Source organism: Tachypleus tridentatus, unplaced genomic scaffold, assembly GCF_004210375.1.
Source record: "Tachypleus tridentatus isolate NWPU-2018 unplaced genomic scaffold, ASM421037v1 Hic_cluster_1, whole genome shotgun sequence".
NCBI lineage: Eukaryota > Metazoa > Arthropoda > Merostomata > Xiphosura > Limulidae > Tachypleus > Tachypleus tridentatus.
The window spans coordinates 31,514,378-31,586,466 of NW_027467777.1; the positions used below are offsets into that span (position 1 = coordinate 31,514,378).

The 72,089-nt window shown below is 32.3% G+C and overlaps 3 protein-coding genes across 9 annotated transcripts in view; all 3 read left to right on the forward strand.

Annotated features, from left to right (window-relative positions):
- The first annotated feature begins 15,001 nt into the window (after positions 1–15,001).
- On the forward strand, positions 15,002–16,613 carry LOC143241958 (granulin-2-like). Its single transcript, XM_076485287.1, has 3 exons — positions 15,002–15,060; positions 15,366–15,449; positions 16,231–16,613. Exons 2-3 carry the CDS (start codon positions 15,392–15,394, stop codon positions 16,476–16,478), a joined length of 306 nt encoding a protein of 101 aa, XP_076341402.1. The 5' UTR covers positions 15,002–15,060; positions 15,366–15,391; the 3' UTR covers positions 16,479–16,613.
- Positions 16,614–36,220: 19,607 nt separating this feature from the next.
- Positions 36,221–54,141, forward strand: LOC143241952 (progranulin-like). 4 transcript variants are annotated; one of them, XM_076485272.1, is made up of 3 exons: positions 36,221–36,334; positions 36,637–36,855; positions 37,505–37,896. In XM_076485272.1, the coding sequence occupies exons 2-3, from the start codon at positions 36,822–36,824 to the stop codon at positions 37,750–37,752; spliced, it is 282 nt and encodes a 93-aa protein (XP_076341387.1). In that variant the 5' UTR covers positions 36,221–36,334; positions 36,637–36,821; the 3' UTR covers positions 37,753–37,896. The 4 variants fall into 4 exon arrangements, with proteins under 4 accessions (XP_076341387.1, XP_076341385.1, XP_076341383.1 ...); XM_076485270.1 differs by lacking the exons at positions 36,637–36,855; positions 37,505–37,896 and adding exons at positions 52,975–53,058; positions 53,861–54,141 and having other exon boundaries at positions 36,310–36,334; XM_076485268.1 differs by lacking the exons at positions 36,221–36,334; positions 36,637–36,855; positions 37,505–37,896 and adding exons at positions 52,546–52,671; positions 52,975–53,058; positions 53,861–54,139.
- Positions 54,142–60,434: 6,293 nt separating this feature from the next.
- Positions 60,435–72,089, forward strand: part of LOC143241960 (progranulin-like) — a 95,678-nt gene continuing 84,023 nt past the window's right edge. Inside the window, exons 1-3 of one of the 4 annotated variants that reach the window (XR_013022362.1) lie at positions 60,488–60,563; positions 60,872–60,955; positions 64,391–64,996. Coding sequence is in view for 2 of the 4 variants with exons in the window: in XM_076485292.1 (XP_076341407.1) it covers positions 60,898–60,955 (58 nt within the window). In the remaining 2 variants the exon portion in view is untranslated. Of the gene's footprint in view, positions 60,564–60,871; positions 60,956–64,390; positions 64,997–72,089 lie in introns of those variants that run through there. The other 3 variants (XM_076485292.1, XM_076485293.1, XM_076485294.1) reach the window with 3 other exon arrangements.

The following is a 72,089-nucleotide window of genomic DNA, read 5'->3' on the forward strand; positions in this document are numbered from 1 at the left end:
AAACCACACTTAAATAGATAAATATCACAAAACAGAACTCTAGTGGTAAAACCACTGTTAAATAGGAAATATCTAAAAAACAGAACTCTAGTGGTAAACCACTGTTAAATAGATAAATATCCTAAAAACAGAACTCTAGTGGTAAACCACTGTTAAATAGATAAATATCCTAAAAACAGAACTCTAGTGGTAAACCACTGTTAAATAGGATAAATATCCTAAAAACAGAACTCTTAGTGGTAAACCACTGGTAAATAGATAAATATCCTAAAAACAGAACTCCTAGTGGTAAACCACCACTGGTAAAATAGATATAAATGTCTAAAAAAAAGAACTCTGAGTGGTAAACCACTGTTTAAATGAGATAAATATCCTAAAACAGAACTCTAGTGGTAAACCACTGGTAAATAGATAAATATCCTAAAACAAGAACTCAATTGGGTAAACCACTTTAAATAGATAAATATCCTAAAAACAGAACTCTTGTGGTAAACCACTGTTAAAAAGATAAATATCCAAAAACAGAACTCTAGTGGTAAACCACTGGTAAATAGATAAATGTCTAAAACAGAACTGGTAAACCACTGTTAAATAGATATATATTCACAAAAAACAGAACTCTAGTGGTAAAACCACTGTTAAATAGATAAATATCCTAAAAACAGAACTCTAGTGGTAAACCACTGGTAAATAGATAAATATCCTAAAACAGAACTCTGAGTGGTAAACCACTGTTAAATGATAAATATCCTAAAACAGAACTCTGAGTGGTAAACCACTGTTAAATAGATAAATATCCTAAAAAAACTAGAACTCTAGGATGGTAAAACCACTGGTTTAAATAGAATAAATATCCAAAAAAAACAGAACTCTAGTGGTAAACCACTGTTAAATAGGATAAATATCCTAAAAACAGAACTCTGGTGGTAAACCACTGGTAAATAGATAAATATCCTAAAAACAGAACTCTAGAGTGGTAAACCACTGTTAAAATGATAAATATCCTAAAAACAGAACTCTAGTGGTAAACCACTGGTAAATAGATAAATATCCTAAAAACAGAACTCTAGTGGTAAACCACTGTTAAAAAAGGATAAATATCCTACAGAAAACAGAACTGTAGTGGTAAACCACTGGTAAAATGATAAATATCCTAAAAACAGAACTCTAGTGGTAAACCACTGTTAAATGAATAAATATCCTAAACAGAACTCTAGTGGTAAACCACTGTTAAATAGATAAATATCCTAAAACAGAACTCTAGTGGTAAACCACTGTTAAATAATAAATATCCTAAAAACAGAACTCTAGTGGTAAACCACTGTTAAATAGATAAATATCCTAAAAACAGAACTCTAGTGGTAAACCACTGTTAAAATAGATAAATATCCTAAAAACAGAACTCTAGTGGTAAACCACTGGTAAAAAGAATAAATATCCTAAAAACAGAACTCTAGTGGTAAACCACTGTTAAATAGATAAATATCCTAAAAACAGAACTCTAGTGGTAAACCACTGTTAAAATAGATAAATATTCCTAAAAACAGAACTCTAGTGGTAAAACCACTGTTAAAATAGATAAATATCCTAAAAAACAGAACTCTAGTGGTAAACCACTGGTAAATAGAATAAATATCCTAAAAACAGAACTCTAATGGTAAAACCACTGGTAAAGTAAAAGATAAATATCCTAAACAGAGAACTCTAGTGGTAAACCACTGTTAAAATGAATAAATATCCTAAAAACAGAACTCCAGTGGTAAACCACTGTTAAAATGATAAATATCTAAAAAGAACTCGGTGGTAAAACCATTTAAATAGATAAATATCCTAAAAACAGAACTCTAGTGGTGAAACCACTGTTAAAAAGATAAATATCCTAAAAACAGAACTGTAGTGGTAAACCACTGGTAAATAGATAAATATCCTAAAAACAGAACTCTAGTGGTAAACCACTGTTAAAAGAGGATAAATATCCTAAAAAACAGAACTCTAGTGGTAAACCACTGTTAAAAAGATAAATATCCTAAAAACAGAACCTAATGTGGTAAACCACTGATAAATAGATAAATATCCTAAAAAACAGAACTCTAGTGGTGAAACCACTGTTAAATAGATAAATATCCTAAAAACAGAACTCTTGTGGTAAACCACTGTTAAATAAATAAATATCCTAAAAACAGAACTCTAGTGGTAAACCACTGTTAAAAAACACACAGGTAACCTATTTTAATTTAAATAAAACTTGATACATATACTACTACAAAGCAAGTTGTTTGTACAGACAACTTTCAAACAAATAAAACAAACAACAACCTAGTGACTGGGCTTATGAATGTATAAACACTTACAATAAAGATGAGATTATGTTGACTTCTGTAATTTATTACAAACTTACAATAAAGATGGTGTCATGTTAACTACTGATGTAAATTATTAAACACTTACAGTGAAGATGGTATTAAGTTAACTACTGATGTAAATTATTAAACACTTACAGTAAAGATGGTATCAAGTTAACTACTGATGTAATTTATTAAACACTTACAGTGAAGAGATGGTATTAAGTTAACTACTGATGTAAATTATTAAACTTTAACAGTGAAGATGGTATCAAGTTAACTACTGATTAAAATTATTTAACACTTACAGTAAAGATGGTATTATGTTAACTACTGATGTAAATTATTAAACACTAACAGTGAAGATGGTATCAAGAGTTAACTACTGATGTAAAATTATTAAACACTAGCAAGTGCAGATGGTATCAAGTTAACACTTACAGTAAAGAGATGGTATTATGTTAACTACTGAGTAAATTATTAAACACTAACAGTGAAGATGGTATCAAGTTAACTACTGATGTAAATTATTAAACACTACCTGTGAATATGGTATCAAGTTAACTACTGATGTAAATTATTAAACACTTAGAGTAAAAATGGTATCAAGTTAACTACTGATGTAAATTATTAAACACTTACAATAAAGATGGTATCAAGTTAACTGATGATGTAAATTATTAAACACTCACAATAAAGATGGTATGAAGTAAACTACTGATGTAAATTATTTAACACTAAGAATAAAGATGGTATCAAGTTAATTATTGTAACTTATTAAACAGTTACAATAAGATACTCTGTCCTACAACAACTGTTTGTGTTAGTAAGTAGTAATGTTTAAATATATTCATGTCACTAACAGGTATACTACTGATTACATTAAAATGATTCAATATAACCAACTCAAACTTTTCATGAGATTGATTGATATAAACGGTAAAACTTTCATAAAATAAAAGTTCTACTCTATGTTAAAAAAGTACCAGTTTGTTAAGAACTGGTCTAAATTTAAAAATTACTTTAGGATCAATGTAACCAGATTCTTGTGTATAGCCATGGTGAAGGATCTTTTATTTAAAACTGAATTATATTATAGAGTAATGGTTGTTGTATATATATATCATAACTGTTTTTCTAACTGTGAGAGTATAAATGCTTATTATTTTTTCTATTCATTATATGGAGCAAATGTTTTGGTTAGATAAATAGATAACGACTTATACTCTACATCCATCATAGTAAATAAATTAGAAATGAAGTTATGAGGAAAAACACCTGTCTTAACTAGTAGTGTGTAAGCTGTCCAAACAACAGCTACATGCGTTATATAAACAATTATTTACAGTGTATATACAGTTTAATAACTAATATATAAATTATTAGATGATCGATCCAAATGGTCTAATATACTTCATTTTATCCACGTGTTTATACTTTCATTAAAAACATGAAACATAGCTATTACAATAATAATAAGAGTGAAGAAACATCAATGTAATAATTCCTACATCATGACCACTAGATGGCAGCACATTTTAGTCACATCATATCAATACTTATCAGTTCAACTCTGTTTAGGTAATTAACAATAGCTGAGATTAATATTGTTAACACTAAATATTATGAGAAAATGTTCTGAGGTGTTTCCCAGTTACATCAACTTTTTACTTTGCTGATTCAAGTATTTATGTCACGAAAATCACAAATAAAAACAAAACAATATCATTCTTTAAAAATCGTAGAAATCTTCGACATCAGACTGGTACATGTCTTAGTTGAATTTGATCTTGGCTTTTGATTGGTGGTGATTCAATCATTATATTTCTGAATTACCTAATGGTACAGTAGTAATGGTAAAGATTGTGTTTGAATAAGAAACTAAACATTTGTTTTTATATGTTGTTCTCGTGCTAATATTGTTTATGTCTTATTGTAATTCTGGATCACTAGACTACAACTCAAAGTAAACGTTAGTTACATTACAGTCGTACTTACCAGATCCAAACCGTAGTATATTTTGTGACTTTTCTTAATGTTGAATGAGAAGTGAATAATGCTAAATGTTTTGCACTTAATGTATTGGAAGTCCACAATTACGGTTCCCGATGACAGATTTTCTAATTCTATTGTACAGAGTGAGAAAAGATATAAAGTTGGACGTAAAAACTTTATATAACTTAATAATTAGGGTTAGTCATAATGAACAAAAAATTCAATATATCAACATTTTAACGTGGTAAATAAGCTTAAAATTTTGTAAGTTGTATAGAAACAAGTTAATTTTTTACTGGTAGAACTACAAAGTTCAAAAGAAGTTGTTTTTTTTAGTTTTATTTTACAGACAACACAAAAAGATAGCGAAAATTCAAGTTATAATGTGACTTTACCATTTCATTTATTTATCGAACCTGGCCCGGCATGGCCTAGCGCGTAATGCGTGCGACTCGTAATCCGACGGTCGCGGGTTCGTGCCTGCGTCGCGCTAAACATGCTCGCCCTACCAGCCGTGGGGGCGTATAATGTGACGGTCAATCCCACTATTCGTTGGTAAAAGAGTAGCCCAAGAGTTGGCGGTGGGTGGTGATGACTAGTTGCCTTCCCTCTAGTCTTACACTGCTAAATTAGGGACGGCTAGCACAGATAGCCCCTGAGTAGCTTGAAAGCGAAATTTCCAAACAAACAAACAAACAAACAAACATTTATCGAACCATGGATCAAAATGTCACGCTTACCGGAAGTATTCCTTTGTTGACGTCATCCACAGAGACCTGTAAGTGTATTCTTACAAATACAAGCTATAACTCATGATGTTATATTAACACAAAGTAATGCTTGTTAGTGGCTAGTTAAAAGGAAGACATAGAAAAGCTTACAGTTATCACATAAGCACTCTCTTTTTTTTGTTTACTAGTAAAACATAAGTAAATTCAATTCTGAAAGGCCCCACGGTACATTTTGCACGATATTTTCTCGCATATATAAGTACGATCAATGACCGTTAACAGAAATACTTTTGTGTTGACAGATTCTTAAACAAACACCTTAACACACACACAGAATCAAATAAATATAGACATCGCCATTTAAACATAGAAATAATGTTCAGAAAAATTAAAAATTCATTATCTTCGATCATCGTTTTGAGTGCTCTAGTAACACTAAAAATGGCTATATCTAGAAAAAATTTAAATATTTTCCAAAACCTGATTGAACGCTCACATTAACAAAAGTGCCGGCATTTTCAATTTTGTTTGAATATTTGAAAACGTCAGAAATTGATTGTTTTTATGGATATTTGTGAGAGCTCAAAATAATAACAAAATGTTTGTGTTCAGAAGCACTTTTGTTTCCCATAATTTTAATTAAACACCTTGTCCAGTAAAATTATTTAAAATAATAATTTGTTAATATTTAAGTTATATGAAATAGATTAATTTAGTGTTTATTACGTGAATTATTTCTAATTTATTTCATTTCTTTTATAAACAAAAGTTGTTTTTATTTACAGCTCAACGTTAGGTGTATGATTAAATTTGTTATGAAATCCTTGGATCTGAGATATTTCGGTTGTTTTTGTTGATCATTTACACCGGGCTATCTGTGCTTTTCTTATCTTAAGTTTCTAAACCTGATTTTTTGCATTGTAATCCTGTATACTTACCGCTGAGCCATTAGGGTGAGCGTTAGAGATCATGGAAGTTTGAAAATCGACAGAACCCTAACTAAAACTGGATTTGGTACAAAAGTAAATTTGGAGCCATGGAGCGTTATAGAAGTAGTGATGAGATAACACTATCTCAAGAGATGACGAGAAATATTGTTGATTACTTACTTTTCGTTTAAATTACAAGATCAAAATTCAACAAAAGATATATATAAATTTTCTCTTACTATCTTGTCACGAATAAACAATACCAATTGATCACTTACCGTCATGAAACAATAATACTGTAAGCTTCATCACTTAACGTCACGAATAAACAATACTGCAAATTCATCACTTGACGTCACGAAAGAACAATACTGTAACTTCATCACTTGACGTCACGAATAAACAATACTGCAAATTCATCACTTGACGTCACGAATAAACTATACTGTACCTTCATCACTTAACGTCACGAATAAACAATACTGTAACTTCATCACTTAACGTCACGAATAAACAATACTGTAACTTCATCACTTAATTTTCGTTAATTAATAATGCGAAAAGTAGATCGTTTCGGGAATATTTTGTTTTGTTCTGTTTTGAAAGTTCCCCTCTGGTTTTGCAGCAAGTCTAAACATTTACGACGCGAAAGTCAGGGGTTCGGTTCCCCTCGATGGACACAGCAGATAGCCCGATGTGGCTTTGTTGTATGAAGAATAACAAAACACACGCTTTTGAAAACCAATTTAATGTTAACTTTGTTTCTTGCATTCCAACATTTAGAACTGACACATTTCGTGAATATACTTTTTTCGTGTATAATGTTATGTTTTCTGATCCCTTATACATCATAGAGCAATTCATTTATGTTGAGTTGTATCACATAATACATGCTATTAGTTGAATGTGTGTTAAAAATATTGTATACCTTTCAAGAAATTGTTTCTCACTAATTTCTTCATATTTTACCTTTAGGGTTAACTGGACTCTAGAAGTTTGCAGTCAAGAAAGCTGGAACAAAGTTTTCATAAAAATAACAAAACAATGTATTTTTCCAAGGAACCCACCAGGATTTCCCAGATATTTCGTTAGTCCAGTCCACACCTGTTTACTTCGCTCAAGAGCTTGTACTTACTTGACTTTAGGTATATTTTAGTTTCTGTTTTATGTAAAATGCATTAAAATTAGCGAAACAGGTTTACAAATTTCTTCAAAATAAATTCCTGAATACTCTAAACTGCGCACACTCGTGGTATGTAAATTCATAACTGTTATTTCTCACTTTCTTTTGTTAGTAAGTTTAGCATTTCAAGTTATTTTAGAAACGTGATCACACGTGGAAGTTTCTAGTCGATTGTGAAGTTCTTAACATCAAAACGTTGGTTTAGAAATAATATTGGTAATTTTCTTTCACTCTAGTTAATTATTTCATAAGTCATTTCTCTACAATATTGCAGAAGCTTTCTCTTAAGAATGGCTATTGTAAAAAATAATTCCTTTATATAAGGTTGGTAGCGATATTTTTTCACTGACAGGTTAGTGATGTTTGTAGTGCATGTGTTTTTGAGGATAGCATTATACATTCGCGTGTATAATACTAACTTCTCTTTAGCTTGGAACACAGTTTAGAGTTTGATATATAAATAATTTAAAGACAGGTTTCACACACATCTAGACTCATCTAAAGATAGGCCTAATAAAGTGCTATGTTTTTCATTATCTGGTCGTCTGTTGATTAAATCAAATAAATGCAAAATGCTTTTTTACTTTCCTTGCATTATGTTTTTACTTAGTCGTTTGTTTTTCCTCTTTGGGCCGCCTGTTACTTATGGGTCATTACCAGAAAGGTAAGATAGTGCAACATAGAATACCACAAGTGCTCTGTGAGGCTCTCCTTCTCCTATTCTGCCGTCACTTCGACTCCGTGATGAGCGTTAAAGGTGAGAGCTGTCATACCTAAACTCTAACATGAAGGCAGGTACGTTTTTATTTTACATGTTTCATTAATTTTTGAAGAACACAGGGACCGTGTCGGTAAAACAACTGACCACTTTCAACACACGCTGTCGCATTTAGAAAAGAAATGTGTTATCCTTTAGGAGTGTAAGAACATGCGCACTTTTATCCTGACCCAAAATAGGTCCCAATAGATTCTAGCACCTCTGGCGGCGTATATCCTCAGCTGAATTATACCGCACATGACTCACTGTTGTTGAATTATTTCAGTCTCTGACACGTGGCAGTCTATGCATGTTTAGAAGTAAAGTTACTTAACAACAAAATATATATTTCGTTCAACTGTTCCAGTCGAAATTAAGTTGGATGAATCGTGGAAAGTTACCTAGTTTGATGTGTGATGAAATCTGAATATTTGTTGTTATAAACAATACGGTTTATAATCAGTGATGACGAGAAAATATATATGTAAAAAATGGTTCGTTTGCTGGGGGGTTGTTGTATTAGTAAGGGTTCTTTAATTTGTTTGTTTCTTTATTTAAAGTTTGGGTGTTTTCTATGGTTATGTTGTGTTTATTTGATTTTCAGTGTTCGAAAACGTGTGAAGGTGAATACGAAGAGAAAGCAATCACGTGTCATTTCTTAACCTTAAAATTACAAGAACCGATACACAATTTATAACAGAAATCCACCGGAAAATCACCCTTACTGGACTATACATTCCTTGGAACTAAGCACATGAAACAAAACAAAAACTCAACATACTTAGAAATCAGATAAACACAGCCATAAAACTATGCTCGCCAGAGATAAAATTAACGATGAATTAGACAAAATAAAACAATGCTTCATCAACATCAATAAGTTTCCTCCACAAACCGTGAGAAAACATTATACGCACACACCTAGACAGAAAGCAAAATCAACCAACAAAGTAAATATATCTCACGAATCAAATCCATCACGAAACCATATACTGCTGTATACCATATATTCCTGACATCAGCAGACAAATAACCAACATTTGGCAAAAAACTAGTAACAAAATATGACATTCCAGTTAATACCAAATTTATTCAAAACTACCAGGCACAAACTGAGGGTCTATACTATGTAAAAACTACACTGACAAACACCACACCAACATTATTTATAAAATACAATGCGATAACTGCCACGACTTCTATATTGAGAAACAAGTAGAAAATGGAAACCAGATTTAAAGAACATAAAAGATCACATTCACACGTTTTCGAACACTGCAAATCAAACAAACACAAACATAACAATAGAAAACACTCAAATACTAAATAAACAAACAAACATAAACATATGCAAAATTAAAGAAGCCTTACTTACATACAACAACGTAAACCCAAAATAAAACCAATATAAAGGAACGCCTTTATACCTCTATTAATAAATATAATCTAACATCTAAACGCGCTCTATCTTCCCACACACTCAATTACAACCGCCTTCAAACATGTGGTCAGCTATCGGTCAGTTACCTCTTTCGTTCTTTGTAGAATCTTACGATGAAAAAGAAGGTCGAAACGTTGTCGCTCCTCTCTACATAAAATTTTCTGAACCCAAACCAGCTGTTTTTTTAAACCACGGTGTATACTTTTGCAATCATCTTACTATTTGATCATTTTAATGGTTATTTTACGTTCATAATTTGCACCACCTCTTGTTCGTACTGTGACAACTAAACAAAAACTAAAGATAGTTAATTTGATATCTGACATAATACTATTGGATTTGGCTATCTTATAACATATGTAGTGTCCAAACACATGTAATGTAATGTTATTAATATTCGGTGGTTACAATTATTTCAAACTTCTCTCACCTCGTGTTTGTTTGACATGAGGTTGAACTTTTTTATTACAAAACGATTACTAATTTTTTTAGAGAAAGGAATTTGTGTCTGTGTTGATAAAAACCTGTCGTCTCTAACTCCTGACGAGCCCCGGCATGGCCAGGTGGTTAGGGCACTCGACTTATAATCTGTGTTTCACGGGTTCGAATCCACATCACACTGAACATACTTCTTCTGCCGGGATGTCGTTATAACGTGACGGTGAATCCCACTATTCTTTGTTAAATGATTACCTCAATAATAGGCAGTAGGTAGTGATGATTAGCTGCCTTCCCTCTAGTGTTACACTGTTAAATTACTGTGTGTAAGTTCTTGTGTTTCCAGATTATATACGCTTTATTATAAGATACGTGGACTTACTTATCAGTATCTTATATTTATACAATTTATAATTAAGACTGAGACAACATGCAGACTTACAACATATGATTTAATGAATAACATGTGTCATGTTATTACTTTGATTTCCACATGATTTTTATGACACGTAGCAAAAACTCATCAAAAATATATTTTGTGTTTAAGAAACATTTATTTATTGATTTATATTAATTAAACGTTTTGATCTGTATGGACTGAAACATTTATGGTTTTATCACCAGGAGTCGTGATTTGTTGGGTGAAAGTACGAACGAAATATTCGAAAGGACAACAAAACCATAGAAATGTTTCATCTTCAAAGCACGTTAATTAGATATGTATTAATCAGTTTGAGATAACACATAAAGTTTAGTAATTTCTGACCAGCAGGTTACATTTTCTTTACTTTAAAGTTTTTTATCATAAAAAAAAATGTACAAGTGTAAAATTACCACTTGTACTTCATCCATTATCATTTTGAAACGAGTATAATCTGTCCACGTTGTTACAAACTCTTACCTGTATTGTGGGACGTATTGTTTCTCTAGGTCTCACTTGTTCCTGAGGTTGACTGGTTTCTCATTAAATGTTTCTAAACAGTTAATTATTAGTGTTGTACAGTGACGGTTTTACATGGAAGATTTGGGATAACACTTTCTTGTTATAATTCTTGGAAGCTTAGTTATAAGTGAATTCAATGGTTCAGTCAAGACTGAACCCAAGGATAACAATCTTTGCATGCTATGTTTGTTGATATTCCAAACTTGAGGGAAGGTTATCAGAAGTTGTGAAATTTTAATCATTAACAAACATTATTTGATCTTTAGTCTCCACCTTAAAATTAAAAGTCACGATATGAGACATATACTCAACCAATGTGGAGAATACTTTTCGGTCATTAAAGTTTCACTTTAAGATATTGTTCCCCCCTTCAAGTTAAATTACATTTGTCTAACAAAACCTTGTTTGAACATCTGTTCATTTCTGTGTTTAACTGGTCACTGTCACGTATAAGACTTCTATAACAAAGTTGATAGTCAAGTAAATTGCCCGGCATGGCCAGGTGGGTTAAGACACTCGACTCGTAATCTGAGGGTCGTGGGTTCGATTCTTCGTCGCACCAAACATGCTAGCCCTTTCAGCTATGGAAGCGTTATATGTGACGGTCAATCCACTATTCGTTGGTAAAAAAGTAGTCCAACAGTTGGCGGTGGGTGAGGATGACTAATAACAAATGGATTACTTGTTATTCTTTCATGATAGGTATTGAAATTCGGATTTTAGAGTTATAAGTCATATGTATGTCTACTGAAACCCTGGTACAGAATGTAATAAAGGTGAAGGAACTCAAGTTGTCTGTGTGTTTGTCTCAAGATACTAAAGTCTTTCTTCCAGACAACGAAATAATTTATATACATTACGACATAAGTCAAAATGTATTATGTTGTCATTACAGTAAACAGTTAACTTGAGAAAGAGTTGGAAAGTGTAGCGAGATTTGTGTTCATTGAAAAATGTTCCTTTTGTTTTTATTAGGTAGAAACCTACGAAATAGGATTCGTGTGTTGTTCCCATCACGGGTATCGAAACCCACGTTTTAGCGTTATAAGCCTTCAAACTTAATCTTTGAAATAACGGGAGGGGACATTTCACTTTGGGTAACTGTTATTAAATGTACGTTGTACCCATGGTGTATAAATATGTGTCCCACTTAACACGCCGTGGGATATCGGTAAGTTTACGAACTTATAACTCTAACATTCGAAGTTCGCTTCTCTACAGATACCACCAGTGTGGCTTTGTTCTAAAAGAAACAAAATGTATATTTGTCAGTAACTTGAAAATGTTCGTTACATAAATTAAGATTCTTTCTTTGAAATTAAGCACAAAGCTACTCAATCAGCTGTCTCTACATTACTCACCACGGGTATCGAAACCCCATGTTGTGAGACAACTCGAACAAGTGCGTCAGACAAATTAAGTAACGAAAAATAAAACACTTTGAAGGATTGGTTTGTTTTGAATTTCGCAAAAACTGCACGAGTGCTATCTGCGCTAGCCGTCCTTAACTTAGCAATGTAAGACTGGAGGAAAGCAACTAGTCATCACTAAACTCCGCCAACTCTGGAGCTACTATTTTACTAACGAATAGTGGGATTGACCGTCACATTATAGTTGAAAAGTCGAGCATGTTTGGTGCGACTAGGAATTCGAACCCGCGACCCTCAGATTAGGAATCGCGTGTCTTAACCACCTGGCCATGCCATGACCACTGTGAAGTAATGAATGGTTTTAAGGTGTTTATTTTATTTATATATTTATTTATCGCGACGTTTCTAGAACGTATTGTTAAGACCGATCCAGTAACAAGATTGTTTCAACATTTAATAATTAAAATAGAAGTTTAACTACTTTCTTTTTTCTGGTAATTACAAAAACATGTGAAAGACTCGTAAACGTTGCTTAAAATTCCGTAACCTGTTGGGAAAATAAAAAAGACAAAACTGTAAATTTATGATAAATTTAAAAATAAAACGGTGAATTCGATGTATCGTTTATGACCTTGAAGTTGAAAACTGTTTGCGTACCAACCAGTTGTCTTTAATATTGAATATCAAGTTTGAGGACCAAACAATACTTTGTGTTTCTACTAAACTTGTAACACAGGTATCTTTCTCTAAATTGCCAATCTATGCTCTTATTTCGTGGTATGATTTATGTTTCAGATTCATATCATATTTACATTTGACAAAATTATGATTTATTTTCTATATTTCATGTCTTATACAGAAAATAGACTTGTTTAGTTTGTGTCATATAGTTCTTATAATTATTATGTTTCAACATCGTAAGGAACATCTGTGATTATAATGTCTTGGTTTCGAGCTTCTGTAAAGCTACAGTATTACAACAGTTTAACTGATACAGCCATATTTACATTATTCTAGGTGAGATAGCTCTGGATTAATAAACTAGACGTCAATCAATCTGGCGATTTACGGTTTATGTCCTGTTGACACAAACCTATGTTTCACACTTTGGAACCGCTCATGCGTTATAAGAGTAAAAGTGAAATACAACTTTTCGAATAGAGCGGGCAAAATTTGTCGGTGGATTCTGTTAATTAGCTGCCTTTTCTTTAATCTATCAAATCAAAAATTATGGGTGTATAATCCTCGTGACGTTTCTCGCTGATGTTTGAAAGAAGCCAATCAGAGATGAGACGAAATCGATTAGACAAGTCTAAGAAACGAGCTGTAAGCACGATCGATTTAGAAGATCAGATTGTTTTGAAATACAACTTTATAGGACATTCAGGCACACATATTGGTTGTGACATGAAGCTCACGTGGTTTACTGTTTACATTTATTTACATTGTAGATAACGTCTAACTATTCCAAATAATTCTTTGTGAACCTAAAACTGTCCTGAGTCATCTTTAAGTCACGTGTTTATAACTGAATAATATTGTGGGTCAAGTAAACATATTTCTTGCAGGACGAAAGTTGAGTCTGAGTTTTTATAGAAAGACTGTAGATGGAGCTGAATCGTGAGAAAGTATTTTTTCTGCAAAGTGTAACACAGACGGGCAGACATACGTTTTCCATAATTATTGTGTACTATGTATATAAAAGATATTCTTCTATAGCAGCTAATGATACATAGATTGTTTAAAACACACTTAAGTGAGAAATCAATATAGCGTGTGAAAAACACCAACAAACATAATAGAAATAACAGATAGTTCTGGTTCCAAACGTTAGACAGAGGACAGAAATGTGAAGAAACGCCTTCTAAATAATATACAACAGTGAATCACAGTCTCAGGGTCAGGGTTCGAACCCCCATCCCACCAAGCATGACCGTCCTTTCAGCCATTAAGACGTTATAGCGTTTGAGAATAACTTAAACAGAAACACCACTATAAAAACACAGTCGTTTGTGAATCACTGATACAGAAACACCACTATAAAAACACAATCGTTTGAGAATCACTGATACAGAAACACATTTTGTTCTAATTGTGTTACCGAACAAAGTCTCTACTATTCGTCATATCAAAATTATAATGTTACGGCCAATTCGACTGAAAGTAGAGACTGTTTTGGATAACCTATGAATGAGTTTACTCGAAATTTAATAAACGTTTATAAACACAAGTCATATGGTAATCCAACGTATCCACCGAAGGTTTTGAACCTTGAATTTTAGCTTTATAAGCCTTAAAGCTTAATTCTGTGCGACCATAAAAGGTATTAAATACCCTTTAAAAGTTAATATGAACGTACGTTTATATATGGCTTCTTCATATTGTATGTATGTTTGTAACTTAAGTGTCGTCTCATGAAATGAACAATTCTCAGGACAAACATATTATAATAGACAAATATTTTGTCTAGTTTTCAACATGTAAAAGATTGGGTGAAGACAGTTGTTTTTTACGTAACACTTCGACTCTGAGAGAGTTGGTTAGTTTGTTTGTTGTCAGATCTGTGTATTGGTTTAACTCTGCTTTGCCAAGGGCAAGTATGGAAACCGATTTTAGTGTCACTGGTCATGATCATGAGGAATATTTACCTGTAACTGGAATAAAAATACTGAACCAATTAACAATGAGAAAATAAACCCTTCCAAGAAATCTTCGGGATATTACGAGACAACTAGTAAAGTGTTGGATAATACAAGTTTTTATATTCACATCAAGGTGGTGTCAGATATGGTGAAACAGTTTCTGACAAATCTCATTTCTTATTTTTCGTGAACATTTTACTATAAAAGATATGGACAGTTCGGTATTTCTAGTACTGTCTGAAACAATAAACAAAACTTGCAAGTGAAGTTAAGTGAAAATCATCGGAAGGTAGGATATCTTTATGTTGATACATTATGTGTGAATTATCTGTTTTATAACTTTAGAAGTAATAACTTTCTTAGCATCTTTAAAATAAAACATTTTTCTCTGAATAACAAGTGAAGTAAAATACTGTTTTTTATCGTGTTAAAATTATCATTCGTGATATTTTTAACAAACGACAGTTTAACAACAACACAGAATTACGTCTTTGTAATTTTTCAAAACAAAATTGTTTGTTTGTTTTCGGAATTCCGTTGTAAGTTTTGTTCCTGTTTTAATAAATTGTTTTGATTTATTTTGAATCTCTTCAGTGTCTTGTGATTCGTATACTGTAGACATGAAGACCGCATTCCTGGTTCTGTTCTCTCTTGTCGTCCTAGCGGGAGACGCTTATGGTAAGTTTGTCAAAGAATTTTGATTTTACACGTCGGTTTGTCTTTATTATGTATTTAATCACGTGATCTGATTCTGCAAAGGAATTGTTGGAATCTGTGGAATGAACGACTTCCTACTAAATCATCAACCTGAACGTAAGTTATACAACACGATAAAACTAAAATCTACTAAACTGTTTAACACGGTAAAACTTTCATAAAATAAACAGTTAATTTTGTTGAACCAGTCTCTCCATGTTTCTATTGTCATCTACAGCGCCATCGTTCGGAGAACCAAGTAAAATAAGAAACAGGTCACATACATTAACAGATGGACGTGCACATGATATATAATTAATTCAGCTAATTAGCCAAGTTATATTTTTATACTGTTTACAATTTATTTTTAAAATAGTTGAGTTAAAAAACCTTTATCACAGACATGTTATTATACATCTTATAATATTAAAATTGAGGGTTAAACGGTTATAGAAGTTGTGCTCTTTCTTAGGTTTCTTATTAATTTTTGATATAAAACACTTGTTTACACAGTAATTAAAATGCTTGGTATTGGTCCACACTGGTGTAGAAACACATGGTAGAGGACTAGCCATTTGTCTACCTCTGTCATGTGTTTAATAACGACAACAGCTAAAAGTTATGTTTTCCTTTACTTAGTCTCTTGATTGTGTGAAGTAAAATAAAGGTTATTATGATATTACCTGGGAGAGTCGAAACGATCAGTGATAAACATTCTATTGTTAACACATAATGTAATATGAACGATTTATTTTATCCGTAGCTGTTGTTTACTGTGGAAATGGATGGACCTGCCCTGACGGGTATACTTGTTGCTTGCGTCCTAATGGCAGTTTCGGTTGTTGCCCATATCGTAATGGCGTCTGTTGCTGTAGTGGCAAAACATGTTGCCAGTCTCTACAATATTGTTCAGCAGATTCTATCAGATGTCATCAATGTTCATCCTTTGCTGGTGCAGTTGGGGGTGATGCGCCGACAGCGACATCTCTCGTCGAAGCTGGAAAATCTTGAGTTGAGCACGTAAATTAAAAACAAAACAAAACCTTTAAAATTTTTGTTTTAAAATTAAAGTCTATATTTTCAACTGACATCCTTTCCATGTCATTAAAAATTGACGAAAAAAAATAAAAGTTATAAATAAAAGTATATGTGATAAAGACTGTTTTATTATAATGTATCGAACCTCAAATCATCAAAAACAGTTTCACAAAACAGTGACAATACAAACATTTCTCAACCATGAGTCTGATATTAATGTGGGTAAGTTTGTTTATAAAGTAAAATATATTCAACATGCATTGTTTTACATACAGTAATTGTAGACTGTTATTATTTTAAACACAATAAATATAAAATTAAAATTAGGTTTGTGAGAAACTCAGAAGAAATGTCATACCTTTCAAACTTACAAAACTTACAGACAGAATAATACGTCACGTTCGTTAGAATTTATGGTGTAAGCGACCTTTTAAAGATAGAATTCTGCATCTGGTTTGTTTATTTGTCATTAAACAAAGTTACACGAAGGACAATCTGCTTAACACGGGTAATGAAGCCCGGTTTTTAGGAGAACAGTCTGTAGACATACTATTGTACCACTAAAGGACACTAGATCTACTGCTTAAGGATATTCAAACACTAGAAAGTGAAAAAAATTTTCCAATCGCACTACGTTCGCTGTATCTATTGTTAAACAATACGTTTCGCTGAGTCCAGATATTTTCAGAGCTGATGGGACACAACAAACAAATCATTGTCATTATAAAGATCTACAAAGTTATTGTGATGTGTGGATAGAAATACGAATGACGTACAATATTCTTAAGTTTTACGTGTGACAGTTACTGGCAATACATGTACAAAACATGGACATGAGGTTGAACTTTTTATTACAAAACGATTACTAATTTTTTAAAGAAAGGAATTTGTGTGTCTGTTGAGAAAAACCTGTCGTCTCTAACTCCTGATGAGCCCCGGCATGGCCAGGTGGTTAGGGCACTAAAGTTTTTATCTCAGGATCGCGTGTTCGAATTCACGCCACACTAAACATGCCTCTTCAGCCGGCAGGACGTTATGACGTGTCGGTGAATCCCACTATTCTTTGTTAAATGATTACCTCAATAATTGGCAATAGGTGGTTACACTGTTAAATTACGGATGGCTAGCGCAGATAACCTAAAGCAATTTTTCACGACAGGGATCAAAATGAAATAATCCTGTGACTCAGATATATTTAAAAATCTGATGAAATCTACATTTATGTGAAGATACATTCACATTTCATAACTTAATGATACAAAAATATTTTGGTGACCAAGGTAAGCACAACAGTCAGTGAAAATATCATCAACAAACATCAACCTATTAATAAGCATATATAACAAAGAGAAAATCTCTTCTGTAGATTGGAGTTCATCACACACAAGTAACTTCTGTCCTAAATACCAAGTATTTGAGAATTTTCAGTAATACATAATGACCTACATTATAAAAAAATGTATGTCATTAGAAACTGTAATAAAAATAATATGAAAGAAGGGTTTTGTAATTCTAATTTATTGAAGCAATGTGCCAAGCAACTACATAAAGATTGTGGTAACAAGTGCCATATGGAATTACACTTGGCAATATTACATTGCATAAAAGGAAAATATGCCTTTATTTGTTCTAAATTACACTGTACATAGTAAATGTGCCAAAAACCACTAGGCCTAATACATGACGTAGTTACTAACGAAACAAACCTAGATAACAAAAGAATTTAAGTTTAAAACAATTTTTTTTTAAATTTCAATACACTGTGGTTGACCCCAAAACACTTTCTGTTTCATAATTTTCAATTTCTTCTCCTCTGAATCTTTGATATAAACATAACTAACTTTAAAGGGTAATTAATGTATTGTTTATTACAGTACTTTGACTTGAGTAATTTTATTCTGGCTAAATTATAATTGTTGAGATTGTTTTTTGAATATTATTACAATTATGTTTTATTTAATTATGAAAGTGAAATTATAAGTTATTATTAACTAATACTGTAAACAGCACACTAGAATACTTCCCGTAAGTACTGGATAAATAAAAACTTACACTTTATGAAGTTTGTCACAAAACTGAATGTAGATATACATATAAAAAGTTTATACACAGTTAAATACACTGTCGAGCACTTGTAGTGAGAAATAAACCTGATTAGTTTTAACGTGTATTAGAAAAAGTTGTACACACAAAGTTATGGTAGCAGCAAACATTATGTTATAATTATACTTAAGTAAAACAAAATAGTGGGTTAGGCTTAGGCAGAATTTTACAGAGGCTTAATTTTATAATTAACATTTTCCAACTCATTTTTAAAAAAAATAATTTCAATTTCACATCTTAACAAAAGTAATACCAGTAGCACTAAGCAATACTAAAGCTACACCCTGGTTATATTGTATAACAATTAGCAACAGTAATGTAGCCGTAGGTAAGTATTAACACATACATATATATATATATATATGCAAATTACAATCAACATAATCCACAAAACATTAAGTAATGCCACTGTAATAATACACTTTACACGGTTTATACTAACACTATTAATAGTATTACAGTAGGCCAATTTAACGAGCCAATTATCCGGTACAGTACGTCAGAAGATATATATACATGTAATTTGCAATATTTTGAAGTTTTTACTAGAAAATATATCTGATAAAGTATTTTACCTGCAACAATAATCACGTAGACTTTTTGTTATATCTCAAAACAATAATGATGAAATATTAAATAAGGTACCAAAAAATGTAACCATGTGGCAAGATCGAGATCAAGGAAGAAATAATTTTCGCCTGTCGGTAAAAATTAAAACTACCTAATTTTCATTATTTTCCTGATTACAAACAAGTGTAGTGACAGTGAATGTCAGAAAACCTTACAACCTATTTTATTCATTCAACGTTCCAGTTTTACATGTTCATCAGGAGTATATAAATTATTAAATTACCTTCTTATTCAAATTTATTTCCATAATTTGCTTAATATTTCATTAAATACGTGAAGTAATATTTTCCTCTGATTGCAAGTTGGAAAAGAGTAGCATTTTTCCTGGCTGACAAAATATTTAACTGCAAAGTCTTAGTTTAACTGAATTCTGCCAGTGGTAATTTATTTTGCAATGTCTGAAATGAAAAAAACAAAAACGAATTGAGTTTGACGGCTTCTTGAGTGTTTGTTTGTTTATTTTGAATTTCGCACAAAGCAACTCGAGGGCTATCTGCGCCAGCCGTCCCTAATTTAGCAATGTGAGACAAGATGGAAGGCAGCTAGTCGTCACCATCCACCGCCAACTCTGGGGCTACTCTTTTACCAACGAATAGTGGGATTGACCGTACTTTATAACGTACCCAAGACTAAAAGGACGAGCATGTTTGGTGCGACGGTGATTCGAACTCGCGACCCTCAAATTATAAATCGAGCTCCTGGCCACTTCAGGATAGCAGTATATTATCAAAACATCACTTATTGATTACTTTATATGGGCGTCAGCGTGCGAAAATTTATTGTGACAGTACATGTGTATAGAAATACAAATGTGAAAATAAATATGTGTTGTTTTCAGCATACATTAGCGTTAGGTAAAATCAATCATTAGTGTTGTATAACTCGAATCAATTACAGAAATAACAACAATAATAATCACCATGACCATGGAAATAAAAATATGTGTTGTGTATTTTGTTATAGCAAAACCACAGTAGGTTACCTGCTATGCTCATTGAGCGGATTGAACCCCTGATGTTAGCGTTGTAAATCCGAAGACTTACCGCTGTCCCACTGATCTAAGATGTCAAGATACTGTGATATGAAGCTAACTGTGACAACCAACCTGGAAAAGGTATCATCTAAAAATGCAGTGCTTAAAATTTTATTCAATACCACGAATACAATGTTGAGTTTTCTGTTGAAACAGAGGAGGGAAAGCGTGATATACAGGTATATATGCGTTATTTCAACATTTTTAGTTTATTCTAAATTTATGCAGTTTTTGCATATGACACAGTCCAAAAAACCTGATGTTCTCTAGAGTTCATACCTGTTATGCTCATGGGAACTATAGCTAAACATTACTCATGAATGCAGACAAGAACAGTGTCCTCAGCCAGCAGGGCAGATGTTAAATTAGAATGACCAGCCATGTGGTTAGAAGAAACTGCTATCGTTAAATCTATAAGAGATTATAACTTTAAATAATCTCCAAGGATCCACAGTGAGTTGGCTGGCGGACTAACATTTCAATAGAAAGACATCACTTCATGAATTCACGAATCCAATAGCAGGTAACCATCCAACGTTTCTATTGTACGTTTTTAACCTTGACAAAAATACGGTTTTCATTCGGTATTACATATTGTGTCTGGGTTATTTATTTTTTAAATTTAGAATTACTTTATAATATCCTGCCGTTAGCCCTTGTTGGCCTTTGCTATCCTGTTCATTTTGAATATACTTGCGTATTGCTTACCAGACCAATTTTAAATCTTAACGGTTGGAGAAACGTAATATGTTTCTGAAGATATATAACACTAACTTTTAATATATATTTCTATATATTAGCTAATTACTTGTTTGTTGTTGATGAAAAAATTTAAATTAATTAATATAGCCTAAAATTTGCTTTGTAACTTCGTAATAGCTGATTTATAGACTTAAAACCTGCATCAGTTTTCCTTCCTAAGGCCTAATGTGGTGAAAATGGGTCAGCGTTGATGACTAGCACAATTCCTGAAGAATCGATTCTCAGTTAACCCTACTTCTAACAAGTCTTGTTTTTAAATAATAGATGCTTTAACTTGTATGTGTATGTTTGAAAAAAACCTAAATCTGTTGATTATTTGATTTGTTAATTGTCACTTGCACATTTATGTCAGTAGAGTATGACAGAAAATAAAAACTAAAAAAAACTCCCCCACCCAAAACATATTAACTCGTACAATTTATTTAACACTTAAGACAGTAAATATTTTAATCTCTTTTGTGGTAAAAGATATAAAACAACAACAAAATTTAGTTTTAGCATTTATAAATCGAAGGTTTGGTTTAGTTTAAATTTCGCGCAACTCTATACAAGGGCTATCTGCGCTAGCCGTCACTTATTTTACAGTGTAAGACTAGAGGAAAGACAGCTAGTCATCACCACCCACCGCCAACTCTTGGGCTACTCTTGCTGACGAATAGTGGGATTGACTTTTACATTATAACGCACACACAGTTGGAAGGGCGAACTTGTTTGGTGTGACAGGGATTTGATATAAACCGAAGGAACAGAAATATAAACGACAATAAAACAAGATAAAGTAATTTCAGAAACAAAAGACTAAACTACATTAAGCAGATATTCAAATTTACCGATGAAAAACCAATTTATACGTTTCCATGAGAACGTATACCAAAATATCGTAGAAAGAAGGTTCAGTAGTAGAATATTTGAAAAAAAGGTGAAACAAGGCTTAGAAATGGAGCTTTTGAAAATATCAGAAGAAGAGGTTTAGTCGCGAAATATTTAAAAAACGGGAAGGAAAATTTCTTATGGGAACGATTATTTAGAAACTGAGACTCTTAACTGTAATTTATTTTCAAGACAGCATGAAATAAACGACTACCTGATACACAACAGTGTTTTTAAACGACAGAAGTGACATGAATGACAAAATTAAACCCTACACAAAATGTTTCGTTAAAAACAAAACTGATAAGCAAATACAAAAGTAAAGAGCTTGTACTGTTGTAACACAGATATTAAATAACTTGTATTGTTGTAACACAGAAAGTAAAGAGTCTGTACTTGTTGTGATCCAGATAGTAGAGAGTCTATATTGTAACACAGATAATAAAGAACTTGTATTGTTGTAAAATATACAGTAAAGAGTCTGTATTGTTGTAACACAGGTGGTAAAATGTCTGTATTGTTATAACAGATATTAAAGAGTCTGTATTGTTGTAACACTGATAGTAGAGAGTCTATATTGTAACACAGATATTAAAAGTCTGTGTTATTGTAACACAGATAGTAAAGAGCTTGTATTGTTTCACCACAGATATTAAATAACACTTTGCTGTAACACAGATATAAAGATCATATTTTGCTGTCACACAGAATGTAGAGAGTCTGGTTTGTTGTAACACAGACAGTAATGAGCTTGTATTGTTGTAACACAGATAATATAGAGTGTATCATTGTGCTGAATGGTTCCCACAGAAAAACGACTACCAAGCAGGCCAGTAGGAAACACACAAATAACAGATATAACAACAGGTTTAATATTTTGATAAATATCACATTAGGCTTCATGTGATTTGTTTGTTTACATACCTCATCTGTTTAGGGTTCCAAGTCAAGAGGTTCAGTACAAACAGTGATTCAGAGTTATTTTTTGTCTTTAAGTGTATGTAAGGGTTTCTTGGTCAAGGCTTGTGGAAAGCTAAGGGTAGATTAAAGCAATATTTTCACAAACCTTTGATAACTGTAATACAATAAAGGACGGAATATAAAAAGTAAACTTCTAGATTTAATAAAAAGGACTTCATGATAAAACAAATATTGTGTGTATCTTTGTAACTATTATAAGATTTACAATGTCAGTGAGAGGGAACGACTCCAACTTGTGGTGTTTACCACATCAAGATGATGACTAGATGCATACTGTACTCCCATACTTCTGTTTGTAGCTTTAGTACTCAAATTGAAAACATTAAAAATTAAACACATGTACAGCAGATGAAGCTAGAAATAGTTTCAAAGAAGGTTTAGCAGAAATGTTAAAAGAGTTAAAATGAAGATGAGCATATGAGAGAAGATAACTTCAAAACAGATGGTATTATTCCATGGACAACCACCATGCTGGAAAATAATTTACATGTCATGTACAAATGAACACAACTGATTGAATGAGATCATAAAAATCCCAGTAACCCAGTGATGGTAAGAGTTGATACAATAGGCACATTAGTTAGAAACTGTTTTGTGGTCCTGGAAATAGAATTTCTGATGGCAGAAATGAAATGTAGCAAGTGAAAAATTATAGATTCTTCAAGGAAGCAGTCTCTCGTGTAGATGGTATGGGTAATTTCTTGTTTAAATTAATTTTTCTGAACACTCTGATACCACAACAGATATAAATTCAGTTCTTAAGCAATGTGAGACATTTCGGAGTAGGTTATAAATGGTATGAATATCTGGTCACTAAATTATTGTTAGAATTTCTTTTTGAGATTATATTTATAGAATTTTGACATATCTTCACCTGTATGACATCACAAAAATTTAAATTACCCTGATGATGTGATACCCACTTGAAATAAAATGTATCTCAGAATGGCTGGTATTAACACTTTTATTGATAAGGAGAGAACAACGTTTTGACCTTTCTAGATTTAGATTACTCTTTATAAAATAAAATCATATAAATATATTATGTAATAAAATAATATACACTGGAATAACTACAAACACTGATTTGGTATATATTAATGTTATATGGTGACAGTTCTTTTCACATTCTCCAATCCTGATGTAACTTTAACCAATGAATGGTAAAACAGCTTGATGAAAACAGTACTGATACAGACGTTATTAAACTATATGTCCTCAAAGAAAAATTAAAACTACAACAAGTACATAAATAAACCACTACGAAAGACAGAACCAGAAAATGTCTAACATTACAATAATGAAGTTATTATCTATTCTATCAATATACAAGTATATATTAAAAACTGTAAGTTTTAGCTCTTATTTCTGTCACTCGTAACCTGTTGCTAAGTTTCTAGTAAAGAGGAATTTTCAAACTTTTCTTTGACTAAACAATTTGAAAACAGTATTTTCTTTGTAGCACAGCAAACAAAAAAGCAGTGAAAAGTTCACAATTATTAAAAAACAGATAAATATCCTAAAAACAGAACTCTAGTGGTAAACCACTGTTAAATAGATAAATATCCTAAAAACAGAACTCTAGTGGTAAACCACATTTAAATAGATAAATATCCTAAAAACAGAACTCTAGTGGTAAACCACTGTTAAATAGATAAATATCCTAAAAACAGAACTCTAGTGGTAAACCACTGTTAAATAGATAAATATCCTAAAAACAGAACTCTAGTGGTAAACCACATTTAAATAGATAAATATCCTAAAAAACAGAACTCTTGTGGTAAACCACTGTAAAATAGATAAATATCCTAAAAACAGAACTGTAGTGGTAAACCACTGTTAAATAGATAAATATCCTAAAAACAGAACTCCAGTGGTAAACCACTGTTAAAAAGGATAAATATCCTAAAAACAGAACTCTTGTGGTAAACCACTGTTAAATAGATAAATATCCTAAAAATAGAGCTCTAGTGGTAAACCACATTTAAATAGATAAATATCCTAAAAACAGAACTCTAGTGGTAAACCACTGTTAAATAGATAAATATCCTAAAAACAGAACTCTAGTGGTAAACCACTGTTAAATAGATAAATATCCTAAAAACAGAACTCTAGTGGTAAACCACTGTAAAATAGATAAATATCCTAAAAACAGAACTCTAGTGGTAAACCACTGTTAAATAGATAAATATCCTAAAAACAGAACTCTAGTGGTAAACCACTGTTAAATAGATAAATATCCTAAAAACAGAACTCTTGTGGTAAACCACTGTAAAATAGATAAATATCCTAAAAACAGAACTCTAGTGGTAAACCACTGTTAAATAGATAAATATCCTAAAAACAGAACTCCAGTGGTAAACCACTGTAAAATAGATAAATATCCTAAAAACAGAACTCTAGTGGTAAACCACTGTTAAATAGATAAATATCCTAAAAACAGAACTCTAGTGGTAAACCACTGTTAAATAGATAAATATCCTAAAAACAGAACTCTTGTGGTAAACCACTGTAAAATAGATAAATATCCTAAAAATAGAGCTCTAGTGGTAAACCACTGTTAAAAAGGATAAATATCCTAAAAACAGAACTCCAGTGGTAAACCACTGTTAAAAAGGATAAATATCCTAAAAACAGAACTCTTGTGGTAAACCACTGTAAAATAGATAAATATCCTAAAAACAGAACTCTAGTGGTAAACCACTGTTAAATAGATAAATATCCTAAAAACAGAACTCTAGTGGTAAACCACTGTTAAATAGATAAATATCCTAAAAACAGAACTCTTGTGGTAAACCACTGTAAAATAGATAAATATCCTAAAAATAGAGCTCTAGTGGTAAACCACTGTTAAAAAGGATAAATATCCTAAAAACAGAACTCTAGTGGTAAACCACTGTTAAATAGATAAATATCCTAAAAACAGAACTCTAGTGGTAAACCACTGTAAAATAGATAAATATCCTAAAAACAGAACTCTAGTGGTAAACCACTGTAAAATAGATAAATATCCTAAAAATAGAGCTCTAGTGGTAAACCACATTTAAATAGATAAATATCCTAAAACAGAACTCTAGTGGTAAACCACTGTAAAATAGATAAATATCCACAAAATAGAGGCTCTAGTGGTAAACCACATTTAAATAGATAAATATCCTAAAAACAGAACTCTAGTGGTAAACCACTGTTAAATAGATAAATATCCTAAAAACAGAACTCTAGTGGTAAACCACTGTAAAATAGATAAATATCCTAAAAATAGAGCTCTAGTGGTAAACCACATTTAAATAGATAAATATCCTAAAAACAGAACTCTAGTGGTAAACCACTGTAAAATAGATAAATATCCTAAAAACAGAACTCTAGTGGTAAACCACTGTTAAATAGATAAATATCCTAAAAACAGAACTCTTGTGGTAAACCACTGTAAAATAGATAAATATCCTAAAAACAGAACTCTAGTGGTAAACCACTGTTAAATAGATAAATATCCTAAAAACAGAACTCTTGTGGTAAACCACTGTAAAATAGATAAATATCCTAAAAACAGAACTCTAGTGGTAAACCACTGTTAAATAGATAAATATCCTAAAACAGAACTCTTGTGGTAAACCACTGTAAAATAGATAAATATCCTAAAAAACAGAACTCTAGTGGTAAACCACTGTAAAATAGATAAATATCCTAAAAAACAGAACTCTAGTGGTAAACCACTGTTAAATAGATAAATATCCTAAAAACAGAACTCTTGTGGTAAACCACTGTAAAATAGATAAATATCCTAAAAACAGAACTCTAGTGGTAAACCACTGTTAAATAGATAAATATCCTAAAAACAGAACTCTTGTGGTAAACCACTGTAAAATAGATAAATATCCTAAAAACAGAACTCTAGTGGTAAACCACATTTAAATAGATAAATATCCTAAAAACAGAACTCTAGTGGTAAACCACTGTTAAATAGATAAATATCCTAAAAAACAGAACTCTTGTGGTAAACCACTGTAAAATAGATAAATATCCCAAAAAACAGAACTCTTGTGGTAAACCACTGTAAAATAGATAAATATCCTAAAAACAGAACTCTAGTGGTAAACCACATTTAAATAGATAAATATCCTAAAAACAGAACTGTAGTGGTAAACCACTGGTAAATAGATAAATATCCTAAAAACAGAACTCCAGTGGTAAACCACTGTTAAAAAGGATAAATATCCTAAAAATAGAGCTCTAGTGGTAAACCACTGTTAAAAAGGATAAATATCCTAAAAACAGAACTCCAGTGGTAAACCACTGTTAAAAAGGATAAATATCCGAAAAACAGAACTCTAGTGGTAAACCACTGTTAAAAAGGATAAATATCCGAAAAACAGAACTCTAATGGTAAACCACTGTTAAAAAGGATAAATATCCTAAAAACAGAACTCCAGTGGTAAACCACTGTTAAAAAGGATAAATATCCGAAAAACAGAACTCTTGTGGTAAACCACTGTTAAAAAGGATAAATATCCTAAAAACAGAACTCTTGTGGTAAACCACTGGTAAATAGATAAATATCCTAAAAACAGAACTCTTGTGGTAAACCACTGGTAAATAGATAAATATTCTAAAAACAGAACTGTAGTGGTAAACCACTGGTAAATAGATAAATATCCTAAAAACAGAACTCTTGTGGTAAACCACTGGTAAATAGATAAATATCCTAAAAACAGAACTCTAGTGGTAAACCACTGGTAAATAGATAAATATCCTAAAAACAGAACTCTAGTGGTAAACCACTGGTAAATAGATAAATATCCTAAAAATAGAGCTCTAGTGGTAAACCACTGTTAAAAAGGATAAATATCCTAAAAACAGAACTCTAATGGTAAACCACTGTTAAAAAGGATAAATATCCTAAAAACAGAACTCCAGTGGTAAACCACTGTTAAAAAGGATAAATATCCGAAAAACAGAACTCTTGTGGTAAACCACTGTTAAAAAAGGATAAATATCCTAAAAACAGAACTCTTGTGGTAAACCACTGGTAAATAGATAAATATCCTAAAAACAGAACTCTTGTGGTAAACCACTGGTAAATAGATAAATATTCTAAAAACAGAACTGTAGTGGTAAACCACTGGTAAATAGATAAATATCCTAAAAACAGAACTCTTGTGGTAAACCACTGTAAAATAGATAAATATCCTAAAAACAGAACTCTAGTGGTAAACCACTGGTAAATAGATAAATATCCTAAAAATAGAGCTCTAGTGGTAAACCACTGTTAAAAAGGATAAATATCCTAAAAACAGAACTCCAGTGGTAAACCACTGTTAAAAAGGATAAATATCCGAAAAACAGAACTCTAGTGGTAAACCACTGTTAAAAAGGATAAATATCCGAAAAACAGAACTCTAATGGTAAACCACTGTTAAAAAGGATAAATATCCTAAAAACAGAACTCCAGTGGTAAACCACTGTTAAAAAGGATAAATATCCTAAAAACAGAACTCTTGTGGTAAACCACTGGTAAATAGATAAATATCCTAAAAACAGAACTCTTGTGGTAAACCACTGGTAAATAGATAAATATTCTAAAAACAGAACTGTAGTGGTAAACCACTGGTAAATAGATAAATATCCTAAAAACAGAACTCTAGTGGTAAACCACTGGTAAATAGATAAATATCCTAAAAACAGAACTCTAGTGGTAAACCACTGGTAAATAGATAAATATCCTAAAAATAGAGCTCTAGTGGTAAACCACTGTTAAAAAGGATAAATATCCTAAAAACAGAACTCTTGTGGTAAACCACTGTTAAATAAATAAATATCCCAAAAACAGAACTCTAGTGGTAAACCACTGTTAAAAAATACACAGGTAACCTGTTTTAATTTAAATAAAACTTGATACATAAACTACCAAAGCAAGTTGTTTGTACAGTCAACTTTCAAACAAATAAAACATGCAACAACCTAGTGATTGGGCTGTAAATTATTAAACACTTACAATAAAGATGAGATTATGTTGACTTCTGTAATTTATTACAAACTTACAATAAAGATGGTGTCATGTTAACTACTGATGAGAATTATTAAACACTTACAGTGAAGATGGTATTAAGTTAACTACTGATGTAAATTATTAAACACTTACAGTGAAGATGGTATCAAGTTAAATACTGATGTAAATTAATAAACACTTACAGTAAAGATGGTATCAAGTTAACTACTGATGTAATTTATTAAACACTTACAGTGAAGATGGTATTAAGTTAACTACTGATGTAAATTATTAAACACTTACAGTAAAGATGGTATCAAGTTAACTACTGATGTAAATTATTTAACACTTACAGTAAAGATGGTATTATGTTAACTACTGATGTAAATTATTAAACACTAACAGTGAAGATGGTATCAAGTTAACTACTGATGTAAATTATTAAACACTTAGAGTAAAAATGGTATCAAGTTAACTACTGATGTAAATTATTAAACACTTACAATAAAGATGGTATCAAGTTAACTGATGATGTAAATTATTAAACACTCACAATAAAGATGGTATGAAGTAAACTACTGATGTAAATTATTTAACACTAAGAATAAAGATGGTATCAAGTTAATTATTGTAACTTATTAAACAGTTACAATAAGATACTCTGTCCTACAACAACTGTTTGTGTTAGTAAGTAGTAATGTTTAAATATATTCATATCACTAACAGGTATACTGCTGATTACATTAAAATGATTCAATATAACCAACTCAAACTTTTCATGAGATTGATTGATATGAACAGTAAAACTTTCATAAAATAAAAGTTCTACTCTATGTTAAAAAAGTACCAGTTTGTTAAGAACTGGTCTAAATTTAAAAATTACTTTAGGATCAATGTAACCAGATTCTTGTGTATAGCCATGGTGAAGGATCTTTTATTTAAAACTGAATTATATTATAGAGTAATGGTTGTTGTATATATATATCATAACTGTTTTTCTAACTGTGAGAGTATAAATGCTTATTATTTTTCTATTCATTATATGGAGCAAATGTTTTGGTTAGATAAATAGATAACGACTTATACTCTTACATCCATCATAGTAAATAAATTAGAAATGAAGTTATGAGGAAAAACACCTGTCTTAACTAGTAGTGTAAGCTGTCCAAACAACAGCTACATGCGTTATATAAACAATTATTTACAGTGTATATACAGTTTAATAACTAATATATAAATTATTAGATTATTGATCCAAATGGTCTAATATACTTCATTTTATCCACGTGTTTATACTTTCATTAAAAACATGAAACATAGCTATTAGAATAATAATAAGAGTGGGAAACATCAATGTAATAATTCCTACATCATGACCACCAGATAACAGCACTTTTAGTAAAGCTAAATAAAAAGCTTTAAAATAAAGCTTTACTTTTACTGTAAAGCTACATAACATGACTACACCAGTTACTGTAAAGCTACATAACATGACTACAACAGTTACTGTAAAGCTACATAACATGACTACACCAGTTACTGTAAAGCTACATAACATGACTACAACAGTTACTGTAAAGCTACATAACATGACTACACCAGTTACTGTAAAGCTACATAACATGACTACACCAGTTACTGTAAAGCTACATAACATGACTACACCAGTTACTGTAAAGCTACATAACATGACTACACCAGTTACTGTAAAGCTACATAACATGATTCTAACAGTTACTGTAAAGCTACATAACATGACTACACCAGTTACTGTAAAGCTACATAACATGACTACACCAGTTACTGTAAAGCTACATAACATGACTACAACAGTTACTGTAAAGCTACATAACATGACTACACCAGTTACTGTAAAGCTACATAACATGACTACACCAGTTACTGTAAAGCTACATAACATGACTACAACAGTTACTGTAAAGCTACATAACATGACTACACCAGTTACTGTAAAGCTACATAACATGACTACACCAGTTACTGTAAAGCTACATAACATGACTACAACAGTTACTGTAAAGCTACATAACATGACTACACCAGTTACTGTAAAGCTACATAAATGATGACTACACCAGTTACTGTAAAGCTACATAACATGACTACAACAGTTACTGTAAAGCTACAAGACATGACTACAACAGTTACTGTAAAGCTACATAACATGACCACACCAGTTACTGTAAAGCTACATAACATGACTACACCAGTTACTGTAAAGCTACATAACATGACTACAACAGTTACTGTAAAGCTACATAACATGACTACACCAGTTACTGTAAAGCTACATAACATGACTACACCAGTTACTGTAAAGCTACATAACATGACTACACCAGTTACTGTAAAGCTACATAACATGACTACACCAGTTACTGTAAAGCTACATAACATGACTCACCAGTTACTGTAAAGCTACATAACATGACTACACCAGTTAACTGTAAAGCTACATAACATGACTACACCAGTTACTGTAAAGCTACATAACATGACTACAACAGTTACTGTAAAAGCTACATAACATGACTACACCAGTTACTGTAAAGCTACATAACATGACTACACCAGTTACTGTAAAGCTACATAACATGACTACAACAGTTACTGTAAAGCTACATAACATGACTACACCAGGTTACTGTAAAGCTACATAACATGACCACACCAGTTACTGTAAAGCTACATAACATGACTACACCAGTTACTGTAAAGCTACATAACATGACTACACCAGTTACTGTAAAGCTACATAACATGACTACAACAGTTACTGTAAAGCTACATAACATGACTACACCAGTTACTGTAAAGCTACATAACATGACTACACCAGTTACTGTAAAGCTACATAACATGACTACACCAGTTACTGTAAAGCTACATAACATGACTACACCAGTTACTGTAAAGCTACATAACATGACTACAACAGTTACTGTAAAGCTACAAGACTATACACCTTTCTTAACTTATTTAAACAGATAGATTACGTACCCAGTACTTCTTGTGTTTATCCCCTCTTTTCTCCACGCCCCACCTGTAAAAAGGAGCTATATTGAACATGGCACTTTAAGATTATATATAATAATAATGGTCATGTTACATGTTAAAAACTAAACGTCATACGTTTGTACCGTTAACAAAAAATATAAAATTAATACTGTAGCTTTCTGCCCAAGAAATGATCCTTTAATATGTGAACTTGTTTATTTGTTACATTAATGTAATGTTGTTACATTATTTTTACGTTCATAATTTGCACCACATCTTATTCGTACTGTGACAACTAAACAAAAACTAAGATAGTTAATTTGATAACTGATATAAATACTATTGGATTTGATTATCTTATAACATGTAGTGTCTAAACACGTAATGTAATGTATTGTATTATTCGGTGGTTATAATTATTTCAAACTTCTCTCTCACCTCGTGTTTGTTTGAAGCTGAGTGAGGGTGCTCAACTCAGAATCTGAGAGTCGTCTGATTGAATTCGTCTTCCGTTTAACACTTTAAGAGGTTGGGTCGTTATAATGTGTCTTTGGGCGAAAGAGTAGCCCACGAGATGTCTGTGGGTGAGGATGACTACCGGTCTTTCAACTGTTAACTGAGGGAAGGCCAAAGCAGATAGCCTCATGTAGCTTTGTTCGACATTCAAAAACAAAACAAAAACGTGACAACCTATCTTCAGGTAAAGTAGTAAAGATACAATGATCACTTTACTTCTGTGACTTTGTTCAGTCTAACCTACTGACTATCTGATGTTAGTAGCTCAACTGTCACTTATGTTGGTTGGTTTGTACTTCACAAAGCTACACAATGAATTATTTGTTCTTCTTTCATGATAGGTATCGAAATCCGGATTTTAGAGTTATAAGTCATCAGTATGTCTACTGAAACCCTTGAACAGAATGTAATAAAGGTGAAGGAACTCAAATTGTCTGTGTGTTTGTCTCAAGATACTTAAGTCGTTGTTCCAGACCACGAAATAATTTATATACATTACGACATAAGTCAAAATGTATTATAATGTCATTACAGTAAACAGTTAAATTGAGAAAGAGTTGGAAAGTGTAGCGAGATTTGTGTTCATTGAAAAATGTTCGTTTTGTTTTTTATTAGGTAGAAGCCTACGCAATAGGATACGTGTGTTGTTCCCATAACGGGTATCGATACCCAAGTTTTAGCGTTATAAGCCTTCAAACTTAATCTTTGAGCCAACGGGGGGGGGACATTTCACTTTGGGTAACTGTTATTAAATGTACGTTGTACCCATGGTGTATAAATATGTGTCCTACTCCACCCGCCGTGGGACATCGGTACGTTTACGAACCTATAACTCTTACATTCGGAATTCGATTCTCTGCAGATAGCTCACCGTGGCTTTGTTCTGAAAGAAACAAAATATATATTTATCAGTAACTCGAAAATGTTCGTTACACAAATCAAGATTCTTTCTTTGAAATTAAGCACAAAGCTACTCAACCAGCTGTCTCTACATTACTCACCACGGGTATCGAAACCCCATGTTGTGAGACAACTCGAACAAGTGCGTCAGAAAAATTAAGTAACGAAAGATAAAACACTTTGAAGGATTGGTTTGTTTTGAATTTCGCTAAAAACTGCACGAGGGCTATCTGCGCTAGCCGTCCTTAATTTAGCAATGTAAGTCTGGAGGAAAGGCAACTAGTCATCACCAAACTCCGCCAACTCTGGGGCTACTATTTTACTAACGAATAGTGGGATTGACCGTCACTTTATAGTTGAAAAGTCGAGCATGTTTGGTGCGACTAGGAATTCGAACACGTGACCCTCAGATTAGGAATCGCGTGTTTTAACCACCTGGCCATGCCATGCCCACTGTGAAGAAATGAATGGTTTTAAGGTGATTATTTTATTTATATATTTATAGCGACGTTTCTAGAACGTATTGTTAAGACCAATCCAGTAACAAGATGGTTTAAACATTTAATAATTAAAATAGAAGTTTAACTACTTTCTTTTTTCTGGTAATTACAAAAACATGTGAAAGACTCGTTAACGTTGATCAATATTCCGTAACCTGCTGGGAAAATATAAAAAGACAAAAACTGTAAATTTATGATAAATATAAAAATAAAACGGTGAATTTCAAGTTTAACAAGTCGGTGAATTCGATCTATCGTTTATGACCTTGAAGTTGAAAACTGTTTGCGTACGAACCAGTTGTTCTTTATATTGAATGTCAAGTTTGAGGACCAAATCAATACTTTGTGTTTCTACTAAACTTGTAACACATATATCTTGCTCGAAATTGCCAATCTACGTCCTTATTTCGTGTTATGATTTATGTTTCAGATTCATATCATATTTACATTTGACAAAATTATGATTTATTGTCTATATTTCATGTGTTATCCAGAAAACAGACTTGTTTAGTTGGTGTCATACAGTTCTTATAATTATTATGTTACAACATCGTAAAGAACATCTGTGATTATAATGTCTCGGTTTAGAGCTTCTGTAAAGTTACAGTATTACAACAGTTTAACTCATACAGCCATATTTACATTATTCTAGGTGAGATAGCTCTCTGGATTAATAAACTTGACGTCAATCAATCTGGTGATTTACGGTTTATGTCCTGTTGACACAAACCTATGTTTCACACTTTGGAACCGCTCATGCGTTATAAGAGTAAAAGTGAAATACAACTTTTCGAATGGAGGAAGCAAAAGTTGGCGGTGGATGCTGTTAATTAGCTGTCTTTTCCTTAATCTATCAAATCAAAAATTAGGGGGGTGTATAATCCTCGTGACGTTTCTCGCTGATGTTTGAAAGAAGCCAACTGGAGACGAGACGAAATCCATTACACAAGTCGAAGAAACGAGCTGTAAGCACGATCTGGTAAGAAGATCAGCCTGTTTGGTAACACAACTTTATAGAACATTCAGGCATACATACTGGTTGTGACATGAAGCACACGTGGTTTACTGTTTACATTTATTTACCTTGTAGATAACGTTTTACTATTGCAAATAATTCTTTGTGAACTAAAAAACTGACCTGAGTCATCTTTAAGTCACGTGTTTATAACTGAATAATATTGTGGGTCAAGTAAACATATTTCTTACAGGACGAAAGTTAAGTCTGAGTTTTTATAGAAAGACTGTAGATAGAACTGAATCGTGAGAAAGTATTTTTTCTGCAAAATGTAACACAGACGGGGAGACATACGTTTTCCATAATTATTGTGTACTATGTATATAAAAGATATTCTTCTATAGTAGCTCATGATACATAGATTGCTTTAAACACACTTAAGTGAGAAATCAATATAGCGTGTGAGAAACACCAACAAACATAATAGAAATAACAGATAGTTCTAGTTCCAAACGTTAGACAGAGGACAGAAATGTGAAGAAACGCCTTCTAAATAACATACAACAGTGGAACACAGCCATTTAGAACTCACAATCTCAGGGTCAGGGTTCGAACCCCCCATCCCACCAAGCATGACCGTCCTTTCAACCATTAGGACGTTATAACGTTTGAGAATAACTCAAACAGAAACACCACGACAAAAACACAGTCGTTTGAGAATAACTGATACAGAAACACCACTATAAAAACACAGTCGTTTGAGAATAACTCAAACACAAACTCCACAATAATAACACAGTCGTTTGAGAATAACTTTTCTCGAAATTTAATGAACGTTTATAAACGCAAGTCATATGGGATTCCAACGCATCCACCGAAAGGTTTGAACCTTGAATTTTAGCCCTGTAAGCCTTAAAGCTTATTGCTGTGCGACTATAAAATAATGAAATCACAACAACCTACGCTTATAAATGGTTTCTTCCTATTGTATGTTTGTTTGTAACGTAAAGTGTCGTCTCATGAAATGAACAACTCTCAGGACAAACATATTATAATAGAGAATTATTTTAGTCTAGTTTTCAACGTCTAAAAGATTTTTTTACGTGACACTTCGACTCTGAAAGAGGCAAAGAGCTCCTTTCCATAATGTGTACCTCAGTTTGTTGTCAAGGTCAGATCTGTATATTGGTTTATCTTTGCTTTGCCAAGGACAAGTTTGGAAACCCGAATTTCAGCGTGATTCTGTTGATGTCATGTTGTGTCGCTGGTCCTGACTATGAGGAATATTTACCTGTAACTGGAATAAAAATATTGAACCAATTAACAATGAGAAAATAAACCCTTCCAAGAATTCTTCGGGATGTTACAATACCACTAATAAAGTGTTGGATAATACAAGTTTTTATATTCAGATTAAGGTGGTGTCAGATATGGTGAAACAGTTTCTGACAAATTTCATTTCGTGTTTTTACGTGAACATTTTACTATAAAAGATATGGACAATTCGGTATTTCTAGTACTGTCTGAAACAGGAGACTAAACTTGCAAGTGAAGTTAACTGAAAATCATCGGAAGGTAGGATATCTTTATGTTGATACATTATGTGTGAATTATCTGTTTTATAACTTTAGAAGTAATAACTTTCTTAGCATGTTTAAAATAAAACATTTTTCTCTAAATAACAAGTGAAGTAAGATGCTGTTTTTTAACGTGTTAAAATTATCATTCGTGATATTTGTAAGAAATGACAGTCTAACAACAACACAGAATTACCTGTTTGTAATTTTTCAAAACAAAATTGTTTGTTTTCTGGAATTTCGTTGCAAGTTTTGTTCCTGTTTTAATAAATTGTTTTGATTTATTTTGAATCTCTTCAGTGTCTTGTGACACGTATATTGTAGCCGTGAAGACCGCATTCCTGGTTCTGTTCTCTCTTGTCGTCCTAGCGGGAGACGCTTATGGTCAGTTTGTCAAAGAATTTTGATTTTACACATCGGTTTGTCTTTATTATGTATTTAATCACGTGATCTGATTCTGGAGAGGAATTGTTGGAATCTGTGGAATGAACGACTTCCTTCTAAATCATCAACCTGAACGTAGGTTATACAACACGATAAAACTAAAATCTATTAAACTGTTTAACACGGTAAAACTTTCATAAAATAAACAGTTAATTTTGTTGAACCAATCTCCCCCAGGTTTCTATTGTCATCTAGAGCGCCATCGTCCGGAGAAACAAGAAGTAAAATAAGAAACAGGTCACATACATTAACAGATGGACGTGCACATAATATATAATTAATTCAGCTAATTAGCCAAGTTATATTTTTAAACTGTTTACCATTTATTTTTAAAATAGTTGAATTGAAAAACCTTTATCACAGACATGTTATTATACATCTTATAATATTAAAATTGAGGGTTAAACGGTTATAGAAGTTGTGCTCTTTGTTAGGTTTTTTTATTAATTTTAGATATAAAACACTTGTTTACTCAGTAATTAAAATACTTGGTATTGGTCCATTGGTGTAGAAACACATGGTAGAGTACTAGACACTTGTCTACCTCTGTCACGTGTTTAATAACGACAGCAGCTAAAGGTTATGTTTTCCTTAACTTAGTCTCTTGATAGTTTGAAGTAAAATAAAGGTTATTATGATATTACTTGGAAGAGTCGAAACGATCAGTGATAAACATTCTATTGTTAACACATAATGTAATATGAACGATTTATTTTATCCGTAGCTGTTGTTTACTGTGGAAATGGATGGACCTGCCCTGACGGGTATACTTGTTGCTTGCATCCTAATGGCGGTTTCGGTTGTTGCGGACTTCGCAATGCCGTCTGTTGCTGTAGTGGAGAAACATGTTGCTTTTCTCTGCATTCGTGTTCAGCAGATTCTTCCAGATGTAATCGATGTCCATCCTTTGCTGGTGCAGTTCGGGTAGACGCACCGAAAGCGACATCTATCGTCGCTGCTAGGAAATCTTGAGTTGAGCACAGAAATTAAAATCAAAACAAAAAACCTTTAATTATTTTGGTATTTTTGTTTTACATTAAAGTCTATATTTTTAACTGACATGCTTTCCATGTCACTAAAAATTGAGGAGAAAAATAAAAGTTATAAATTAAAGTATACGTGATAAAGACTGTTTTATTATAATGTGTCGAACTTCAGATCATCAAAAACAGTTTGATAAAACAGTGACAATACAAACCACAAGTTGAAAGTAAAATAAGTGTACGGGTTGTGTACGTTTGTCGAGATCGGTTGACTTTTGTTTTAGTTTTTTTTTTCTGACTTCGAGTCTGCACGAGCGCGAAGCCTTCGTCGTCAGGAAGAACTTGGTCTTGTTCAGAATTTGTGTGTTGTGGAATATCCAGGGTGGGGTTTGAGATACTTAAACTACGAGTTATTGGATTGTCGTTATCTAACACTGAAGGCTTATTAGCTACACTATCATCACAAGTTGAAAGTAAAATATCCTTAATAAGTGTTCTTTGTTTTTCTTGTTCTTACAGTAGCATATTTAGCAGGAGTTAGTTTGGCTTTTAGTTCTTTTTCAGCAATAAACATCAGGGATTTTAATTTTAAATTATCATCTACTATATGGCTACAGTCATTAGACATACTTTTGGTCCCTGTTCTACACGGACTTGTTCCCTCTTTATCGGACGCTACAGCGTTCTCCACGGTGTCTGACCGCTCGGACTCTGGCCGACATGACGCCTCTCTGTTGAACTTCGTGAAACTTGCAGTCTCGGGTTACTTCTTAAAGTAATAAGGTCTTCTGTCTCTGTATCTACTAGCGTGAAACTCGAGGTGAATAGTAGGAACTCGGAGAGTATGAAACTAAAATAAGTCGTAGAGCACGTAGAATTTGGAAGCCTTCAGAGGTATACAAGGGATGTTCAAAAAATACACGGACTCGCGTCATAAAACAAAATGTACTTTATTTAGAAGTTACAGGTCTGGGACCCCTTCAAGGCACTCTCTTCCCCAACGCACACACCTATCCCAACGGTGTTTCCACTTGTTGAAACAGTCCTGGTACGCTTCTTTTGTAATGTCCTCCAGCTCCTTCGTCGCATTTGCCTTAATCTTGGGAATCGTCTCAAATATTCTTCCTTTCAAGGGTCTTTTGAGTTTGGGGAACAAGAAAACATCGCAAGGAGCAAGGTCAGGAGTAGGGGGGGGGTGGGGAAGAACAGTAATCGAGTGTTTGGCCAAAAACGCACGAGTTCTGAGGCACAAATTTCGCAGCAACGCGGTGCATCTTCAATTTTTCGGTCAAAATCTCGTAACAAGATCCAACTGATATCCCAAACTCTTCAGCAAGCTCCCTAACAGTCAGACGTCGATTTGCCTGCACCAGGGTGTTGATTTTGTCGACGTGTGGGTCGTCAGTTGACGTGGAAGGACGTCTAGGACGCTCATCATCTTCAATGGACTGTCGACCATCCTTAAAACGTTCATGCCACTTGAAACATGCCGTACGCTTCATAGCAACATCACCGTAAGCCGTGTTAAGCATAGCAAATGTTTCAGTCGCAGATTTTCCAAGTTTAACACAAAAGTTCACAACAAGTCGTTGCTCCTTCAGGTCATTCATTCTGAAATCCGCCAAACGAAAAAATCGCACTTCACTTAAAACCGCGTAACTAATACACAAATGAAGATATCTGCAATCAAGAAATGGCGTCGTAATCAGCTGATCTATGCGAACCTACCGACACCAAGCGAATTCCACTGAAACCAACTGGAGCCGCGCAATTCAAACAGTCCGCGTATTTTTTTAACAGACCTCGAATCTTGTCTCGTTCCGCTCAAAGCGCAGAATCTCGCGTTATAAAAGTGAAATACTACTTTTCGAATAGAGTGCGCAAAAGTTGGCTGAGGATGCTGTTAATTAGCTGCCTTTTCTTTAATCTGTCAAATCAAAAATTAGGGGTGTATAATCCTCGTGACGTTTTACGATGATGTTTGAAAGAAGTCAACCAGTTTGTTTTCTTTGTTTTTGAATTTCGCACAAAGCTACTTGAGGGCTATCTGTGCTATCTGTGCTATCTGTGCTGTCTGTCCCTAATTTAGCAGTGTAAGACTAGAGCTTAGGCAACTAGTCATCACCACCCACCTATAACTCTTGGGCTACTCTTTTACCAACGAATAGTGGGATTGACAGTCACATTATAACGCCCATATGGCTGGGAGGGCGAGCATGTTTGGCACGACGGGAATGCGAACCCGCGACCATCAGATTACGTTTCGCACGTCTTAATACGCTTGGCAATGCCGGGCCGAAGCCAACCAGAGATAAGACGAAATCCATTAGACAAGTCCAAGAAAGGAGCTGTCAGATCTAGTTAGAAGATCAGCCTCTTTTGAAACACAACTTTATAGAACATTCAGGCATACATAATGATTGTGACATGAAACACACATGGTTTACAATTTACATTTATTTACACTGTGAATTACGTCTTACTATTGCAAATAATTCTTGGTGAAACCTAAAACTGACCTGAGTTGTCTTTAAGTCACGTGTTTATAACTGAATAATATTGTGGGTCAAGTAAACATATTTCTTACAGGACGAAAGTCGAGTCTGAGTTTTTTATAGAAAGACTGTAGATGGAGCTGAATCGTGAGAAAGTATTTTTTTCTGCAAAGTGTAACACAGACGGGCAGACATACGTTTTCCATAATTATTGTGTACTATGTATATAAAAGATATTCTTCTATAGTAGCTCATGATACATAGATTGCTTTAAACACACTTAAGTGAGAAATCAATATAGCGTGTGAGAAACACCAACAAACATAATAGAAATAACAGATAGTTCTAGTTCCAAACGTTAGACAGAGGACAGAAATGTGAAGAAACGCCTTCGAAATAATATACAACAGTGAATCACAGTCGTTTGAGAATAATTGATACAGAAACACCACTCTTCTAACACAGTCGTTTGAGAATCATTGATACAGAAACACCAGTATAAAAACACAGTCATTTGAGATTCACTGATACAGAAACACCACTATAAAAACACAGTCGTTTGAGAATCATTGATACAGAAACACCACTATAAAAACACAGTAGTTTGAGAATCACTGATACAGAAACACCACAATGAAAGTGCGAGCATGTTTGGTGTGACAAGGGTTTGATATAAACTGATGGAACAGAAATATAAACGACAATAAGAAAACTAGAATAAGAAATTTCAGAAACAAAAGACTAAACTACAAAAAGCAGATAACCAAATTTACAGAAGAAAAACCAATTTAAACGTTTTTATTAGAACGTATACCAAAATGTCGTATAAAGAAGGTTCAGTAGTGGAATGTTAAAAAAAAAAGGTGAAACAAGGCTTAGAAATGCAGCGTTTGAAAATATCACAAGAAGAGGTTTAGTAGCGAAATATCTAAAAAAACGAGAAGAAAATTTCTTATGGGAACGATTATTTAGAAAGTGAAACTTAACTGTAATGTAGTTTCAAGACAGCATGAAATAAACGACTACCTGATACACAACAGTGTTTTTTAAACGACAGAAGTGACACGATAGACAAAATTAAACCCTACACAAAATGTTTCGTTAAAAACAAAACTGATAAACAAATACAAAAGTAAAGAGCTTGTACTGTTGTGACACAGATATTAAATAGCTTGTGTTGTTGTAACACAGATAGTAAAGAGTGTGTACTTGTTGTAATCCAGATAGTAGACTTCTACATTTCTTACATTACATTAATGTAATGGATAAATGAACTGTAAGCTAAATGAAAATGGTTATTATTTGATAAACAAGAGAAGTATTTTTTAATGTATGGAGGTTTTCATTTATCAAATAAGTAAGCAAAATAAATATGAGACAGGAAATTATTTTTGTTTTGTGGAAGAGGTTGATGACAGATATACCGAAATTAGGAAGCTAGATTTGATGAAAAGGACTTTATGATAAAACAAATATTGTGTGCATCTTCTTAACTAACATAAGATTTACAATGTCAGTGAGAGGGAACGACTTCAACTTGTGGTGTTTACCACATCAAGATGATGACTAGATACATACTGTACTCCCATGCTCCTGTTTGTAGCTTTAGTACTCAAATTGAAAACATTAAAAATTAAACACATGTACAGCAGATGAAGCTGGAAATAGTTTCAAAGAAGGTTTAGCAGAAATGTTAAAAGAGTTAAAATGAAGATGAGCATATGAGAGAAGATAACTTCAAAACAGATGGTATTATTCCATGGACAACCACCATGCTGGAAAATAATTTACATGTCATGTACAAATGAACACAACTGATTGAATGAGATCATAAAAATCCCAGTAACCCAGTGATGGTAAGAGTTGATACAACAGGCACATTAGTTAGAAACTGTTTTGTGGTCCTGGAAATAGAATTTCTGATGGCAGAAATGAAATGTAGCAAGTGAAAAATTATAGATTCTTCAAGGAAGCAGTCTCTCATGTAGTTGGTATGGGTAATTTCTTGTTTAAATTAATTTTTCTGAACACTCTGATACCACAACAGATATAAATTCAGTTCTTAAGCAATGTGAGACATTTCGGAGTAGGATATAAATGGTATGAATATCTGGTAACTAAATTATTGTAAAAATTTCTTTTTGAGATTATATTTATAGAATTTTGACATATCATCACCTGTATGACATCACAAAAATTTAAATTACCCCTGATGATGTGATACCCACTTGAAATAAAAATGTATCTCAGAATGGCTGGTATTAACACTTTTATTGATAAGGAGAGAACAACGTTTTGACCTTTCTAGATTTAGATTACTCTTTATATAATAAAATCATATAAATATATTATGTAATAAAATAATATACACTGGAATAAATACAAACACTGATTTGGTATATGTTAATGTTATATGGTGACAGTTCTTTTTACATTCTCCAATCCTGATGTAACTTTAACCAATGAATGGTAAAACACCTTGATGGAAACAGTACTGATACAGACGTTATTAAACTACATGTCCTCAAAGAAAAATTAAAACTACAACAAGTACATAAATAAACCACTACGAAAGACAGAACCAGAAAATGTCTAACATTACAATAATGAAGAAGTTATTATCTTTTCTACCGATATACAAGTATATATTAAAAAATTTAAGTTTTAGCTCTTATTTCTGTCACTCGTAACCTGTTGCTAAGTTTCTAGTAAAGAGGAATTTTCAAACTTTTCTTTGAGCAAACAATTTGAAAACAGTATTTTTCTTTGTAGCACAGCAAACAACAAAGCAGTGAAAAGTTCACAATTATTAAGAAACAGATAAATATCCTAAAAGCAGAACTCTAGTGGTAAACCACTGTTAAATATATAAATATCCTAAAAACAGAACTCTAGTGGTAAACCACTGTTAAAAAATACACAGGTAACCTGTTTTAATTTAAATAAAACTTCATACATAAACTACCAAAGCAAGTTGTTTGTACAGACAACTTTCAAACAAATAAAACAAACAACAACCTAGTGACTGGGCTGTAAATTAATAAACACTTACAATAAATATGAGATAATGTTAACTACTGTAAATTATTAAACACTTACAGTGAAGATGGTATCAAGTTAACTACTGATGCAAATTATTAAACACAATAAAGATGGTATCAAGTTAACTACTGATGTAAATTATTAAACATTTACAGTGAAGCTGGTATCAAGTTAAATACTGATGTAAATTATTAAACACTTACAGTGAAGATGGTACCAAGTTAACTACTGATGCAAATTATTAAGCACAATAAAGATGGTATCAATTTAACTACTGATGTAAATTATTAAACACTCACAATAAAGATGGTATCAAGTTAACTACTAATGTAAATTATTAAACACTCACAATAAAGATGGTATCAAGTTAACTACTGATGTTAATTATTAAACACTTACAGTGAAGATGGTATCAAGTTAAATATTGATGTAAATTATTAAACACTACAATAATGATGGTATCAAGTTAATTATTGTAACTTATTAAACAGTTACAATAAGATACTCTGTCCTACAACAACTGTTTGTGTTAGTAAGTAGTAATGTTTAAATCTATTCATATCACCAACAGGTATACTACTGATTACATTAAAATGATTCAATATAACCAACTCAAACTTTTCATGAGATTGATTGATATAAACAGTAAAACTTTCATAAAATAAAAGTTCTACTCTATGTTAAAAGAATACCAGTTTGTTAAGAACTGGTCTACATTTAAAAATCATTTTAGGAAAAATGTAACCAGACTCTCGTGTATAGTCATGGTGAAGGATCTTTTATTTAAACTCTATTATATTATAGAGTAATGGTTGTTATATATATATATATCATAACTATTTTTCTAACTGTGAGAGTATCAAATGTTAATTATTTTTGTGGTTCTATTCAATATATGGAGAAAATGTTTTGGTTAGATAAATAGATAACGACTTATACTCTACATCCGTCATGGTAAATAAATTAGAAATGAAGTTATGAGAAAAAACACCTGTCTTAACTGGAAGTGTAAGCTGTCTAAACAACAGTTACATGTGTGATAGAAATAATTATTTACAGTGTACATACAGTTTATGAACTAATATATAAATTATTAGATGATTGATTCAAATGGTCTAATATACTTCATTTTATACTTTCATTAAAAACATGAAATATAGCTATTACAATAATAATAAAAGTGGAAAACATCAATGTAATAATTCCTACATCATGACCACCAGATGGCAGCACATTTTAGTCACATGTTATTAATACTTATCAATTCAGCTCTGTTTAAGTAATTAACAATAGCTGAGATTAATATTGTTAACACTAAATATTATGAGAAAATGTTCTGAGGTGTTTCCCAGTTACATCAACATTTTACTTTGCTGATTCAAGTATTTATGTCACAAAAATCACAAATAAAAATTAAACAATATCATTCTATAAAAATCGTATAAATGTTCGACGTTAGACTGGTACATGTCTTAGATGAATTTGATCTTGGCTTTTGATTCGTGGTGATTCAATCATTATATTTCTGAATTACCTAATAATACAGTAGTAATGGTAAAGATTGTGTTTCAATAAGAAACTAAACATTTGTTTTTCTCTGTTGTTCTCGTGCTAATAATGTTTATGTCTTATTGTAATTTTGGATCACTAGACTACAACTCAAAGTAATTGTTAGTTACATTACAGTCGTATTTACCAGGTCCAAACCGTGGTATGTTTTGTGACTTTTCTTAATGTTTAATTACGAGTGAATGATGCTAAATGTTTTGTACTTAATTTATTGGAAGTCCACAATTACGGTTCCCGATAACAGATTTTCCAATTCTATTGTACAGAGTGAGAAAAGATCCAAAGTTGGACGTACAAAATTTATATAACTTAACAATTAGGGTTAGTCATAATAAACAAAAAATTCAATGTATCTACATTTTAACGTGGTAAATATGCTTAAAATTTTGTAAGTTGTATAGAAACAAGTTAATTTTTTACTGGTACAACTACAAAATTCAAAAAGTTGTTTTTTTTAGTTTTATTTTACAGACAACACAAAAAGATAGCCAAATTCAAGTCATAATGTGACTTTATAATTTCATTTATTTATCGAACCATGGCTCAAAATGTCACGCTTATCGGAAGTATTCCTTTGTTGACGTCATCCACAGAGACCTGTAAGTGTATCCTAACAAATACAAGTTATGACTCATAATGTTATATGAACACAAAGTAATGTTTATTAGTGGCTAGTTAAAAAGGAAGACATAGAAAAGCTCACAGTTATCACATAAGTACTCTCTTCTTTTGTTTACTAGTAAAACATAAGTAAATTAAATTCTGAAAGGCTCCCACGGTACAGCTTAACGTCACGAATAAACAATACTGTAATTTCATCACTTAACGTCACGAATAGACAATATTGTAGCTTCATCACTTAACGTCACGAATAAACAACACTGTAGCTTTATCACTTAATTTTCGTTAATTTATGATGCGAACAAGTAGATCGTCTCGGGAATATTTTGTTTTGTTCTGTTTTGAAAGTTCACCGCTGGAATAGCAGTAAGTCTAAACATTTACGACGCGAAAGTCAGGGGTTCGGTTTCCCTCGATGGTCACAGCAGATAGCCCGAAGTGGCTTTGTTATAAAAAAAATAAGAAAATACATGCTTTTGAAAACCAATTTTATGTTAACTTTGTTTCTTGTATTCCAGCATTTAGAACTGACACATTTCACGAATACACCGTTTCGTGTATAATGTTATGTTTTCTTATCCCTTATACATCATAGAGCTATTTATTTATGTTGAGTTGTATCACATAATACATGGTATTAGTTGTATATGTTAAAAATATTGTGTACCTTTCAAGAAATTGTTTCTCACTAATTTCTTCATATATTTACCTTTAGGGTTAACTGGACTCTAGAAGTTTACCGTCAAGATAGCTGGAACAAAGTTTTCATAAAAATAACAAAACAATGTACTTTTCCAAGGGCTCCCACCAGGATTTCCCTAGATATTTCATTAGTCCAGTCCACGCCTGTTTACTTCGCTCAAGAGCTTGTACTTACTTGACTTTAGTATATTTTAGTTTCTGTTTTATGTGAAATACATTAAAATTAGCGAAACAGGTTTACGAATTCCTTCAAAATAAATTCCTGAATACCCTAAACTGCGCACACTCGTGGTATGTAAATTCATAACTGTTATTTCTCACTTTCTTTTGTTAGTAAGTTTAACATTTCAAGTTATTTTAGAAACGTGATCACACGTGGAAGTTTCTAGTCGATTGTGAAGTTCTTAACATTAAAACGTTGGTTTAGAAATAATATTGGTAATTTCCTTTCACTCTAGTTAATTATTTCATAAGTCATTTCTCTACAATATTACAGAAGCTTTCTCTTAAGAATGGCTATTGTAAAAAATAATTCCTTTTATAAAGGTTGGTAGCGATATTTTTCACTGACAGGTTAGTGATGTTTGTAGTGCATGTGTTCTGAAAGGATAACATTATACATTCGCGTGTATAATACTAACTTCTCTGAGCTTGGAACACAGTTTAGGAGTTTGATATATAAATAATTTAAAAACAGGTTTCACACACATCTAGACTCATCTAAAGATAGGCCTAATAAAAGTGCTATGTTTTTCATATCTGGTCGTCTGTTGATTAAATCAAATAAATGCAAAATGCTTTTTTACTTTCCTTGCATTATGTTTTTACTTAGTCGTTTGTTTCCTCTTTGGGCCGCCTGTTACTTATGGGTCATTACCAGAAAGGTAAGATAGTGCAACATAGAATACCACAAGTGCTCTGTGAGTCTCTCCTTCTCCTATTCTACCGTCACTTCTACTCCGTGCTGAGTGTTAAAGGCGAGAGCTGTGATACCTAAACTCTAACATGAAGACAAGTACGTGTTTATTTTACATGTTTCATTAATTTTGAAGAACATAGGACAGTGTCGGTAAAACAACTGACCACTTTCAACACACGCTGTCGCATTTAAAAGAAATGTGTCATCCTTTTAGGAGTGTAAGGACATGCGCACTTTTATCCTGACCTAAAATAGGTCCCAATAGATTCTCGTACCTCTGGCAGCGTATATCCTCAACCGAATTATACCGCACGTGACACATGCGTATATCCTCAGCTGAATTATACCGCTCGTGACTAACTGTTGTTGAATTATTTCAGTCTGTGACACGTGGCAGTCAGTGCGTTTTTTGAAGTAATGTTACTTAACAACAGAATATATATTTCGTTCAACTGTTCCAGTCGAAATTAAGTTGGATGAATCGTGGAAAGTTACCTAGTTTGATGTGTGATGAAATCGGAATATTTGTTGTTGTAAACAATACGGTTTATAATCAGTGATGACGAAAAAATATATATGTAAAAACGGTTCGTTTGGGTTGAGAAAATTTTTATGTAGAGGAGCAAACAACGTTTCGACCTTCTTCGGTCATCGTCAGATTCACAAAGAACGAAAGAGGTAACCACATGTTTGAAGGGGGTTGTGTAATTGAGTGTAGGAAGATAGATCGCGTGCTTAGATGTTTCATTATATTTATTAATATAGGTATAAAGGTATTCCTTTGTTTTGGTTTATTTTGTGCTTGAGTTGTTGTATAAGTAAGGCTTCTTTAATTTTGCGTTTGTTTATGTTTGTTTATTTAGTATTTGAGTGTTTTCTATTGTTATGTTGTGTTTGTTTGATTTGCAGTGTTCGAAAACGTGTGAATGTGACTTTTTATGTTCTTTGAATCTGGTTTCCATTTTTCAACTTGTTTCTCCAATATAGAAGTCGTGGCAGTTATCACATTGTATTTTATAAATAATGTTGGTGTGGTGTTTGTCAGTGTAGTTTTTACAATTTTGGGCCTGGTTTTTGAAAAATTTAGAATTGAATGGAATGTCATATTTTATTGCTAGTTTTTGCCAGATGTTGGTTTTTTGTCTGCTGATGTCGGGAATATATGGTATGCAGCAGTATATGGTTTCGTGATTTTATAAATTGTGAGGTATATTTACTCTTGTTGGTTGATTTTGCTTTCTGTCTTTCTGTGTGTGTATAATGTTTTCTACGGTTTGTGGAGGAAACTTATTGATGTTGATGAAGTATTGTTTTATTTTGTCTAATTCATCGTTAATTTTATCTGGTGAGCATAGTTTTATGGCTGTGTTTATTTGGTTTCTTAGTGTGTTGAGTTTTTGTTTTGTTTCATGTGCTAAGTCCCATGGAATGTATAGTCCAGTATGGGTGATTTTCCGGTGGATTTTTTGTTTTAAATTGTGTATCGGTTCTTGTAATTTTAAGGTTATGTGATTGCTTTCTTCGTGTTCAACTTCACATGTTTTCGAACACTGCAAATCAAATAAACACAACATAACCATAGAAAATACCCAAACATTAAATAAAGAAACAAACATAAAAAAACGCAAAATTAAAGAACCCTTACTTATACAATAACCTCCAGCCCAAAATAAACCAATACAAAGGAACACATTTATACCTATATTAATAAATGTAATCCAACATCTAAACTCGCCCTCTACATTCCTACACTCAGTTACACAACTCTCTTCAAACATGTGGTCAGTGAGAGGTCAGTTACTTTTCTCATTTTGTGGGAACCTGACGATGAACGGAGAAGGTCGAAACGTTGTTTGCTCCTCTACATAAAAATTTTCTCAACCCAAACCAGCTGTTTTTACAACACGGTGTACACTTATATATATATATATATACGTAACTAAGGTTTCTTTCGTGTTCTTTGTATTAAACATTACTATAATACAATTTAACAGAGCGCCGTCTATACGCAACGATATTGTGTATTTCAAGTTTTTTTATCTATTAAAATACACATTTCTTTACTTGTCATCTCTTACTATTTGATCATTTTAACATTATTTTTACATTCATAATTTGCACCACATCTTATTCGTACTGTGACAACTAAACAAAAACTAAGATAGTTTATTTGATATCTGATATAAATACTATTGGATTTGGTTATCTTATAACATGTAGTGTCTAAACACGTAATGTAATGTATTGTATTATTCGGTGGTTATAATTATTTCAAACTTCTCTCTCACCTCGTGTTTGTTTGAAGCTGAGTGAGGGTGCTCAACTCAGAATCTGAGAGTCGTCTGATTGAATTCGTCTCCCGCTAAACATTTCAAGCCGTAGGATCGTTATAATGTGTCTTTGGGCGAAAGAGTAGCCCACGAGTTGGCTGTGGGTGAGGATGACTACCGGTCTTTCAACTGTTTACTGAGGGACGGCCAGCGCGTGACAACCTATCTTCCGGTAAAGTAGTAAAGATACAATGATCACTTTACTTCTGTGACTTTGTTCAGTCTAACCTACTGACTATCTGACGTTAGTAGCTCAACTGTCACTAATGTTGGTTTGTTTGTACTTCACAAAGTTACACAATGGATTATTTGTTCTTCTTTCATGATAGGTATCGAAATCCGGATTTTAGAGTTATAAGTCATATGTATGTCTACTAAAACCCTGGTACAGAATGTAATAAAGGTGAAGGAACACAACTTGTCTGTGTGTTTGTCTCAAGTTACTTAAGTCGTTGTTCCAGACCACTAAATATTTTATAAACATTACGACATAAGTCAAAATGTATTATGTTGTAATTACAGTAAACAGTTAACTTGAGAAAGAGTTGGAAAGTGTAGCGAGATTTGTGTTCATTGAAAAATGTTCGTTTTGTTTTTTATTAGGTAGAAGCCTACGCAATAGGATACGTGTGTTGTTCCCATAACGGGTATCGAAACCCAAATTTTAGCGTTATAAGCCTTCAAACTTAATCTTTGAGCCAACGAAGGGGGACATTTCATTTTGGGTAACTGTTATTCAAAGTACGTTGTACCCATGGTGTATAAATATTTGTCACTGTTCTCCCGCCGTGGGACATCGGTAAGTTTACGAACTTATAACTCTAACATTCGAAGTTCGATTCTCTGCAGATAGCCCAGTGTGGCTTTGTTCTAAAAGAAACAAAATATATATTTGTCAGTAACTCGAAAATGTGCGTTACACAAGATAAGTAAAGAAAGATAAAACACTTTGAAGAATAGAGTTTTTTACGAATTTCGCAAACAGCTTTACGACGGCTATCTGCGCTAGCCGTCCTTAATTTAGCAATTTAGATTGGAAAGAAAGCAACTAGTCATCACAAAATCCCTCCAACTCTAGACTATTATTTTACTAACTAATAGTGGTATTGACCGTCACATTATACTTAAAAAGTCGAGCACGTTTGGTGCGACTAGGATTTCGAACCCGAGACCATCAGATTAGGAATCGCGTGTCTTAACCACCTGGCCATGCCATACCCACTGTGAAGGAATGAATGGTTTTAAGGTGATTATTTTATTTATATATATATTTATAGCGACGTTTCTAGAAAGTATTGTTAAGACCGATCCAGTAACAAGATGGTTTCAACATTTAATAATTAAAATAGAAGTTTAACTACTTTCTTTTTTCTGGTAATTACAAAAACATGTGAAAGACTCGTAAACGTTGCTTAAAATTCCGTAACCTGCTGGGAAGATATAAAAGACAAAGACTGTAGATTTATGATAAATTTAAAAATAAAACGGTGAATTTCAGGCTTAACAAGTCGGTGAATTCGATGTATCGTTCGTGACCTTGAAGTTGAAAACTGTTTACGTACGAACCAGTTGTTCTTAATATTGAATATCCAAGTCAAGTTTGAGGGCCAAAACAATACTTTGTGTTTCTACTAAACTTGTAACACATGTATCTTGTTCGAAATTGCCAATCTTGGCTCTTATTTCGTGTTACGATTCATGTTTCAGATTCATATCATATTTACATTTGACAAAATTATGATTTATTTTCTATATTTCATGTCTTATCCAGAAAACAGACTTGTTTAGTTCGTGTCACATAGTTCTTATAATTATTATGTTGCAACATCGTAAGGAACATCTGTGATTATAATGTCTCGCTTTAGAGCTTCTGTAAAGCTACAGTATTACAACAGTTTAACTCATACAGCCATATTTACATTATTCTAGGTGAGATAGCTCTCTGGATTAATAAACTAGACGTCAATCAATCTGGTGATTTTCGGTTTATGTCCTGTTGACACAAACCTATGTTTCACACTTTGGAACCGCTCATGCGTTATAAGAGTAAAAGTGAAATACTACTTTTCGAATAGAGCGCCTAAGAGTTGGCGGTAGATGCTTTTAATTAGCTGCCTTTTCTTCAATGTATCAAATCTTAACTTACGGGTGTTTAATCCTTTTAACGTTTTTCGCTATTTTTTGAAAGAAGCCAACCAGAGATGAGACAAAATCCTTTAGACAAGTCCAAGAAACACTGATACAGAAACACCACTATAAAAACACAATCGTTTGAGAATAACTGATACAGAAACACAACTATAAAAGCACAATCGTTTGAGAATCACTGATACAGAAACACATTTTGTTCTAATTGTGTTACCGAACATAGTCTCTACTATTCGTCATATCAAAATTATAATGTTACGGCCAATTCGACTGAAAGTAGGGACTGTTTTGGATAACCTATGAATGAGTTTACTCGAAATTTAATAAACGTTTATAAACCCAAGTCATATGGTAATCCAACGCATCCACCGAAGGGTTTTAACCTTGAATTTTAGCTTAATAAGCCTAATTCTGTGCGACCATAAAAGGTATTAAATACCCTTTAAAAAAGTTAATATGAACGTACGTTTATATATGGCTTCTTCATATTGTATGTTTGTTTGTAACTTAAAGTGTCGTCTCATGAAATGAACAACTCTCACGACAAACATATTATAATAGACAAATATTTTTGTCTAGTTTTCAACATGTAAAAGATTGGGTGAAGACAGTTGTTTTTTACGTAACACTTCGACACTGAGAGAGACAAAGAGCTCCTTTTAAACAAATTTTGACCTTAGTTGGTCAGTTTGTTTGTTGTCAAATCTGTGTATTGGTTTATTTCTGTTTTACCTAGGGCAAGTATCGAAACCCGATTTTTTAGCGTGTCACTGGTCATGATCATGAGGAATATTTACCTGTAACTGGAATAAAAATATTGAACCAATTAACAATGAGAAAATAAACACTTCCAAGAAAGCTTCGGGATATTACGAAACAACTAGTAAAGTGTTGGATAATACAAGTTTTTTATATTCAGATCAAGGTGGAGTTAGATATGGTGAAACAGTTTCTGACAAATCTCATTTCGTATTTTTTGGTGAACATTTTACTATAAAAGATATGGACAGGTCAGTATTTCTAGTACTGTCTGAAACAATAAACAAAACTAGCAAGTGAAGTTAACTGAAAATCACCGGAAGGTAGGATATCTTTATGTTGATACATTATGTGTGAATTATCTGTTTTATAACTTTAGAAGTAATAACTTTCTTAGCATGTTCAAAATAAAACATTTTTCTCTGAATAACAAGTGAAGTAAGATACTGTTTTTTAACGTGTTAAAATTATCATTCGTGATATTTGTAACAAATCACAGTTTAACAACAACACTGAATTACGTCTTTGTAATTTCTCAAAACAGAATTGTTTGTTTTTTTGGAATTACTTTGTAAGTTTTGTTCCTGTTTTAATAAATTGTTTTGATTTATTTTGAATCTCTTCAGTGTCTTGTGATTCGTATACTGTAGACATGAAGACCGCATTCCTGGTTCTGTTCTCTCTTGTCGTCCTAGCGGGAAACGCTTATGGTAAGTTTGTGAAAGATTTTTGATTTTACACGTCGGTTTGTCTTTATTATGTATTTAATCACGTGATCTGATTCTGCAAAGGAATTGTTGGAATCTGTGGAACGAAATACGTTTTAACAAACTAAGGACGACTTCCTACTAAATCATCAACTTGAACGTAAGCTATACAACACGATAAAACTAAAATCTACTAAACTGTTTTACACGGTAAAACTTTCATAAAATAAACAGTTACCTTTGTTGAACCAGTCTCTCCATGTTTCTATTGTCATCTACAGCGCCATCGTCCGGAGAAACAAGAAGTAAAATGAGAATTAGGTCACATACATTAACAGATGGACGTGCACATAATATATAATTAATTCAGCTAGTTCGCCAAGTTATATTTTTATATTGTTCAGAATTTATTTTAAAATAGTTGAACTGAAAAACCTTTATCACAGACATGTTATTATACGTCTTATAATATTAAAATTGAGGGTTAAACTGTTATAGAAGTAATGCTCTTTTTAGTGTTCATATTAATTTTAGATATAAAACACTTGTTTACACAGTAATTAAAATACTTGGTATTGGTTCACTGGTGTAGAAACACATGGTACAGGACTAGCCATTTGTCTACCTCTGTCACGTGTTTAATAACGACAACAGCTAAAAGTTATGTTTTCCTTTACTTAGTCTCTTGATTGTGTGAAGTAAAATAAAGGTTATTATGATATTACTTGAGAGAGTCGAAACGATCAGTGATAAACATTCTATTGTTAACACATAATGTAATATGAACGATTTATTTTATCCGTAGCTGTTGTTTACTGTGGAAATGGAGTGACCTGCCCTGACGGGTACACTTGTTGCTTGCGTCCTAATGGCAGTTTCGGTTGTTGCCCATATCGTAATGGCGTCTGTTGCTGTAGTGGCAAAACATGTTGCCAGTCTCTACAATATTGTTCAGCAGATTCTATCAGATGTCATCAATGTTCATCCTTTGCTGGTGCAGTTGGGGGTGATGCGCCGACAGCGACATCTCTCGTCGAAGCTGGAAAATCTTGAGTTGAGCACGTAAATTAAAAACAAAACAAAACCTTTAAAATTTTTGTTTTAAAATTAAAGTCTATATTTTCAACTGACATCCTTTCCATGTCATTAAAATTGACGAAAAAATAAAAGTTATAAATAAAAGTATATGTGATAAAGACTGTTTTATTATAATATATCGAACGTCAAATCATCAAAACAGTTTCACAAAACAGTGACAATACAAACATTTCTCAACCATGAGTCTGATATTAATGTGGGTAAGTTTGTTTATAAAGTAAAATATATTCAACATGCATTGTTTTACATACAGTAATTGTAGACTGTTATTATTTTAAACACAATAAATATAAAATTAAAATTAGGTTTGTGAGAAACTCAGAAGAAGTGTCATACCTTACAAACTTACAATACTTACAAACAGAATAATGCGTCACGTTCGTTAGAATTTATGGTGTAGGCGACCTTTAAAGATAGAATTCTGCATCTAGTTTGTTTATTTGTTATTAAACAAAGTTACACCAAGGACTATCTGCTTAACACGGGTAATGAAGCCCGGTTTTTAGGAGAACAGTCTGTAGACATACCATTATACCACTAAAGGACACTAGATCTACAGCTTAAGGATATTCAAACATTAGAAAGTGTAAAAAATTATTCCAATCGCACTACGTTTGCTGTATCTATTGTTAAACAATACGTTTCGCTCAGTCCAGAGATTTTCAGAGCTGATGGGACACAACAAACAAATCATTGTCATTATAAAGATCTACAAAGTTATTGTGATGTGTGGATAGAAATACGAATGACGTACAATATTCTTAAGTTTTACGTGTGACAGTTACTGGCAATACATGTACAAAACATGGACATGAGGTTGAACTTTTTATTACAAAACGATTACTAATTTTTTTAGAGAAAGGAATTTGTGTCTGTGTTGATAAAAACCTGTCATCTCTAACTCCTGATGAGCCCCGGCATGGCCAGGTGGTTAGGGCACTCGACTTATAATCTGTGTTTCGCGGGTTCGAATCCACATCACACTGAACATGTCTCTTCTGCCGGGATGTCGTTATAACGTGACGGTGAATCCCACTATTCTTTGTTAAATGATTACCTCAATAATACGCAGTAGGTAGTGATGATTAGCTGCCTTCCCTCCATTGTTACACTGTTAAATTACGGACGGCTAGCGCAGATAACCTAAAGCAGTTTTCACTAAAATTAAAAACAAACAAACAGTTCAAATAAAATTTTAAATATGGACATAGTAAAAGATTCAGTGCCTAATAAAAACTGAACAAACGTAAATGAAATGTTTTCGTCTGGAGAATATTATGTTTGTACAAAATGGTGTTTGTACCTTAGTTTTGAAAATGAAATGTGGTAGAACATTTTATAACCAGTTTTTAACCTCGTTTTATATGGTTAAATGAATGTTATTACAAATATTGAAGATTACGAAATGTGTAACTTACTGCGCAGTGTGTAAGTTCTTGTGTTTCCAGATTATATACGCTTTATTATAAGATACGTGGACTTACTTATCAGTATCTTATATTTATACAATTTATAATTAAGACTGAGACAACATGCAGACTTACAACATGATTTAATGAATAACATGTGTCATGTTATTACTTTGATTTCCACATGATTTTTATGACACGTAGCAAAAACTCATCAAAAATATATTTTGTGTTTAAGAAATATTTATTTATTGATTTATATTAATTAAACGTTTTGATCTGTATGGACTGAAACATTTATGGTTTTGTCACCAGGAGTCGTGATATATTGTGTGAAAGTACGAACGAAATATTCGATAGGACAACAAAACCATAGAAATGTTTCATCTTCACAGCACGTTAATAAGATATGTATTAATCAGTTTGAGATAACACATAGAGTTTAGTAATTTCTTACCAGAAGGTTACATTTTCTTTACTTTAAAGTTTTGTATCATCAAACAAAAATGTACAAGTGTAAAATTACCACTTGTACTTCATCCATTATCATTTTGAAACGAGTATAATCTGTCCACGTTGTTACAAACACTTAGCTGTATTGTGGGACGTATTGTTTCTCTAGGTCTCACTTGTTCCTGAGGTTGACTGGTTTCTCATTAAATGTTTCTAAACCGTTAATTATTAGTGTTGTACAGTAACGGTTTTACATGGAAGATTTGGGATAACACTTTCTTGTTATAATTCTTGGAAGCTTAGTTATAAGTTAATTCAATGGTTCAGTCAAGAATAAACCCAAGGATAACAATCTTTGCATGCTATGTTTGTTGATATTCCAAACTTGAGACTAAAGTCATCAGATGTGAAATTTTATTTGATCTTTAGTCTCCACCTTAAAATTAAAAGTCACGATATGAGACATATACTCAACCAATGTGGAGAATACTTTTCGGTCATTAAAGTTTCACTTTAAGATATTGTTCCCCCCTTCAAGTTAAATTACATTTGTCTAACAAAACCTTGTTTGAACATCTGTTCATTTCTGTGTTTAACTGTGGTCACTGTCACGTATAAAACCTCTATAACAAAGTTGATAGTCAAGTAAATTGCCCGGCATGGCCAGGTGGGTTAAGACACTCGACTCGTAATCTGAGGGTCGTGGGTTCGAATCTTCGTCGCACCAAACATGCTAGCCCTTTCAGCTATGGAAGCGTTATATGTGACGGTCAATCCACTATTCGTTGGTAAAAAAGTAGTCCAACAGTTGGCGGTGGGTGAGGATGACTAATAACAAATGGATTACTTGTTATTCTTTCATGATAGGTATTGAAATTCGGATTTTAGAGTTATAAGTCATATGTATGTCTACTGAAACCCTGGTACAGAATGTAATAAAGGTGAAGGAACTCAAGTTGTCTGTGTGTTTGTCTCAAGATACTAAAGTCTTTCTTCCAGACAACGAAATAATTTATATACATTACGACATAAGTCAAAATGTATTATGTTGTCATTACAGTAAACAGTTAACTTGAGAAAGAGTTGGAAAGTGTAGCGAGATTTGTGTTCATTGAAAAATGTTCCTTTTGTTTTTTATTAGGTAGAAACCTACGAAATAGGATTCGTGTGTTGTTCCCATCACGGGTATCGAAACCCACGTTTTAGCGTTATAAGCCTTCAAACTTAATCTTTGAAATAACGGGAGGGGACATTTCACTTTGGGTAACTGTTATTAAATGTACGTTGTACCCATGGTGTATAAATATGTGTCCCACTTAACACGCCGTGGGATATCGGTAAGTTTACGAACTTATAACTCTAACATTCGAAGTTCGCTTCTCTACAGATACCCCAGTGTGGCTTTGTTCTAAAAGAAACAAAATGTATATTTGTCAGTAACTTGAAAATGTTCGTTACATAAATTAAGATTCTTTCTTTGAAATTAAGCACAAAGCTACTCAATCAGCTGTCTCTACATTACTCACCACGGGTATCGAAACCCCATGTTGTGAGACAACTCGAACAAGTGCGTCAGACAAATTAAGTAACGAAAAATAAAACACTTTGAAGGATTGGTTTGTTTTGAATTTCGCAAAACTGCACGAGTGCTATCTGCGCTAGCCGTCCTTAACTTAGCAATGTAAGACTGGAGGAAAGGCAACTAGTCATCACCAAACTCCGCCAACTCTGGGGCTACTATTTTACTAACGAATAGTGGGATTGACCGTCACATTATAGTTGAAAAGTCGAGCATGTTTGGTGCGACTAGGAATTCGAACCCGCGACACTCAGATTAGGAATCGCGTGTCTTAACCACCTGGCCATGCCATGCCCACTGTGAAGTAATGAATGGTTTTAAGGTGTTTATTTTATTTATATATTTATTTATCGCGACGTTTCTAGAACGTATTGTTAAGACCGATCCAGTAACAAGATTGTTTCAACATTTAATAATTAAAATAGAAGTTTAACTACTTTCTTTTTCTGGTAATTACAAAACATGTGAAAGACTCGTAAACGTTGCTTAAAATTCCGTAACCTGTTGGGAAAATATAAAAGACAAAGACTGTAGATTTATGATAAATTTAAAAATAAAACGGTGAATTTCAAGTTTAACAAGTCGGTGAATTCGATGTATCGTTTATGACCTTGAAGTTGAAAACTGTTTGCGTACGAACCAGTTGTCTTTAATATTGAATATCAAGTTTGAGGACCAAACAATACTTTGTGTTTCTACTAAACTTGTAACACAGGTATCTTTCTCTAAATTGCCAATCTATGCTCTTATTTCGTGGTATGATTTATGTTTCAGATTCATATCATATTTACATTTGACAAAATTATGATTTATTTTCTATATTTCATGTCTTATCCAGAAAATAGACTTGTTTAGTTTGTGTCATATAGTTCTTATAATTATTATGTTACAACATCGTAAGGAACATCTGTGATTATAATGTCTTGGTTTCGAGCTTCTGTAAAGCTACAGTATTACAACAGTTTAACTCATACAGCCATATTTACATTATTCTAGGTGAGATAGCTCTCTGGATCAATAAACTAGACGTCAATCAATCTGGCGATTTACGGTTTATGTCCTGTTGACACAAACCTATGTTTCACACTTTGGGACCGCTCATGCGTTATAAGAGTAAAAGTGAAATACAACTTTTCGAATAGAGCGGGCAAAATTTGTCGGTGGATTCTGTTAATTAGCTGCCTTTTCTTTAATCTATCAAATCAAAAATTAGGGGTATAATCCTCGTGACGTTTCTCGCTGATATTTGAAAGAAGCCAATCAGAGATGAGACGAAATCGATTAGACAACTCTAAGAAACGAGCTGTAAGCACGATCGATTTAGAAGATCAGATTGTTTTGAAATACAACTTTAGAGAACATTCAGGCACACATATTGGTTGTGACATGAAGCTCACGTGGTTTACTGTTTACATTTATTTACATTGTAAATAACGTCTTACTATTGCAAGTAATTCTTTGTGAACCTAAAACTGTCCTGAGTCATCTTTAAGTCACGTGTTTATAACTGAATAATATTGTGGGTCAAGTAAACATATTTCTTGCAGGACGAAAGTCGAGTCTGAGTTTTTATAGAAAGACTGTAGATAGAACTGAATCGTGAGAAAGTATTTTTTCTGCAAAGTGTAACACAGACGGGCAGACATACGTTTTCCATAATTATTGTGTACTGTGTATATAAAAGATATTCTTCTATAGTAGCTTATGATACATATATTGTTTAAAACACACTTAAGTGAGAAATCAATATAGCGTGAGAGAAACATCAACAAACATAATAGAAATAACAGATAGTTCTAGTTCCAAACGTTAGACAGAGGACAGAAATGTGAAGAAACGCCTTCTAAATAATATACAACAGTGAATCAGAGTCATTTGAAAGTCACAGTCTCAGGGTCAGGGTTCGAACCCCCCATCCCATCAAGCATGACCGTCCTTTCAGCCATTAAGACGTTATAACGTTTGAGAATAACTTAAACAGAAACACCACAATAAAAACACAATCGTTAGAGAATCAGATACAGAAACACCACTATAAAAACACAGTCGTTTGTGAATCACTGATACAGAAACACCACTATAAAAACACAGTCGTTTGAGAATCACTGATACAGAAACACATTTTGTTCTAATTGTGTTACCGAACATAGTCTCTACTATTCGTCATATCAAAATTATAATGTCACGGCCAATTCGACTAAAAGTAGAGACTGTTTTGGATAACCTATGAATGAGTTTACTCGAAATTTAATAAACGTTTATAAACAAAGGGTTTGAACCTTGAATTTTAGCTTTATAAGCCTTAAAACTTAATTCTGTGCGACCATAAAAGGTATTAAATACCCTTTATAAAAGTTAATATGAACGTACGTTTATATATGGCTTCTTCATATTGTATGTTTGTTTGTAACTTGAAGTGTCGTCTCATGAAATGAACAACTCTCACGACAAACATATTATAATAGACAAATATTTTAGTCTAGTTTTCAACGTATAAAAGATTGGGTAAAGACAGTTGTTTTTTACGTAACACTTCGACTCTGAGAGAGACAAAGAGCTCCTTTTTAACAAATTTTGACCTTAGTTGGTCAGTTTGTTTGTTGTCAAATCTGTGTATTGGTTTAACTCTGCTTTGCCGAGGGCAAGTATGGAAACCCGATTTTTAGCGTGTCACTGGTCATGATCAGTGTAACTGGAATAAAAATATTGAACCAATTAACAATGAGAAAATAAACCCTTCCAAGAAATCTTCGGGATATTACGAGACAATATGTAAAGTGTTGGATAATACAAATTTTTATATTCAGATCAAGGTGGTGTCAGATATGGTGAAACAGTTTCTGACAAATCTCATTTCGTATTTTTGGTGAACATTTTACTATAAAAGATATGGACTGTTCGGTGTTTCTAGTACTGTCTGAAACAATAAACAAAACTTGCAAGTGAAGTTAACTGAAAATCATCGGAAGGTAGGATATCTTTATGTTGATACATTATGTGTGAAGTATCTGTTTTATAACTTTAGAAGTGATAATTTTCTTAGCATGTTTAAAATAAAAAAAACTTTTCTCTAAATAACAAGTGAAGTAAAATACTGTTTTTTATCGTGTTAAAATTATCATTCGTGATATTTGTAACAAACGACAGTTTAACAACAACACAGAATTACGTCTTTGTAATTTTTCAAAACAAAATTGTTCGTTTGTTTTCTGGAATTGCGTTGTAAGTTTTGTTCCTGTTTTAATAAATTGTTTTGATTTATTTTGAATCTCTTCAGTGTCTTGTGATTCGTATACTGTAGACATGAAGACCGCATTCCTGGTTCTGTTCTCTCTTGTCGTCCTAGCGGGAGACGCTTATGGTAAGTTTGTGAAAGAATTTTGATTTTACACGTCGGTTTGTCTTTATTATGTATTTAATCACGTGATCTGATTCTGCAAAGGAATTGTTGGAATCTGTGGAATGAACGACTTCCGACTAAATCATCAACCTGAACGTAAGTTATACAACACGATAAAACTAAAATCTACTAAACTGTTTAACACGGTAAAACTTTCATAAAATAAACAGTTAATTTTGTTGAACCAATCTCTCCATGTTTCTATTGTCATCTACAGCGCCATCGTCCGGAGAAACAAGAAGTAAAATAAGAAATAGGTCACATACATTAACAGATGGACGTGCACATGATATATAATTAATTCAGATAATTAGCCAAGTTATATTTTTATACTGTTTACAATTTATTTTTTTAAAATAGTTGAGTTAAAAACCTTTATCACAGACATGTTATTATACATCTTATAATATTAAAATTGAGGATTAAACGGTTATAGAAGTTGTGCTCTTTGTTAGGTTTCTTATTAATTTTTTGATATAAAACACACTTTTACACAGTAATTAAAATACTTGGTGTTGCTTCACTGGTGTAGAAACACCTGGTAGAGGACTACCCATTTGTCTACCCCTGTCATGTGTTTAATAACAACAACAGCTAAAAGTTATGTTTTCTTAACTTAGTCGCTTGATAGTATGAAGTAAAATAAAGGTTATTATGATATTACTTGGAAGAGTCGAAACGATCAGTGATAAACATTCTATTGTTAACACATAATGTAATATGAACGATGTCGTTATAACGTGACGGTGAATCCCACTATTCTTTGTTAAATGATTACCTCAATAATTGGCAATAGGTGGTTACACTGTTAAATTACGGATGGCTAGCGCAGATAACCTAAAGCAATATTTCACGACAGGGGATCAAAATGAAATAATCCTGTGACTCAGATATATTTAAAAATCTGATGAAATCTACATTTATGTGAAGATACATTCACATTCCATAACTTAATGATACAAAAATATTTTGGTGACCAAGGTAAGCACAACAGTCAGTGAAAATATCATCAACAAACATCAACCTATTAATAAGCATATTTTACAAAGAGAAAATCTCTTCTGTAGATTGGAGTTCATCACACACAAGTAACTTCTCTCCTAAATACCAAGTATTTGAGAATTTTCAGCAATACATAATGACCTACATTATAAAAAATGTATGTCATTAGAAACTGTAATAAAAATAATATGAAAGAATAGTTTTGTAATTCTAATTTATTGAAGCAATGTGCCAAGCAACTACATAAAGATTGTGGTAATAGGTTAAGTGACATATGGAATTACACTTGGCAATATTACATTGCATAAAAGGAAAATATGCCTTTATTTGTTCTAAATTACACTGTACATAGTAAATGTGCCAAAAACCACTAGGCATAATACATGACGTAGTTACTAACGAAACAAACCTAGATAACAAAAGAATTTAAGTTTAAAACAATTTTTTTAAAATTTCAATACACTGTGGTTGACCCCAAAACACTTTCTGTTTCATAATTTTCAATTTCTTCTCCTCTGAATCTTTGATATAAACATAATTAACTTTAAAGGGTAATTAATGTATTGTTTATTACAGTACTTTGACTTGAGTAATTTTATTCTGGCTAAATTATAATTGTTGAGATTGTTTTTTGAATATTATTACAATTATGTTTTATTTAATTATGAAAGTGAAATTATAAGTTATTATTAACTAATACTGTAAACAGCACACTAGAATACTTCCCGTAAGTACTGGATAAATAAAAACTTACACTTTATGAAGTTTGTCACAAAACTGAATGTAGATATACATATAAAAAGTTTATACACAGTTAAATACACTGTCGAGCACTTGTAGTGAGAAATAAACCTGATTAGTTTTAACGTGTATTAGAAAAGTTGTACACACAAAGTTATGGTAGCAGCAAACATTATGTTATAATTATACTTAAGTAAAACAAAATAGTGGGTTAGGCTTAGACAGAATTTTACAGAGGCTTAATTTTATAATTAACATTTTCCAACTCATTCTTTAAAAATAATTTCAATTTCACATCTTAACAAAAGTAATACCAGTAGCACTAAGCAATACTAAAGCTACACCCTGGTTATATTGTATAACAATTAGCAACAGTAATGTAGCCGTAGGTAAGTATTAACACATACATACATATATATATATATGCAAATTACAATCAACATAATCCACAAAACATTAAGTAATGCCACTGTAATAATACACTTTACACGGTTTATACTAACACTATTAACAGTATTACAGTAGGCCAATTTAACGAGCCAATTATCCGGTACAGTACGTCAGAAGATATATATACATGTAATTTGCAATATTTTGAAGTTTTTACTAGAAAATATATCTGATAAAGTATTTTACCTGCAACAATAATCACGTAGACTTTTTGTTATATCTCAAAACAATAATGATGAAATATTAAATAAGGTACCAAGAAATGTAACCATGTGGCAAGATCGAGATCAAGAAAGAAATAATTTTAGCCTGCCGGTAAAATTAAAACTACCTAATTTTCATTATTTTCCTGATTACAAACAAGTGTAGTGACAGTGAATGTCAGAAAACCTTACAACCTATTTTATTCATTCAACGTTCCAGTTTTACATGTTCATCAGGAGTATATAAATTATTAAATTACCTTCTTATTCAAATTTATTTCCATAATTTGCTTAATATTTCATTAAATACGTGAAGTAATATTTTCCTCTGATTGCAAGTTGGAAAAGAGTAGCATTTTTCCTGGCTGACAAAATATTTAACTGCAAAGTCTTAGTTTAACTGAATTCTGCCAGTGGTAATTTATTTTGCAATGTCTGAAATGAAAAAAAACAAAACGAATTGAGTTTGACGGCTTCTTGAGTGTTTGTTTGTTTATTTTGAATTTCGCACAAAGCAACTCGAGGGCTATCTGCGCCAGCCGTCCCTAATTTAGCAATGTGAGACAAGATGGAAGGCAGCTAGTCGTCACCATCCACCGCCAACTCTGGGGCTACTCTTTTACCAACGAATAGTGGGATTGACCGTACTTTATAACGTACCCAAGACTAAAAGGACGAGCATGTTTGGTGCGACGGTGATTCGAACTCGCGACCCTCAAATTATAAATCGAGCTCCTGGCCACTTCAGGATAGCAGTATATTATCAAAACATCACTTATTGATTACTTTATATGGGCGTCAGCGTGTGAAAATTTATTGTGACAGTACATGTGTATAGAAATACAAATGTGAAAATAAATATGTGTTGTTTTCAGCATACATTAGCGTTAGGTAAAATCAATCATTAGTGTTGTATAACTCGAATCAATTACAGAAATAACAACAATAATAATCACCATGACCATGGAAATAAAAATATGTGTTGTGTATTTTGTTATAGCAAAACCACAGTAGGTTACCTGCTATGCTCATTGAGCGGATTGAACCCCTGATGTTAGCGTTGTAAATCCGAAGACTTACCGCTGTCCCACTGATCTAAGATGTCAAGATACTGTGATATGAAGCTAACTGTGACAACCAACCTGGAAAAGGTATCATCTAAAAATGCAGTGCTTAAAATTTTATTCAATACCACGAATACAATGTTGAGTTTTCTGTTGAAACAGAGGAGGGAAAGCGTGATATACAGGTATATATGCGTTATTTCAACATTTTTAGTTTATTCTAAATTTATGCAGTTTTTGCATATGACACAGTCCAAAAACCTGTTGTTCTCTGGAGTTTATACCTGTTATGCTCATGGGAACTATAGCTAAACATTACTCATGAATGCAGACAAGAACAGTGTCCTCAGCCAGCAGGGCAGATGTTAAATTAGAATGACCAGCCATGTGGTTAGAAGAAACTGCTATCGTTAAATCTATAAGAGATTATAACTTTAAATAATCTCCAAGGATCCACAGTGAGTTGGCTGGCGGACTAACATTTCAATAGAAAGACATCACTTCATGAATTCACGAATCCAATAGCAGGTAACCATCCAACGTTTCTATTGTACGTTTTAACCTTGACAAAAATACGGTTTTCATTCGGTATTACATATTGTGTCTGGGTTATTTATTTTTAAATTTAGAATTACTTTATAATATCCTGCCGTTAGCCCTTGTTGGCCTTTGCTATCCTGTTCATTTTGAATATACTTGCGTATTGCTTACCAGACCAATTTTAAATCTTAACGGTTGGAGAAACGTAATATGTTTCTGAAGATATATAACACTAACTTTTAATATATATTTCTATATATTAGCTAATTACTTGTTTGTTGTTGATGAAAAATTTAAATTAATTAATATAGCCTAAAATTTGCTTTGTAACTTCGTAATAGCTGATTTATAGACTTAAAACCTGCATCAGTTTTCCTTCCTAAGGCCTAATGTGGTGAAAATGGGTCAGCGTTGATGACTAGCACAATTCCTGAAGAATCGATTCTCAGTTAACCCTACTTCTAACAAGTCTTGTTTTTAAATAATAGATGCTTTAACTTGTATGTGTATGTTTGAAAAAACCTAAATCTGTTGATTATTTGATTTGTTAATTGTCACTTGCACATTTATGTCAGTAGAGTATGACAGAAAATAAAAACTAAAAAAAACTCCCCCACCCAAAACATATTAACTCGTACAATTTATTTAACACTTAAGACAGTAAATATTTTAATCTCTTTTGTGGTAAAAGATATAAAACAACAACAAAATTTAGTTTTAGCATTTATAAATCGAAGGTTTGGTTTAGTTTAAATTTCGCGCAACTCTATACAAGGGCTATCTGCGCTAGCCGTCACTTATTTTACAGTGTAAGACTAGAGGAAAGACAGCTAGTCATCACCACCCACCGCCAACTCTTGGGCTACTCTTTTGCTGACGAATAGTGGGATTGACTTTTACATTATAACGCACACACAGTTGGAAGGGCGAACTTGTTTGGTGTGACAGGGATTTGATATAAACCGAAGGAACAGAAATATAAACGACAATAAAACAAGATAAAGTAATTTCAGAAACAAAAGACTAAACTACATTAAGCAGATATTCAAATTTACCGATGAAAACCAATTTATACGTTTCCATGAGAACGTATACCAAAATATCGTAGAAAGAAGGTTCAGTAGTAGAATATTTGAAAAAAGGTGAAACAAGGCTTAGAAATGGAGCGTTTGAAAATATCAGAAGAAGAGGTTTAGTCGCGAAATATTTAAAAAACGGAAGGAAAATTTCTTATGGGAACGATTATTTAGAAACTGAGACTCTTAACTGTAATTTATTTTCAAGACAGCATGAAATAAACGACTACCTGATACACAACAGTGTTTTAAACGACAGAAGTGACATGAATGACAAAATTAAACCCTACACAAAATGTTTCGTTAAAAACAAAACTGATAAGCAAATACAAAAGTAAAGAGCTTGTACTGTTGTAACACAGATATTAAATAACTTGTATTGTTGTAACACAGAAAGTAAAGAGTCTGTACTTGTTGTGATCCAGATAGTAGAGAGTCTATATTGTAACACAGATAATAAAGAACTTGTATTGTTGTAAAATATACAGTAAAGAGTCTGTATTGTTGTAACACAGGTGGTAAAATGTCTGTATTGTTATAACAGATATTAAAGAGTCTGTATTGTTGTAACACTGATAGTAGAGAGTCTATATTGTAACACAGATATTAAAAGTCTGTGTTATTGTAACACAGATAGTAAAGAGCTTGTATTGTTTCACCACAGATATTAAATAACACTTTGCTGTAACACAGATATAAAGATCATATTTTGCTGTCACACAGAATGTAGAGAGTCTGGTTTGTTGTAACACAGACAGTAATGAGCTTGTATTGTTGTAACACAGATAATATAGAGTGTATCATTGTGCTGAATGGTTCCCACAGAAAAACGATTACCAAGCAGGCCAGTAGGAAACACACAAATAACAGATATAACAACAGGTTTAATATTTTTGATAAATATCACATTAGGCTTCATGTGATTTGTTTGTTTACATACCTCATCTGTTTAGGGTTCCAAGTCAAGAGGTTCAGTACAAACAGTGATTCAGAGTTATTTTTTGTCTTTAAGTGTATGTAAGGGTTTCTTGGTCAAGGCTTGTGGAAAGCTAAGGGTAGATTAAAGCAATATTTTCACAAACCTTTGATAACTGTAATACAATAAAGGACGGAATATAAAAGTAAACTTCTAGATTTAATAAAAGGACTTCATGATAAAACAAATATTGTGTGTATCTTTGTAACTATTATAAGATTTACAATGTCAGTGAGAGGGAACGACTCCAACTTATGGTGTTTACCACATCAAGATGATGACTAGATGCATACTGTACTCCCATACTTCTGTTTATAGCTTTAGTACTCAAATTGAAAACATTAAAAATTAAACACATGTACAGCAGATGAAGCTAGAAATAGTTTCAAAGAAGGTTTAGCAGAAATGTTAAAAGAGTTAAAATGAAGATGAGCATATGAGAGAAGATAACTTCAAAACAGATGGTATTATTCCATGGACAACCACCATGCTGGAAAATAATTTACATGTCATGTACAAATGAACACAACTGATTGAATGAGATCATAAAAATCCCAGTAACCCAGTGATGGTAAGAGTTGATACAATAGGCACATTAGTTAGAAACTGTTTTGTGGTCCTGGAAATAGAATTTCTGATGGCAGAAATGAAATGTAGCAAGTGAAAAATTATAGATTCTTCAAGGAAGCAGTCTCTCGTGTAGATGGTATGGGTAATTTCTTGTTTAAATTAATTTTTCTGAACACTCTGATACCACAACAGATATAAATTCAGTTCTTAAGCAATGTGAGACATTTCGGAGTAGGTTATAAATGGTATGAATATCTGGTCACTAAATTATTGTTAGAATTTCTTTTTGAGATTATATTTATAGAATTTTGACATATCTTCACCTGTATGACATCACAAAAATTTAAATTACCCCTGATGATGTGATACCCACTTGAAATAAAAATGTATCTCAGAATGGCTGGTATTAACACTTTTATTGATAAGGAGAGAACAACGTTTTGACCTTTCTAGATTTAGATTACTCTTTATAAAATAAAATCATATAAATATATTATGTAATAAAATAATATACACTGGAATAACTACAAACACTGATTTGGTATATATTAATGTTATATGGTGACAGTTCTTTTCACATTCTCCAATCCTGATGTAACTTTAACCAATGAATGGTAAAACAGCTTGATGAAAACAGTACTGATACAGACGTTATTAAACTATATGTCCTCAAAGAAAAATTAAAACTACAACAAGTACATAAATAAACCACTACGAAAGACAGAACCAGAAAATGTCTAACATTACAATAATGAAGTTATTATCTATTCTATCAATATACAAGTATATATTAAAAACTGTAAGTTTTAGCTCTTATTTCTGTCACTCGTAACCTGTTGCTAAGTTTCTAGTAAAGAGGAATTTTCAAACTTTTCTTTGAGTAAACAATTTGAAAACAGTATTTTCTTTGTAGCACAGCAAACAAAAAAGCAGTGAAAAGTTCACAATTATTAAAAAACAGATAAATATCCTAAAAACAGAACTCTAGTGGTAAACCACTGTTAAATAGATAAATATCCTAAAAACAGAACTCTAGTGGTAAACCACATTTAAATAGATAAATATCCTAAAAACAGAACTCTAGTGGTAAACCACTGTTAAATAGATAAATATCCTAAAAACAGAACTCTAGTGGTAAACCACTGTTAAATAGATAAATATCCTAAAAACAGAACTCTAGTGGTAAACCACATTTAAATAGATAAATATCCTAAAAACAGAACTCTAGTGGTAAACCACTGTTAAATAGATAAATATCCTAAAAACAGAACTCTAGTGGTAAACCACATTTAAATAGATAAATATCCTAAAAACAGAACTCTAGTGGTAAACCACTGTTAAATAGATAAATATCCTAAAAAACAGAACTCTAGTGGTAAACCACTTTAAATAGATAAATATCCTAAAAAACAGAACTCTAGTGGTAAACCACTGTTAAATAGATAAATATCCTAAAAACAGAACTCTAGTGGTAAACCACTGTTAAATAGATAAATATCCTAAAAACAGAACTCTAGTGGTAAACCACTGTTAAATAGATAAATATCCTAAAAACAGAACTCTAGTGGTAAACCACTGTTAAATAGATAAATATCCTAAAAACAGAACTCTAGTGGTAAACCACTGTAAAATAGATAAATATCCTAAAAACAGAACTCTAGTGGTAAACCACTGTTAAAAAGGATAAATATCCTAAAAACAGAACTCTAGTGGTAAACCACTGTTAAATAGATAAATATCCTAAAAACAGAACTCTTGTGGTAAACCACTGTAAAATAGATAAATATCCTAAAAACAGAACTCTAGTGGTAAACCACTGTTAAAAAGGATAAATATCCTAAAAACAGAACTCTAGTGGTAAACCACTGTAAAATAGATAAATATCCTAAAAACAGAACTCTAGTGGTAAACCACTGTTAAAAAGGATAAATATCCTAAAAACAGAACTCTAGTGGTAAACCACTGTTAAATAGATAAATATCCTAAAAACAGAACTCTTGTGGTAAACCACTGTAAAATAGATAAATATCCTAAAAACAGAACTCTTGTGGTAAACCACTGTAAAATAGATAAATATCCTAAAAACAGAACTCTAGTGGTAAACCACTGTTAAATAGATAAATATCCTAAAAACAGAACTCTAGTGGTAAACCACTGTTAAATAGATAAATATCCTAAAAACAGAACTCTAGTGGTAAACCACTGTTAAATAGATAAATATCCTAAAAACAGAACTCTTGTGGTAAACCACTGTAAAATAGATAAATATCCTAAAAACAGAACTCTAGTGGTAAACCACTGTTAAATAGATAAATATCCTAAAAACAGAACTCTAGTGGTAAACCACTGTTAAAAAGGATAAATATCCTAAAAACAGAACTCTTGTGGTAAACCACTGTAAAATAGATAAATATCCAAAAACAGAACTCTAGTGGTAAACCACTGTTAAATAGATAAATATCCTAAAAACAGAACTCTAGTGGTAAACCACTGTTAAATAGATAAATATCCTAAAAAAAACAGAACTCTTGTGGTAAACCACTGTTAAATAGATAAATATCCTAAAAACAGAACTCTAGTGGTAAACCACTGTTAAAAAGGATAAATATCCTAAAAACAGAACTCTTGTGGTAAACCACTGTAAAATAGATAAATATCCTAAAAACAGAACTCTAGTGGTAAACCACTGTTAAATAGATAAATATCCTAAAAACAGAACTCTAGTGGTAAACCACTGTAAAATAGATAAATATCCTAAAAACAGAACTCTAGTGGTAAACCACTGTTAAATAGATAAATATCCTAAAAACAGAACTGTAGTGGTAAACCACTGGTAAATAGATAAATATCCTAAAAACAGAACTGTAGTGGTAAACCACTGGTAAATAGATAAATATCCTAAAAACAGAACTCTAGTGGTAAACCACTGTTAAATAGATAAATATCCTAAAAACAGAACTCTTGTGGTAAACCACTGTAAAATAGATAAATATCCTAAAAACAGAACTCTAGTGGTAAACCACTGTTAAAAAGGATAAATATCCTAAAAACAGAACTCTAGTGGTAAACCACTGTTAAATAGATAAATATCCTAAAAACAGAACTCTAGTGGTAAACCACATTTAAATAGATAAATATCCTAAAAACAGAACTCCAGTGGTAAACCACTGTTAAAAAGGATAAATATCCTAAAACAGAACTCTTGTGGTAAACCACTGTTAAAAAGATAAATATCCTAAAAACAGAACTCTAGTGGTAAACCACTGTTAAAAGGATAAATATCCTAAAAACAGAACTCTAGTGGTAAACCACTGTTAAATAGATAAATATCCTAAAAACAGAACTCTAGTGGTAAACCACTTTAAATAGATAAATATCCTAAAAAACAGAACTCTAGTGGTAAACCACTGTTAAAAAAGGATAAATATCCTAAAAACAGAACTCTTGTGGTAAACCACTGTTAAAAGATAAATATCCTAAAACAGAACTCTAGTGGTAAACCACTGTTAAAATAGATAAATATCCTAAAAACAGAACTCTAGTGGTAAACCACTGTTAAATAGATAAATATCCTAAAAACAGAACTCTAGTGGTAAACCACTGTTAAAAGGATAAATATCCTAAAAAAACAGAACTCTAGTGGTAAACCACTGTTAAAAAGGATAAATATCCTAAAACAGAACTCTAGTGGTAAACCACTGTTAAAAAAAAGATAAATATCCTAAAAACAGAACTCTTGTGGTAAACCACTGTAAAATAGATAAATATCCTAAAAACAGAACTCTTGTGGTAAACCACTGTTAAAAGGATAAATATCCTAAAAACAGAACTCTTGTGGTAAACCACTGTTAAAAGGATAAATATCCTAAAAACAGAACTCTAGTGGTAAACCACTGTTAAAAGGATAAATATCCTAAAACAGAACTCTAGTGGTAAACCACTGTTAAAAAGATAAATATCCTAAAAACAGAACTCTTGTGGTAAACCACTGTTAAAAGGATAAATATCCTAAAACAGAACTCTAGTGGTAAACCACTGTTAAAAGGATAAATATCCTAAAAAAAACAGAACTCAGTGGTAAACCACTGTTAAAATAGATAAATATCCTAAAAACAGAACTCTAGTGGTAAACCACTGTTAAAAAGATAAATATCCTAAAAACAGAACTCTAGTGGTAAACCACTGTTAAAAGGATAAATATCCTAAAAAACAGAACTCTAGTGGTAAACCACTGTTAAAAGGATAAATATCCTAAAAACAGAACTCTAGTGGTAAACCACTGTTAAAAGGATAAATATCCTAAAAAACAGAACTCTAGTGGTAAACCACTGTTAAATAGATAAATATCCTAAAAACAGAACTCTAGTGGTAAACCACTGTTAAAAGGATAAATATCCAAAAACAGAACTCTAGTGGTAAACCACTGTTAAAAAGGATAAATATCCTAAAACAGAACTCTAGTGGTAAACCACT

Excerpts from the sequence above, each read along its gene's own strand:
- LOC143241958 (XM_076485287.1), top strand. The coding sequence starts at position 15,392 with ATGAAGACCGCATTCCTGGTTCTGTTCTCTCTTGTCGTCCTAGCGGGA. Across the intron at positions 15,450-16,230 it reads CCTAGCGGGAGACGCTTATG|CTGTTGTTTACTGTGGAAAT; the intron begins GTAAGTTTGTCA and ends TTTTATCCGTAG.
- LOC143241952 (XM_076485270.1), top strand. The coding sequence starts at position 53,001 with ATGAAGACCGCATTCCTGGTTCTGTTCTCTCTTGTCGTCCTAGCGGGA. Across the intron at positions 53,059-53,860 it reads CCTAGCGGGAAACGCTTATG|CTGTTGTTTACTGTGGAAAT; the intron begins GTAAGTTTGTGA and ends TTTTATCCGTAG.